Source organism: Equus przewalskii, chromosome 3 (assembly GCF_037783145.1).
Source record: "Equus przewalskii isolate Varuska chromosome 3, EquPr2, whole genome shotgun sequence".
Taxonomy (NCBI): domain Eukaryota; kingdom Metazoa; phylum Chordata; class Mammalia; order Perissodactyla; family Equidae; genus Equus; species Equus przewalskii.
The window spans coordinates 71,346,209-71,418,297 of NC_091833.1; the positions used below are offsets into that span (position 1 = coordinate 71,346,209).

Consider the following 72,089-nt stretch of genomic DNA (forward strand, 5'->3'; position numbering starts at 1 on the left):
TAGAGCCAAGCTAAACATACGTATGACCTAATTTCATCATCAGCTCAAACCCATGAAATTTTTTGTTTTGTTTTTAATTTCCCTCATGTAAGAGATGTAGAAATTAAGTCTAAGGGGCAATAGTAACCAACGTAGTCATGTAAACACTGGCTGGTGAAAACTCAGGTTTGGCTTCATTCTTTGTGACTCCTGCAAAATAACACTGGTCTTTTCACATAACAGTTTTCAGATGCTCATGTCTAAAATGCTTTTCCTATTTATTGCCTATGTATATACATTTTAAAAATATATGTACATTTAAAAACATACATTTTTTAACTCTACAATTTTCGTATATTGAGCATTAATATTATAAAACAAAAACTCTTTTTAGAACATTTTATATCCTATAGCTTGCTCCGAGACTACTGAATTTCCATTTTTTGTCAATTGCTTCATCATTCTGGAACTTGAATCTCCTTAATAACTGTTTTCTTTAATTTTGAAACAATATGTTCGAGGAAGTTTGGAAAGAATATATAAGCATTTTTCAGACAATAAATAAAAACACTGTTACTTCCTCTTTAACGTTACATTGCCTTTCTCTTTAATTGCTTAAAGGACAAAATGTAATCTTATATCTTGTAAGCGTGGGAGTTTAACAGTGATCAAAATTATAAAATAGGGAGAGAAATATAATTCTCTGAAATAAGACAAGCAATTTGTGGTCATCACAAAGGTGACAAATTTGATACTCAATTACTACATCAGCTACATTAGTCTCTGTTGTGTTCATTTATATTAATGAGGAGATTTTAAACGAATAAACAAAAAAACCCTACAAAAAAAATCTACATTTTCCACATCCTTTTAAAGAATTCAAACTCCAACCACTTTAGAAGAATGGCGACTTTGAAGATTCTGAAAGCATATGCATGGCTCTTTCTATTTCTGACCACTGGAGTAGTCAGGGAACCAATCTTTTAAAATGCAGAATTCCTTTTTATTTGTTTCTTTCTAAATCTCAACTTCATATTTTCATCCATGGTGAGCTCTAAGAATTTATAGGTCCCCTTCATGTTGTGTAAACATAACATTTATCGACATTTTGATGACACACAGTCTTGGCTCTTCTGCTTCAACCCTTCTGCATTTCCCACCTCCTATAAGGGAACATCAAAAGGGGAGCTATGAATTGAGCTTCAGTGGGAAGAGTTCAGACCTCCTGAGTTTGGCTATAGAATTTAAGTCCAAGCCATTCAATAACTTTTATTACTCTTCAACAGCTCCGAAGCGTTAAAAATTTTACTTTTGCATAAGTTCAGGTCTCTATGTCTATAAAATATTTAGATTTCCAGTTATAATTTCCTTGAGTTCTACGTGTCATTCTTCCAAATTGTGGCTTACTGATAATAATTCAAATAGCGGTAAGTATATTTAATTGTATTTCCCAAGTAAAGTATTTTTTATAACTAATCTTTTATTCTAATATACTCTTTTTCCCTTTTTTTGATAATTTATTTATGTTTATCACAATGCAGTCTTCTCTTTTGTGAGATAAAAAAAGTAAATAAAAAGAGTCATAGATGTGATATTCTGGGAAAATGCCATGATGTTCCTCCTTTTCTATTTTACTATATTTTAATAATTGGAAAGCAGATCAATGGATACTCGATGTCCTGAAAAAGAGAAGAAAAATACGCAGAAAAATTCTTGCTACACTGTAGCAATACAACACCAAAATAAATATTGACAAACACATTTCTCCACATGAAGTCAAATGATGATGTTGATGGATTTTTTTTCACAAAATTATCTGGTTTCTGGTTCATAGGCACAATAGCTTCTATGTTATAAAGAACTAGTATAAAGTTATTTACCTAACTATTAATAACAATGTCTAAATATAGCTAAAGTTTAGTCTAACAAATTTGATTTTTTAAAGAAAATTTATCAGATATTATTATAAATTCTAAAGATCCATTTAAAATTTTTTAAAATTTCCACAGCTTATATATACATCATAGTCTATTCTATGATCCATTTAAATAAAAGATAATTATTTTCATGTTTGCGTTAGTCTTTTCAATAAATTTTCATATCACATATTATTGCCTTCCTTAATTTTTTCCTCAATTATACACATGAAGAAATTAGCTTGGCATCATGAAAAAATTGATACACCCCAAAACCGCAATATAAGAGAGCAGTAAAAAAAGAGTAATCTGTGTAGCCAATAAATAAGTTAAATTGTCTAATTCTAAATGATCCCGTGGAATAGGGCTAAAAGAGAGCAAATTGAAATTTTGTTGGGGAAGTTCTCTTAACCTCCAGCTGTTTTGCAATATCTCTGATCCCGGTCATTTCTGAAGAGAATCTGTGAATTTGGTTCTGAGAAACTTAAATCAGCATGTTCGGATTCCAACAGGTAGAGGGAGGAACTGAAGAGCAATGACGACTTGACCAGTTCCGCCCACATCTGATCTGCTTCACACTTTATTTCTGGCAATAATATGACTGATAGTAATACAGCATGGTTGTTGAGATAATGAATTTGGGACTTGATCATACTCGGTTTTCAGAGTCATCACAACTTTCAAATTTCATGTCTTTAAGACAAATTACTTATCTTGTGTCATCCACTCAGTCCCCTACACTTGGAACTTTGTACTGATTTTGAATCTTTTCCCAGGATTCCTGACATCAGCTCACTCAGCAAATTCTCTTCCTCTTTCATTAGGATTATCTCTTGAATTCTTTCCTTTCCATAATTACAAATCTCTTCTGTCACTACCCTAGTTAATGCTCTTATCACCATAAGTCTAGACTACTACAGTAGGTCCCAACTAGTCTCCATGTGGTGGCTATGGTCCTTGGTCCCAGTTCTTTACTTCCCTGAATTATACTGCCACACCTTTGCCATGTGACATTGTGGTACTTCTAAGATGGGCAAAGCATATTTTTCCACTTCATTGATGTTGAGCTTGGCCATTGCCTTACTTTGGCCAATGGAATTTGGAAGAAAGTGACAGTAACTAGTTCTGAGCTGAGGCTTTAAGAATCAGCAGGTGTTTCTGCTTGTGCTTGTGTCATTGCCAAGAGAAAAGAAATGTCCTTGGTAGACTCTGATCCCAGGATGAGACACTTGTGGGGCAGACCTGAACCCAACCTACAGTCTATAGCAAGCCTAGACAATTTACAACCTGAAGCCAAAGCGCTTCGACTGCCTGCAAAACAATGAAAGAGAAGCTATAAACGTTTATTGTTGTGAGCCACGGATATTTTGAGGCTCTTTCTTGTATAACAAAAACTAATACTCTGCCTTTAGGCTCTCTTTGTTTGATAGAATGCACCTCTGCCAGTTTTAACTTCCTACAGTACTGCCAGAACTCTCCCTTTTACTGCTCAGATGTTTTATTGTTCCCAATCACCTCATGAAAAACCAAACGTTTTAACCTGATTGTTCACCACCTGGCAACTACTTATCTTTCCTGACTTATCTGCAAATACACCTAAAAATGAACCTATTTATTCCAGCACATTGATGGATTTATTGCTCCTAAAGCATTCTCATCTATTTTCTGGTTGCCCTGTAGCTCATTACTCACCTCCTTTCTTAAAGTACCCTTCTTATCCTCTCTCTTGAGAGATAAATATTTGAAAGTTTTAAAATATTTATAAATAATACTTGATTCTTGTGCAGAATATTCAAGGTATTGTGTAACCTTGTAGAAGGATTAGGCTATTGATGTCCATATGAGGGCCGAGGGAAGATGGCACTGCCTGGCCTTCCGTCCCAAAGTCCTGTAAGCCACAAATGGTGAGTGGACTTTTAATATGGTTTTAATAGCTTCCACAGACATGGCACTTTTATTCTGCTCCCGATGGACACTATTGTGTTAACTGTGTTTCCCATGCTACCTAAATGTTTAAAAAGCAATCACATGTCTATGCATCTCAAGTGAAAACAGAGATAAGACAGAAGATGGAGACTGTTCATTTTTTGATAGTCTTGATAAGTTAGTATGATGTTATTTGCTTCTATTTTGACTTATAATTATAATTCTAAATATTTTCATTGTTTTTTCCTAGTGTTTGAACTCACCCTTGAGACTCTCAGGCCAGCTTAATTCTTACTAATTATCTTAATTATGTTCTGCCAAATCACAAAGATATACCCACTGTACTAGTCATGAATATTGTTTCCTATGAAGTTTTACTCCTTATTGGAATGACCCCTTTCATGTGCTATCTTTTATGCAAATTTACGGTTTAAAGTGATATATCCAAATCCCCTAGCTAGACGTTAAACCTCAAGGGGTCAAACTAGTCTTTTGTAATCCCAAAGCCTAAATGGTATCCTACATATTGTAGGCAGAATATTAGACAGAGCACAGGATTTACACCCATAAAGACCTAAGTGCAAAATGTGACTCTACCAATTGACAGCTTTTGTAGTGCAAATTATTAAACTCTCCAACCCTTAATTAATCATATTTGAAAGAGTACAAAATGGGGAGAGTGGGTGCATAGGTACTAATACTTAATGCATTTGGGACAAGGCATTTGCTTAACAGCTCTTAGTTACCAATCTCACTTTACTTGCCTTGAACTCTAGAATGTGTGATGTTTTTGACATGAGAGGTCTGGTTGATTCTAGGAGCTCCCATATTTACCAAGTTGTTCTAATTTATGATTAAGAATCTAGAACGTTTATCATTTTCCAGGACTGCTTTTTTCACCAGGATTTCAGTAACTCATTGCTATCTCCAGCCAACTCCAATCAGAAATCAAAGAGCTCAGACCTAAATGGACTGTTCTAGAAATGCAGAACAGATAACTTAGGCATCACAGCTCAGAACTATGCTGTGTCTTTTCCAGACTTAGAAAGTAAAGTAGCTGTTAAATTGGGAGAAAAACTGAAGGGGAAATGAGCACACCATTTTTGTTTGATTTTAATATAGATGTTCTTTCCTAGCACAGATTAAAATTGACAAAAGTTATATATTATCTGACTAGGTAACAGCCTGAAAGTCATATTTAAGTAGGGCTGCTCCAAGAATGCTCTGTCAACTTTCAGAGCTCTGAAATTCATAGTGTAACGCCACAGTAGAGGTTTGATAGCTCAGACCGCCTGCTAGGCAATCAATAAATATTTAACAATTGATTAAACCACAAATGCAGTTTAATGATTAAGTACTACACACCTCTTATGCCCTATCAGTAACAAACAGCTATTTATTTACTTTTTCAAAAATCACCAACTTCAGCATCAATATTATGGGTCTAGAATATACGTCATCATCTGAAAACTTCATGTTAGGTTTTCAGTTTAAAAATGGAGTCTGACTCATAGGCTCTGATACAACCTCTTCAGCTTCCCCCTAGGTGCCCATAAATGAAGAGGAGAAAATAGTTTTATAAATTAGTATTAAAACCAAGTCACTAAACATACTGCCAGAAATAAAGAGGAAATTGAAGTAACAAAGCCATGGAGCTACACTGACAAACTCAATTCATTATACCATATTTGCAGCTCCATCCTGTGAAACAAAACAAACTTGCTGTTCTTAGAAGTAGGTAGAAAGTGGCTCCAGGCCACAATCAACTTCTTGATGGAAGCAGCAGACCTGTATTCATCAGTGTGGATGCGTTCTGGTGTTGGCCAGAATACTTCGTCCCCACTTCCTAACTATTAAGAGAATCTTGCTAGAAAGCGTGCTAGAATTTGTATTCAATTTGCCTTCTAGTCATATCAGTGAAATGGCAAATATACCAAGATCAAAGAACACTTATCAAAACTGTAGATCACATACATGCTTCCTGGGTGCAAATGTCAGTTCTAAACAAAGAGTAGTTTGAAAATAGACAAAATTTGGGAACACTGCAGAAAAAGTCTTGAAGCACAGAATAAAAAGAACACCATCCTGAAACTCAAGTGAAAAGTATATCAGGAAAAGATTCCATAGCGTAACGTTAAGAAATGTTAGAAAATCTTCATTGTCCTAATAGGGTCTAAGATCTGACTACTATGAAAGAAGAGCAGGAAGAGTAATACACAAAAAAAGCCAACATGTGAGACTAAAAATCTAAGTGTCTTGAGATAGGATGAAAATTAAATCTTAAAATAACCATTGAGGCACTAAGAAGTTATTCACAGGAAATCATCATCAGAGATCTAGAGTAGATAACGCAGAGGAAATAAACAAGAAGAATTTGTAAAAGAAAGTATAAGAACTATGAAAGACAGAGATTGGAAATCTGATACAGAAAGTATAGGTGCTTCTGAGGAAGGTATCAGAAATTTTGGATAGAAGAATAATTCAAGGCATAATTAGAAAGAGTTCCAATACTTAAGATGTACAAATCTGCAACAGAACATCACTCGAACCCTAACAATGAGAAAAATCTGGATAATCCACAACATCATATTTTTTTAACTCAGGGAGCTGAGATTACCAGGTAATAAGATAAACTAATTCCAAGAGGTGACAAACATTTTCCTGGGCTAGAGTGACTGTGCAGAATGCACGGGAACCTCACATAAAAGATACTTTCTCCCATTCTGCAGCTGTTTTCTATGGGCCTTCACCAGGGGTTCACGAGAAAGATTGGGGGCAGGGCAAGAGAACCGTATGAGTTCCCCTTGTGGCACAGGCTTGGAGGCCCTACCAAGGTTTGAGAGTGGAGTTTTCATACTTAGAAAAGCACATCAACGACTCAGGCTGTGCAGGAATGCAAGATGATAATAAGATGCTGCTGGCAGACAAGGTAGAAACCTGCCAGACCCTTTTCTGAAACAAAGTAAAAGCAAGGTACTTCTGGGGGAGGGGGAAACATCCACTCTTGACTGGGGCCTAACCCTGCTTTGACAGGAAAAGTTGACAGCCACCGGTAGCAGGGAGGAAATCCTCTCTTCACCAGATCCAAGGCAAAGATTGGTGGCTACCGATGTGAGGAGTGGAAGCCAAAGCTATCTGCTGGAGGGAGTGGGACAGAAGATCCTTCGACTCTCTGGTACCAGGGAAAGGTTGGTTGCCTCTGAGAGAAGGTTAGAAACCACTTCCTCCTAATTCTACTCTGAAGTAACAACGAGTGAAAGCCATCTGCCACTGGGGCAAAGGCAGGAAATCTGCTCAGGTCTAGAAGCTGCACTCATACAAAACAAAAAACTTTTGCCACTGGGATAAGAGCAGAAAGTTCACTCACATCCAAGACTCTACCAAACACAAGGAAGAATTTGGATGCCATGGCTGGAGGAGCAGGAAACACACCTGCCCTATAGACTCTGTACCATATCTGAAGGAGTGTTCATCTGCCATGAGTGAAGGACAGGAATTCAGAGAAAGCCTCACTCCTGAGTCTCAGGCACACTGGACATGAGTAAGATGGACAGAGAAGCACATCTGCCCCCCAAAACAAGACTTGCATCAAATAACAAGCAACAGCAAACTACCACAGCTGAAGGGCCAAAAGCATGCAATCCCTTTGTGACATAGGTATGCAGGATCTGGTGAAAGTAAAGGATGGAGCACTGTGTAAAACCATCTAGCACTCTCATATTCACTGTTATAGGTGGAATTGTGTCCCCTCAAAATTCATATGTTGAATAACTAACCCACAGTATCTCAGAATTTGACCTTATTTGAAAATAAGGTCATTACAGATGTATTTTGTTAAGTTAAGATGAGGTTATACTGGAGTAGGACGGGTCCCTAATCCAATGTGCCTAGTGTTTTCACAAAAAGGAAAATTTGGAGACAGACACTTACACAGAGAAAATGCCTTGTGAACACTGAAATTATGTTGCCACAAGCCAAGGAGCTACCAGAAGCTGGGAAAGAGGCCTAGAATAACCCTGTCAATACCACGATCTCAGACTTCCAGCCTCCAGATTGTGAGACAATAAAATTCTGTTTGAGCCTCTCAGTTTGTAGTACTTTGTTAGGGAGGCCCAAGCAAACAAATATACCCACATGATGCACAAGAGAGCCACAGCTCACTGCTGGAGGCATTTGAATCCCATGGGGTATTAAAGGTAGATAAACCAACACCAAAACCCTAACCCAGCTCAACTGCTAACTAAATTAACACAACCGACCATAGTAACTGCCTGACAAGAAGTGTACTCGTTTCTAGGCATAAATAATTTTACCTCAGATTCTACTGTTCTTTTACACATATTATCCAATATTCAATCAAATATTGAGACATGTAGAAAAGCAACAAAATATATCAATTGTCAAGAAATAAAACAGTCTACAGAACCAGATGAGAGATAGTCCAGGTATCAGAACTATCAAACAGAGACTTTAAAATAATTGTGATTAATATTTAAATAATCTACTGGGAAAAGTGGGCAAAATCTATGAACAAGTGTGGAATTTCAGCAGAAAAATAGAAATGATTAGGAAAAGAGTCAAATGGAAATGCTAGGGAAAAAAAACAGAGTTGAGGAAATCTATTAACAGGCTTATTATAAAGCTGAATATAGCAGCTGAAAGAATGACTGAACTTGAGATAGGTCAATAGAAATTACCCAAACTGAAATACCAAAAACCAACAACAACAAAAATGAAAACAAGAAGAGAGCATCCAAGACTTGGGAAAATATCAAAGGGCCTAAAAGATACGCATAATTGAAATCCAGGAAAGAGAAAAGAGAGAAAATGAAGCAAGAGAAATATGTGAAAACATAATGACCAGGAATTTCCTAAATTAAGAAATGAAGATGAACCACAAACTCAAAAAGCTCACAGAATCTCAAGCAGAATAAATAAATGAATATAAAGAAAAACACCTGGGTATATCATAGCCAAATTAATGAAGACTAAAATAAAGAGAAAATCTTAATGATAGGTGGAAAGAAAGGAGGAAAGGAAAGGAAAGGAAACAAAGGGAGAGAGACAGAGGAAAGAAAGACAGAAGGAGGAGAAAAAGAGATGTACACGATAATAGGAATATAGATATTCTTTTCAAGTGTACATGAAACATTCTTCAATATGGACAATTATCTAGACCATAAAACAAATCTCAACAAATGTCAAAGGACTGAAATCATACTATGTTCTGTGAACTAGAACTCAATATCGAACTAGAACTGAAATATTCCTAAATAGTTGGAAATTAATCAACATACTTCCAAAAAATCTATGAGGCAAACAACAAATAAGAGAATTTGGAAAAAAATCTTGAACTGCATTTCACTCAATGAAAACACTACATAGCAAAATGTGTGAGATGCAGCAAAACCACCGTTTTGAGGGAAATTTATCCATTTAATGCCTATGTTAAAAAAATTAGATCTCAAATCAATGATCTAAGCTTCAACTTTACAAAACTAAGGAAAGGCCAGTAAATAAAGCTGGAAATAAGCAGAAGGAAGGATATAAAGATAAGAGAAGAAATAATGAAATAGAAAAAAATACAGTAAGAAAATTAATGAAACAAGAATTGGCTCTTTTATTTTTTTGCTTGAAGAAGGTTAGCTCTGAGCTAACATCTGTGCCAATCTTCCTCTATTTTATATGTGGGTCTCTGCCACAGCATGGCTGAAAAGTGGTGGAGATCCACGCCCAGGATCCAAATCTGTGAGTCCAGGCCACCGAAGCAGAGCACACCACCCTTCACTAGACCACGGGGCCAGCCTTCCAAAGTTAACTCTTTTAATAAATCAGTAAGATTGATAGATCCCCTAGCCAAATTGATCAGAAAAATGACCAATGTTGGAAATAAAAGAGAGGACATTACTTCTGACCCTACAGACATTAAAGGGAAAATAAGGAAATATTGTGAACAACTTTACGTCAATAAATTCAACAGCTTAGATGATATGGTCAAATTCTTTGACTGACACTAAGTGCACTAAACAAGAAATAGAAAATCTGAATATAACTATTAAAAAATTGAATTTGTAGTTTAAAAAAGAAACTTCTCATAGATGTAATTTGAAAAAAATATTCTAAACCTTCCCAAACTTTCTGAATATACAGATTAAAAACATGCTTCATGTTACACTATGTCAGAGACACAGCTACACAAGAGACAAAAATTTTTATGTTGCAAATTAAAAAGAAAAACAGTGAACATAAAAATGGTTATCTAAGAGGAACAAAATCCAGGCCAGCCCTAGGCTTGTCATCTGCAATGCTAAACATTGGGAGTGTACGGAACAACTTATACAGAATTTTAAAAAGAAATGAATATGTGGCTTAAGAATTTCATGTACATCTGTGGCAGAGATTCTTGTTAAACTCCATTCCTTCCTTATACTACAGTGTAGTAGATTGAAAAACTAGCCCCAATTATTCACCCCTCCCTATAGCCTTGACCTTCAGCATGTAACTTTGTAGTGCCCTCCCTTTCTTACTCTGGGGTCAGCCATGTGATTTGGGATTTTAGGGCATTGTCCAAATAACCAAGAACCATCTCTAGACAGGGCTGCATCCAAAAGAATTGTGGCTATGAGTTTTGGCTCATGAGATGAATTCAAGACAAATAAGATGCTACAATATTGTGTAAAGAGTCGTGAAGCCAAAAGCATCCTGTAACCTGGACAGAAAGGGATTGATATATAAAATATGTATAAAATATATACAAAAATATAAAAACACTCTGGGTCTCCCAACTTTCAAAAGCACGAAGTAGGATTAGAAAGCTACCCACATGCCCAAGGGAGTCATTTTTTCAAAAGTAGCCAAGGTGGGTGATGAAGAAAGGGGGGTGTATCAGAGGGTTAACTAAGAGCTGTAGAGCACACTGAACTGGAAACCAATTCCAGGGAGCAGGACCAGAGGCTAATTGATAGTGGTATGGTTGAAACAAAGGGGACAGTCATGCATTCATTACATGGTGTGGTAATGCATTTTGGCAATAAGGAACAAGACCTTTAAAAATCGTTATACAATTTTATCCGAAAATTTTATTTTTTAATATGTATCCAAGGGTAATAATCAAAAAAAGTGTAGTATTTGCAAGATTTTGAAGCAATGTAAGAGTTTGATAATATGAAAGTGTTTATAGATCATCCATATGATGAAATATTATTCATTTTAAAACATTTTAAATGGTAAAATGCTCACAACATAATATTAAATGATAAAAGCAAGAAGAAAGAAAAATAGCATATGTGGTATAAGCCTAATCATTTTTTTAAGAACATCATAGCACACAAGTTTAGAGGACTAGAAAGGAATATTATTCATGTAGTAGCGTTGAGTTGGTTGTCTTTACCACATCTATTTGTGTGTCAGAATGATCACTACTCCTGCGATGTGCTATGTCAGTTTGCTTTATATCCTGTGCTTTAACAGTCTGAGACAATGGATTTTAAAACACAAATCTCTATTGTAACTGCTACACAGTGTTAATATCTAGAAAAAATTATTTTAGTATATCGTAAGTTTGATCTGCCAAGAAATAATTTTAGCACAACTAGACATTAACCTATTATCCTTAATTTCCTGGTTAAAGGTTTATTTTGATTGTTTTCAAGTGTTATCAGTAAAAGGATGGAGGGATCCACTGGAATAAATAGGAGGTGGAGTTTGCTTCAGTGTCAGATAATGGGAAGAAAACCAACAAAGTCTCCTGTATTTGGGAAAGGAGTTCTACATATTAACTTCTTTGTATTCATATTTCTTAAAAATCATTAAAAATTCAAATTTTTACATTGAAAAAATTGAAATGGAGAAGTGGATTTTTAAAAAAGTAATTCAAAGAGGGTCTGATTTTGGTTTAAGATAGGATGAAAGGACAACATTAATTGGTGATATATTGAAAGAAAACAGAATAGAATAAAAATTAAAAGAAAATTAAAATCCAACAAGGGTAAACACAAGATAGGTGAAGTAAAAAAAAATTACAAAAATATAAAGATGAGAAGCACAAGGTAATTTATAAAAGAAAAAGAGTTGAAGGTTTGAGATACATAGATTAAATAAATGAGAATTTATAAATATAAAAGTTCATGCAATCAAGGCATAACAATATGAATTAAAAACTGAAAGATTAAAGATACTTTTTTAAAAAATAAAAAAAGAATTATAGAAATTGTTTTCAAAGGAAAATAAATGTAACATCTTAACTCTGTTGGAGGTTGGGCAAGGGACACACCTCCAAAATAAGAAAATTTCATGACAAGTTGTTCATTAAATCCTGCACTTTCCTTGGTAAAAATTCTCTCCTTCAACCTGGCCAGCACCTTTGTGAACAAGGTCTCCAGGAATATTAAACCATCGTGCCTTTCCTCTTCTCCTCTATCCTGCACTTTCTCATCTGCATTGAAACATGATTTAGTTTCTCCTACCATTTAAAAAAGAGAAAAAAGGAAAACCACATACCAAACTCCAATTAACTTCACATCTTTTTGATCCTCTTCACAGTCACATTTCGTAACAGACTTGCAAACAGTTTTCACTTTCTCAATCCACTAAAATCTGACGACTTGTGCCCCTACTACTCCACAGAAGTTACACTTTTTAAGTTTGCCAAGAAATTCAACATTAATAAATCCAATGGGCATTTTTGGTTTTTCATTCATTAAACTCTTATCTACTTTCACCACAGTTGAAAACTCTCATGTTTGAAATACCCTCTTCTCTTGGTTCCCGTGACTCTTCAGCCTCCAGATTTCTTCCTAACTCTCCTTAAGACAATATTTCGTCACTTTTGTTCTGCCTTCTCTGACTCCATTAAATGTTGGAACTGCTCAACTCTTTTCTTTTCTCAATCTACATTCTTTCCCTGAGCGATATCCTCCACTCCATTGGTTTGAATTATGATGTGTTTGTGTCTATGAATCACAAATATATCATCTCCAGTCTAGTCCTCATATCTGTGCTCTTGAACTGTGAAAACAATTATCTTCAGTTGAATGTATCTATGATACCAAAACAAAGAATTTCTGTAGTTAAATCCAAGATTTCCCCACTCTCTATTTGCCCTGAATCCAGTTTCTCCTCTCTCAGTTAATAGCCTATATGCATTGCTGAGGTTTTATGGAAATCATGATGCCCAAGCTTGCTTGATCACTTGTCATTCCAATCACTCACCAACTCTTCAATTTTTCCTCTGAAAATTTCCTTGAATTTATCTACTTCTTTCCATCTCTATTTCACCACCTTGGTCCCACCAACTCTCCTAGCCTCTGAACTTAGCTCCTACTGATTTACCTCTAGTCAGTTCCTCACATGGAAGTCAAAATTACCTTTATGCTTAAAAAAAAAATGAATTTCTAGGAAGTCTTCTAGGTGTTCTGGGGTAGAATACAATGACTTCACTTTGGGTAAAGTTTGAAACCGTAACATGGTTTAACATACCCTTCATGGTTGCTTATCTTTTAAGACAGCCTCTTACTATTCTCTGCTCATACCCTGCTCTCTAGACATTACTAAAATTTCCATTTCTTAAACTCACTGTGGTAGACAGAACAATCCCCCGACTCCCAAAATGTCCACATCCTAATCCAGGAAACCTGTGAATATGTTAATTTACATGGTAAAGGAGACTTTACAAATGTGACTAAGTTAAGGATCTCGAGATGAGGAAGTAATCCTATATTATCCCAGCGGACATAATGTAATCACAAGGGTCCTGATAAGTAAAAGAGTCGGAGGAGAAAGCAGGAGGGTCGGAGAAGGAGAGGTTGCGGTGATCTGATTGCTGGCTGAAAGAGAGCCATAAGCCAAGAGATGCAAGCAACCTCCAGAAGCTGCAAAAGGCAAAGACACAGATTTTCCTCCAGAGTCTCTAGAAGAATACAGCCCTGTCAAAAGCTTGATTTTAGCCTAGGGAGACTGACTTTGGACTTTTGACCTCCAGAACTGTTACATCATAAATCTGTGTTGCTTTAAGTCACTAAGTGTGTGGAATCTGTATATAGGTAACTAGTACACTCATCAAGCTCTTTCTTTGTGTATACTATATGTCCCTTACCTGGAAATATCTGGTCCTCTTTACATGCCTAATTTTTGCTTTTTCTTTATGCCTCAGATTAAATATCATTTCCTATGGAAAACCTTCTCTGACTCTCACCTACAAACATTAGGTCTTCATATTAGTTTCCTATTTATCATATACTTAGTGGCTTAAAAGAACACACATTTATTATCTCATAGTTCTGGAGGACAGAAGTCCAAAATCATTTTCAATGGGCTAAAATCAAGTTGCCAGCGGGACTAGTTCCTGCTGGAAACTCTGGGGAACGATCTGTTTCCTTGTTTTCCAGCTTCTAGAGGCCCCCTGCATTCCTTGGCTCATGACTTCTTCCTCCCTTCATTTCACCCTCATGCTTCCATTGTCACCTCCTCTGCTAGTAACTCTGATAAGGGCCCTTGTGATTACATCAGATCTAACAGGATAACCTCCCCATCTCAAGATCCTTAACTTAGTCACATTTGCAAAGTCCTCTTTGCTATAAGAGGTAATATTCATAGGCTCTGGTGATTAGGATGTGGACATCTTTGGGGGCCATCATTTAACCTATCATAGCCCCCTATTATAGACTACAATACATATGCTGTAAGGATTATTAAATTGAACTGAAGATAAAGTTTAAATTGATCAGTCAATCTCAGAATGTTCATTTTTAACTTTTATCTAAAATGAAGCAAGTTCTGCTGCTTTTCAAAATTCAGGTTCAATCACTCACCAGTGGCAATTCCAAAATTTATTCCATAAAATTCTGAATAAATTTAAACCATTTTTCTGATTAAAGAAAAGAATTTGAGATTCATAGATTTCCCATATCTGAATCTTACTCTGTTGGAAAAAACAAAATCAAAAGTCTATAAAATTCTGATGTTTTTCAGACAATTTTCACAGATGTGAATCTGTGGATCTGTTGTAAATCAACATCATCTACTCAACTGATAACTATTTTAAAAATAAATGTTAAAAAATTTGTAGAAATGATTCTTCCAGACTTCTACCTTTTGATTTTGCTTTTACTCTCTAATCTTATCTGCCATTGAAAGCCGCGTTGCACTCCTCCTTTGCATGCAAAAATTAAAAATGTTACAAATGCTGAGTATCTACAATATGAAAACCAGTAGTCCAATGTATTGCTTTAAAGAATTGAGACCAAACTGATGTTTATTTTGTAGAAATACCAAATGTTTACTCAATGATTCAGACATTTTGAACAGAATGTTTGATTCTTAGCATGCATTAATAGTTGTTTATGATCAACTTCCATACATGATCACAAAATAATCATCTCCACTTTAATGTTTTAGCCTTTTGTAATTAATAAATGTTATCATATCACTAGGCACATCTTTTTTTCACAGCAAGTCTTTCTCCATGAAGGAAGCAGTGTGTTAATCTACATTCTGGCACAACTCACTCCTTATCTACATAACTACTTCAGAAGGTTTTTCCAATATCATAGCTGTTTCTTCAGAGCATACTCCAACAAAAGCTTCAACTTTAAACCACATTTTAAAGCTATGTAATCTTTCATATTTTTATAAAATACAGAAAGAGTTAGTTTTGTTTCTAGCAATGAAGCTGAAAAGAATTATTCTTTCTTATCACTCCTATGTTCAAATCATATGTAAATTTTAAAAATTGTCATTTTCACCATATCTGGGCATTTGCCAAGTTGCCATGAAAAAGACTTTGATACCTTTGTTCTTTGAAATGGTCCTCCTCATCATTAGCCGGTTCTGGAACACATCTTTATGGTATCAGTGGAAAGGAATATTTTCACTACCGTCTTTACCACAAACTTACCCAATATTTCTAAGCAAACATAATGTCATAGCAATTATATATTTTTAGGCTTGGCTAACTGTTTCTTTATTAGAATCCTGCAAAGCACTAATGTTCATAGGTAAATTATGAAACATCCGTTTCCATCAGCCTTTAATTCAATACTCTTTGCTTCAAATACGTTTTTTTGTTTTGAAATTATTTCTTTATGATTTGTTCACAATTTCTGCTAAGGTTTTGCTGGTTTTGTTGCTTCATTAGCCACATTGTGCCCCCACAAATGAGACGCTAGTTTTAACATTCCTTCATCAAGTATGGCTACAAAACTGAACTTGGTAAACAAGAGATCATGCATCTGAGTAAAATTAGTAATAAGTCTTTGGGACTTCTTCAGAGTTACTTTCATTTCCGTCATTTGGTTTATGACTGACAAAGCTCATGTTTACCTGAGCCTTGTTCTTCCAGAAAAAGTAACGGTTAAGAAATTCCCCCACTCAATCGTGTTCCAAGAAATGGCTTATTGCGAAGAACTGCCTTCCTCATAGAACTTGAATTAGACTCAAGGATGTCCCTTGTTTACCTATGTCAAGGCCAGACACAGATCCTCCAAATTCCCATTCCTTGTCTTCTATTTAGTTAGCTGAGCTGTTTATACCCCACTGACCAATCTGGACAAAATACCTGCAAACTTAACCCGAACAAACTTTAGTTAAACCTTTCTCCTACTTCCAAGACCCTGAACTTTGACCCACCGTTAGACTGAGTCATCATCAGAATGTGGAACAACCCTGCATAGAGACCCCCTCTTGAGAATCAGCTGGCCACAGGAAAGACATTTCCTGATCAAACGTCTGATGATACCACTTGCTCAACCTGATCCCCCATGCCCAATTCTTTGTAGCTTTGTTTACCCCTTCCTAAAAAGAAGAATCCCTTTCTGCCTGACCTTTGCAAGACTTGCAAACCTTATGGTTGTACAGTTGTCCCTAATGCAACAGTCCACTTCTCCCTATGGCAGTAGTCTTTTCAAATAGACTCTCTCCTTACCTAAGTCTCAATTTGTTTTCACTTGAAAGTTTCTTGCTGCTGTGACTCAGATGGAGTGCTGACCACCCTTGGACCCTGCTGTCTTCATCCATATTAATTCCAGCTTTTCTGATCTTCTGTGTCCTTTCCTGGCTGGGGAAATTGGGATCCATGACGGTGAGTCTCAACTCCTCACGCGTTGCCGTGGGCGTTTGCCTGTTGTAACATGGTAAGGAGTTTCTTTGATTCTTTCATGCATAGAGAATGTTTTTGACCCTTCTGTGAGGACTTTTCTGTTTTTTCTTGGTTCCTCATGCTGGAGATTGTGTGAAGGAATTTCGTCAGCTCCTTGACTGGATATTGCATGGAGGAATTTCCCTGGTTCTTCGGGTATTGTGCAAGGAAATCAATGAAGTAGGCCTCTTTCCCAGCTCCTGTAAGGTTTTTAACTCTGATCTAATTATTTAGTCCCACAGGTAATGCTCACTCTATCAGCCACCCTGCCTCCTGTTCTCCCATTGACAACATATTTTTCCATTATGCCACTGTCTTAGTTTGCTTGGGCTGCAATAACAAAAGACTATAGACTTTGGAACTTAAGCAACAGAAATTTATTTTTTTACAGTTCTGGAGGCTGGAAGTCAGGGATCATGGTAGCAGCATAGTCAGCTTGTGGTGAGAACTCTCTTTTTTGCCTGCAGATGGCTGTCTTCTTGCTATGTACTCACATGGCTTTTCTCAGTGCATGTATTGTACATGGAGAGAAAGAGAGAGAGCAAACTCTCTGGTGTCTCTTCTTATAAAGGCACTCATCCCATCATGAGGGCCTTGTCCTGATGACCTCATCTAACCCTAATTCCCTCCTAAGGGCCCCATCTTCAAATGCCATCGCAGGGGGAAAGCAGAAACATTTAGTCCATAACAGGCACTACTTCTGTTCAATATCTTGAGAAATGGCAAGATTTTACTATAGAAATATTTAAAACTTCAATGTTTTGGACTTTTTGGAAAATTTGGGATTGGCCAAAACTGGACCATTTAAAACTTCCCACTCCCAACACCCACCCCTTTTCTTTCTTTCTTTTTAACCACCTTTGATCTTCCCTTCAGCTCCTGTGAATCCTCCGTCTGGTCCCCTTCAGCATCTCCAACTCTTTCAGCCCTCTATCCACCTCTGCCAGACCTCTCCCTTCCTACTCTGGCCCCTCGTCTTCCTCAACTCCCTCAACACTACAGCTTTACGTGGCCCTTTCCTCACTGGGGGCTCTAAAGGAGCTCAGGGACCCCAGGAGCAACCATTTGAGACTGAAGAAGCTAATTGGAAACAGGCTAGATATTTTGTCTATTTATATGAGCTTTGGAAACATCTAGACAGCCATTTTCTCTCTCCTTGGTCCCTTGTCCAAAATTTAATCTACAGACCAAATAAGATTATACACCAGAGCAAAAAAAAATCTTAAAGGTCTCCTCCACAAATGTTAGTGAAGATTCTTCAAATTTTATATTGAGCAGGTAATATCAAATTGTCCCATCTGCCAGAAACACAATCCTGGTAAATAATATAAAGCTGGAGCAAAGATAAGAGCCAGTCCTTTTCCATAAACCAGTGAGCTTTGTATTTCTGTGTTTATGTGTGACTCATAACTGAAATTTTAGATTTGAATCTATAAGCTCTGTATTTGTGTCAGTCTGTACATATGTGCTTGTATATATACACACACACACACATATATATATATGTATGTATGTGCTATGAATTGAATTGTGACCCCCCAAAAACTTATGTATTGAAACTCTAACCCCAATGTGACTGTCTTTGGAGATAGGGCCTTTAAGGAGGTAATTACAGTTAAATGAGGTCAAAAGGGTAAAGCCCTAACTGATAGGGCTGCTGTTCTTACAAGAAGAGAAAGAGACACTAGAGCATGTGCCCACACTCTCTCTCTCTCACTCTCTCTCTCCCCTCATGCACACATGGAAGAAAGGCTGTGTGAGAGGCAGCCGTCTGCAAGCCAGCAAGAGAGCTCTCACCAGAACCTGACCACGTCTGCACCTTGATGTTGGACTCATAGCATCCAGATCTATGAGAAAATAAATTTTTGTTGTTTAAGCCACTTAATCTGTGGTATTCTGTTATGCCAGCCAACAGACTAATATACAGATTTTGATGTTGTGGAGTAGGATGCTGTTATTCTGAATACCTAAAAACATTGAAGTGGTTTCAGAACTGAGTGATGGGTAAAGGCCAGAAGAGTTTTGAGGTGCGTGCTAGAAATAGCATAGATCATGCTGAAGAGACTTGGTAGAAATACGGACGTAAAGGTGATTTTGGTGAGGTCTTAGATGGAAATGAGGAACAGGTTATCGGAAACTGGAAGAAAGTTGATCATTGTAAAGTAGCAAAAAACTTGACTGAGTTGGTTTCTAGTGTTTTATGGAAGGTAGAACTTGCAAGTAATGAATTTGGATGTTTAGCTGAGGAAACTTTTAAGCAAAGTATTGGAGAGGATTGGTTTCTCCTTACCACTTATGGTAAAATGCAAGAGGAGAGATAAATTGAAGGAATTGCTAAGCAAAAAGGAACCAGAACTTGAAGATTTGGAAAATTCTCAGCCCACTCATATTGCAGGAAATGAGGAAGCTTCTGAAGAGAACACTGTGAGTGTGGCTTAGCAATCATTTGATAAAGGGATCATGGGTGCAACTCATGAATTTAATTAGCTGTCTCAGCAGCAGCCAGGAACAGAGATGGGATTATACCAGCAAAACACTTGTTCCGCCAGCTGGAACGATAGGGGACAGAGAAAACAAGGCAGAATGAAGGAAGACTGTCAGACTTCTGGGATTCTACAAGACAGGTCCGTGAAGTTATCCAGTTGTGAACATGTATGAGGTATCCTTTAAATGAGTGAAGAATGACTCTGAAGGGAATTCAGAGATTATTAGGGCTGCCACTGCCATCACAGACCCAGAGGGCAAGGCTGATTCCTCCTCCATTTCAGAGGGTGGAACCACCTCCTTGGTTTCAGCGGGCGGGGCTGCCCCTTGAAAGAGCTCCAGGGACAAGGCCCCTACAGAGAGCGGTGTGGGCAGGGTCACCACAAAGAGTATTTTGTTCTGCCAGCCTGAGCAGACTAACACAGTATGCATGTATGTATGTTATGTATGCGTAATATTTTCCTAACTCTGAATGGTATTACCAAATTAAATTACAACATTTCTTAAAGGAACTCTATTCTGATTGGCTTAGAGATAAATAAATGCTTTAGTAAAGGGCGAAAGATTTATACGGTCTGAAGAGAAACCAGAGTGTAATAAATGCTTATATAAATTGAATATTCCTAAAATTCCCAGAAATTAAGGCTAATACAATCATATATATATTTTTTATTTGGATATGTTCTTCTTAAAATTACACACACTTACATTACATCTACTAGATGTTTAAGATTATGAAAAATGTAAGTTTATGATTAATCAAACTGAACCATTATTTTGACAAACTTTATTTCAACAGTAATTAGGTTTTATGGTATGTCAGTGTGAGGATATAATCTCCAAGATCTTTTGGTAACTTAAAATCTTAGACTAACATTAAATTAGATTAATTAATCACTGTTCTTTAAATACCTAAATCATTTATATGTAAGATAAAACACAAACATAAATTACTAAGCCTAATTTTAAGGCTCTATGTATTTAGGTCTGTTAAGAATGTGTTTGTTTTTGGTCACATAGACAAGTTATATTATGAGGACATATGTGGTTATAAAAATTTAGGAGATGTATATTCCTAAGCTCTATTACAAAATGCCACAGTTCACAGTTAATCCACTTTATGGTTTTCTCTGTGAAATAGAAATTAATATAGTTAAAATTTATAATCAATACATGTTAATCAGACTCTGCTAGAAGAAATAGTGACAGGGAAGAACAACTTTCTATGCAAAGTATGCAGGAAGTGTTTTTGTTAAGGGAAAGGAAGGGGTTTAGTCCTAAAGTAAAATGATTAGTTGTTCCATATGAGAAATAGGGAAGCATAGGACAAAACCTGAATGGGTATAGAAACTTGTAGAAGTCCCACAGAAAGGCAATTTTATTTAGTATGCTCAAAGCTATCAAGGGTTGATGGTTTATTTATAAGAATTTTTTGAAAAGGGCTTTTGTATAAAATAGTATATTAATGCACAACTAGAATATGTTTTTCATTCTACTAAAATGACAAATTTTCTTGAATTATCTGTCAGCTCTTAGTAAGAGGTTATAAAAGGTATATCTTTGCCTTCTGAATAATTTGCATAGAAGGAAAAAATTCTCTGCCATATCAGAATAGTTCCTTGTGTTTATTTTTACTTTATCATGACCTTAATTACTGTAGAAAACAAGGTTTTCTCACTTGTGTGCTAAGGTTATTCGTGATCATGTTTCATCTTATTTATACTTTTAAAATATTTTATTTTCACTTTGATTTTTGATTGGTTTTATTTTGTTTTGCATGCCACAAAACAAGCAAATTTGCTTGTCAGTTGCAATATTTTTATAACGAACTTTCATTAGCTTTCATTTTTGAAAATTATTAATAGTAAGTTAATTATGACTATTTTAAATCTTTTGTCATCTGCACATTTTTTATTTTACTCTCATGCTTCCCTGAAAGTACTTTCAAATCAGCTCAGATCAGAATTCTTTGCCTTCACAAAAAAACTGTCTCAGAGATGCTTCGAACGTGAGTTTACCAGGTACTCTTGGGCATAGGCTTCAGGTGGCATTGCTTGAATAACCTTGAGATCAAACCATTGGCCTGAGTCAAGATTTCCAGGATTCTAGTGTATGAGCAAATGTGTTCTTGAGACTGTTAACCTTGAATCAATCAGAACATGAATTAATTACATAGGAATGAATGAACCGATGAAAGATGATTATGAGTTTTGCTTGGAATGTTGCTTATACTTTAATATCCTCTTTTCTGGATATAAGGGACACCTTTCTCTTTTCTCCTATGATCTCTATAACCCCTAACGATTTAGTAGACTATGCTCTTGTAAACAGAAATGAAACATTTATCCTTCTCTCTTTATTGGATCCCTCAGATTTTGGAAACTCTTAGTGATTAATATTCTTATTTCATGGCAATATAATTTTGCTTAGTTTCAATAAGAATCTGTCTTCTTTGTTAACAAGACATAATTGGAAACATTGGTAATAAACCAAAGTTTTGACTCAAATGTCATATTTGAGATTAATTCTTTCGATCAGATATGACCAGACACTTTTAAGAAGTTAAAGTTGGCTTTATGGAGGCAATGCTCACAAAGCCCTGTTAGGACGACTAGTGAAGTATTTAATTTACAGAGCTCCCAGCCTTACGGGTAAGGGAAATCATTTCCTTATAGGCACAGGAAACAGGATATTTGGGGGACTTCAAGAAGAGAGAAGTTCACCCAAATCTATAGGTAGTGTGGGCGAAATCTGATGGCAAGGTCTTGGCTTGGCTTCCTGGCCTCAAGAGGATCTCAAAACCCCAATCAGAGATTTCTTATGAAAATTTCCAAGAAAGTATATTGAAAAAGCCCTATAAGGGTGAATCACCATTCTCACTACATCTACATAAATAAAAGGCCAAATCTAATGAAAGAAGCCCTAATTTATGATCTAGAATAATCTTTGACATCATCTTTAATCAAAAGCAGAGTGATTACAGACAGAAATTTTGTGTTCAGTGGAAAACTATAGCACAACCATATGAGTTATCATATTCTGGGCCTAATTGTTTTTGAGCTATTTTGCACCACTTTGCAAATTATAAGTAACTGATGGGTATGAAAAACAAGTTTTTCTCCTACATGTAAACTGGACTGTATCCTTTTATCTGCCATGCATTGTCAACCCTAACAATATTTTCAATTCTTCCAATTTCCATGAACATTTGGTTATAACCCCAACTAACACTCCCAATTTTTCCTCCCTCCTTCCTAACTTGATGTCATCAAGAACTAAAACTTAACTAATCAGATCCTTATCTGGACTCTGAGTTACTTTGTAGTGGGCCTTTTCTCCCAACATATAAAAAAAAATACTATGAGCTAAATTCTGAAGACTTGACAACCTTGAAGGACTCGTCACCACAGTTGAACATGCGTGGCCCAGATTTCTCCCTGGACAATATGCTGCGTGGGTCATCAAGGAAGTCTGGTAAAATGCTCAGGTCATGCATGCCCTTATAGGAGAGATAACTGGACAACATCACCAGGTACATCAACATCTTAGCTTCAAGAAACTCAAGGAGCAGTGGTGCATAATTGAAAGATCTTTATCCACCAAACTCTTGGGATTCACCAGATTGGTTATCTTCCAGGGTTCAACTTTCGACTCTTTAATACAACCTTTTACATTAATATTTCTCTTCTTAATTTTATACATCCCCCTCTTTTAAGATGCCTGAACCCAACACAACTTACCTTTGCCACACCTCTCAACAGATGATTTAACTGATTTTACAGGAACAATTCAACGAGAGTCCTCAGAAGCCTATTTCTCAGAACCTGCTTTGCTCCACTCTGGTTTACAATCACCTCTGAGTTGTTCAGCAATGAATGATGTTCATTTGGCTTAGGCAAGTAGGGGAATTGACAGTGTTAAACTTCACCTGAGCCCTGTGCTCCTGGAAAACAGAGATTGTTAAGAAATCCCCTCATCCTTTGCTTCTGTAAGACAACTTACTGCAAAGAACCACTCTTTCTCATATGATTTAGATGAGTCAAGAATGCCCCTGTCTTGTTTATCTGTGACAAGGCTAAACACAGACCTTCTAAATTCCCATTTTTTAATCTCATCCATGATTAGCGGAACTATCTATACTTCTGACCAATCTGGACAAAATACCCACTAACTTTACTTGAGTAAAGTTTAGTTAAGTTTCTCCTCTCTTCAGAGCACACTGAACTGCACTAAATTTTGACCCATGGCCAGCCTGAGCCAGCATCAGAATGTGGACCAACCCTTTCATATCAGCCCCTACGGAGAATCAAGAATCCCTGATCTCAAGGTGGACATTTTCTGATCAACTGTCCGATCATCACAACACCCATTCATTCCCCTCCTCCACACTCAGTTCTTTCTAGCCTTGTTACTCATCCCTATAAAAGGAAAATTCCTTTCTGCCTGATGTTGGAGACTTGCAGATCTTATGGTCAGAAGGTTCTCTGTGTTGTAATAATCTCCCTCTCCCTATTGCGATAGCCCTCTTCCCACTATGGCAATTGTCCTTTTAAATAAAGATTGTCTTTACCGAAGTTCAGGGTTTTTTTTTACACTACCATTCTGCAACATTTAGAAAAGTTTTATCTTTTCTTGAAAAAGTAGTTCAATGAAGAATGTTTCATCACCTGTAAATTACGAGTGACAATAAATAATATAAATATCACTTCCTTATTTGACCTAATACTGTTAAACTACAAATTAAAAGCCAGGCTTAATTAAAACAAAATGATGCAGAAATAACAAAGCATAAAAAATAAACAAATGACATGTTTTCTCTGATATTCACATCCTTTTGAGTTATTCTTTACAAACTAACTTTAAAATACCACGTGTTGCATTGTGATCCTATTGCATGTAAACATCTCACCCCACGTCGACTCACTCCACAAGATGAAGTTCACCCAAACTAGCCTTAAACCTGCTCAGTGAAGTGAGTCCACTGATCACATGCTTGGATGCAATAGGTCGTCAAATTACTGTAAGAGATTCCGAACTCTTCTTCTCAATTTCTGTATTTATCTTCTCATATGCCTGTAACAAATACTTTGCAGGCCAGCCCCACTGGCCCTGAATGGAACAGCACTCACTATGAGTTCATAGGCCTGCCTTGGGGTTTGGTTCTAAGGCAGCTCCTGAAGCTGGAGATGATTTTGTTACCTATCTCAATAATGGCTGGATTTTGGACCAAGAACTCCCTATTGTTCAATTGCTCCTCCTCTCTACTATTCCCCTCTCTGAAGTCCGGAGTCTTCAACAAGACAGGCAGTTAGTGGATAAGATATCAGCATTAATGTTAAACATTAGGAGTACTTTTGGCTTCAATAATGGCTAAATGAAATTAGCTAAGGACTTATAACTACTCAGTTTAAAATTATTTATTTTCTAAATTAATTTTAAAGATGAGAGTAATGGATATGTACCCTGCATCTTTGAAGATCAATGGATGAATTCCTAATCTACTCTAGTTTGATTCAATTCTAGATTTCTTGTCTGTATGTTCTCTTACTGTGTTTTAGTGTGATTTCTTAAGTTCACTTAATATTATCTCATTGATGTATTTCTTCAACAAGTGAAAAATGTTTTCAACCGAAAGGAAATTAATCAAAATATCATATGTGAAGAATTTGCTGCACAATCAACTTAAGAAATTCTGATATCTAATCCTCAACATTAAACATTTTGTTATTTCAGCTTTGAAGGGTGGGCCTAAGTAATTTAACATTCTCAATATATATGGTTGATATGCTACTGAGGAAGTTACTTGAAATATGTGAATGTTACTTAGAGACAATATTTAGGGTCAATATTTAGGTTTGTGTATTAACATCAACAAGAATTTCAAAAAGTCATGTAGGCTTTTACCTTACCCAGCACAGAGGGAGTACATTAATATGAAAAAGAAAATTCTGGAACTCACTACCCACTTTTTCATTAAGCGACAGATTTAGTAGCCATGATGGGACTGAATTCACATTTTTACTGTTTCTTGATACATGAAATTGAAGTTGGGAGGCATATCAATATTCACAAAATATTCACTGTGAATGAAATCATATGTAGATTAGTATTAAAGTCCACTCAAATTGGTTCACAGAATAACTCTTCTCCTTTTTCCCAACTCTCCTTGCAAGGCCACAACCACAAAGGCCAAGGCCACAAAATAAGTGGTAATCAAATAAAAAAATCTCCTATCTTATAGTGCAAGGTCCTCATTGATAAGCAGAATAAAAATCATCAACTGCAATTCTCTCATATCCATACTGTGCATAAGCCAAGAATTTATTCATAGACTGCACAGTTGGTTTCATTCAATTGTTTAGCAAAATATCTGCAGGCACCTACCATGTAGTAATTACTCGTCTTCCTTTAATACATAATTAATATTATGGCTCATTCTAAAATATCATTCAATAAAAGATCTTTAACAATAGCTTCTTCTGCTTTCTCCGTGAGCATAGTTCTCATTAATATTGCAGTTGGCTGTACAGTTTTCTAAGCTGTTTTTGCTATTAAGAATAAAACCTTAAATACTTCCCCTACTTTTGGTCTCTTCTGAACTTTAGCTACAAAATTAATCAGTTTTACTGCACGGAAATTATTTTATGCATGTTATAAAAAGCATCTCCCTTAGTTTACCAGGTCAAGAATAAAAGAATCATGGCTTTAAAATAGGAACCCTATGTTCACAGATGCCCCAGGTCAAATGATAGTTTCCAGCTTATTGTCTCCAGCTCCCCTCACCCCCGACCCTGCAATGAGAGAGTGCCACCACTACCACCACCACCCTACCAGGAAACCTAGTATCTAAACTCCCCTCTCTTGGGGGAGCTTAGAAAGTGCCTCGAACCAAAGGATGGTGGGTCAGACACAGACAATGAGACACAAACTTAGGTATCACCTCTAGCTTACAGGACGGTTTCATTGCAACTAGATGTTCAAATCAAAGGACTGGAGTTTACCTGGAGGCAGATCTCTTCATGGGAAATGAAAACAATAGCTCAGCAGTTAGCCAGGATCCATGCAGGCTTCTGGAGCCTAAAATGAAGGCATTTTCTACCTACTCCTCAGACAAGATCAGGGGCTTTCAAGCCCTGCCTTTCCTGACCTCCTTTTTCTTTTCCCTTCCCAGTCCTCTCCTTCCTTTTTCTTGTCTCCCCTCTCCGTTTCTTCCCTTCTTTCTTCTTTTCTTCTCTTTCTGTATGATCTTAGACTTTTTGTAGATGATTCTAAAGTGAGGGAGTTCCCTTATTCATGTGGTCTAGGAGACAGGATACCTCTCAGAATACAAGCTGGTGACCTCACAAGGAAGCAGAGGGAATGCCTCCATTAATCCTTCAAGAAATACTCCTGCCAGAATGTCACGCCCCTGTTTGACAAGTTTTTATAACAGAAAATGAACTGGGGAATAGCAGTAAATTAATCTCCAGTCAAATATAATTCAATTTTTTAAGATACTCATAAATGTACTTCTTATTTGCACTTTTCTTTTCCCACTGCATATGTGAAATCATGACACTTGCAGATTTATGTGTCCCAGCATATACAGATTTGCATTCCATATTCACCACTGGAGACCAGTTCACTTTTTGCTTATGATGTTATTTTGAGTTGTACTATTTATGTTACTCTTTTCATTACTTTTTATGCTTCAGTGAACCACTTTTTAGTCATGAGTCCATTTTTGAGGATTGGGGATATAATGCAGCACAAGCATAAAAACAAAATTATAAATTTAATAATGTTATGAGTAGCATGAAAATATATTAGGTGAGACAAACTGGATCCTATTAGCTAGATATTTGCAGACAAACAAACCAATGCAGCCCTTCAAAGGACATGCATAACTTTAGAGAACATAATTATCATTAATTGCATGAATAATGGGATTTCTATGCAAATAAGAATTAATCTTACATTTCAGATTTGTTTAAGGCTGTGAACAAAAACAGTTTTATGGATTTTGGATTTTTGCTCTTCAAACTGACAAACTGCCTCTAATATGGCCACAAACAGTACTTTAATAAATACCAGTCTGGCTGTCAAAGAATCTTATCTCCTTTCTCATTTCTTGTCTCTGAATTCATTATATATAGTACTTTTTTTTCTGCCTTTTTCCTCTGAGATGTTCTATGTATACACACATACACACACACACACACACACACACACAGGCAGATACATATAATAATTACGAAATAACTTAGAAGGACCCGTGTGTTTTGACCTCTTATCATAATTTAAAGCAATTAATAAAGAGCACAGGAGCATAAAAACCTATCTTGACCTTAGAGTGCTTATCTCTAAGAAGCCAGATAAAACAGCAGTGGCTCTCATTTGTCCGCAGCTTATATCTTCTTCACAGAATATGCAACGACTGTGTCCTGACTCAAGAGGGATGCTGTGTTATCTCAGCACAAAGAATCTGAAGGAAGGAGATTGATACTACGGAAAAAAAAATTATTGCTGATTTCTACAATAACGATATTACATATCCATTTAGAAAAGAACCTTCTGGAAAGATCCAAAATTCACCTCTCTGATACACGCTCAGTGACATAGTGAATAAGCACATGTGTTTATATATAAAAAATATTTTGGTGAATTTTCTAAATGTAAATACTTGGGAGATTAACTTGCTGCAAAAATAACTATTCACTGCCTTAGCACCAATAAACAGATGGGTTCAAATTACTTCAATCTTCCTCTCCTTACTTGTAAAATAAGAATACTAGTATCTACCTTTCTTTTCTGCAGATATATTAGAAAGATCAAATGGGGAATGTTTGTGAAATTAACTTGAAACTTGAATGCAGCTACATAAATATAAAGTTTTGACATAAATAGACCTCTGTTCAAATAAATAAAAGATCATCGTTGAAAATAAAAGTGATATCCTAACTAATCCATAATGTATTATTTCTTAGAATAAGCTTAAATATCTATTGAAGGGAGTATATTCAAGTACTTTCAGTAGCATTAACATGTAGTCATATATAGATCTTTATATACCCACATATAGATGAATGAAGTGCTATAACCATACACAGACTGATTCAGTCACCATGTATTGAACTTATATCTTGAGCAAGACCCATTCTAAAGAAATAATGCTTAGTACTGATTCCCTGCCCTCACTGTGTGCTGGGGCACTGATAAATGTGCTACTGAAGAATTCATTGCACTAAAATTTATGAGAGACAGAGGAAAGGACAGTATTTACTGAGTCCTCAGCATTTCAGTTTGTATTTTATCATTAATTTTAAAAGTCATATTGAATGAATACCTTACTTTGTCTAGTGGAGTTTATGCGAGAGTCAATTATATATCCTGAAAGTGAATGGGAAAAAGAAGTAAGAATGCTGCAAGGGGTGTCTTTACAGCAGAGATGGTGTGGGGAGTCTTGGGTGGCTACATACAAAAAGTTATCGATGCTGATAGCTTCCAGTCTCAATGACAGCAAACTTGCTTTCTACTCATGGCCACGTATATTCCTGCAAGGTTTTATCTATCATAAAGGAATTACCAAAGATGTCATTGTTTCAAGACATCCTAAGATCAGGTATAATCTTTGAAATGTGTTTGGTTATATCCATTTTGTGCCTACTATAAATAATGAAATTTCTAGTGCCACTTTTATGTTGACAGAACTAAGAATTCTCAATTCTATTATGATGGTAAAATGATGTCATCTATGTCGGCCATTATGATAACAATATTTCACATATCTGAGAAGAGGGCCACATTTAAAACTTGGCTATTATTTTGAAGAACTAGAGTATTCCTAAGGTACTCAGGCCAAAGAGTAGATGATCGGAAAAGGTTGATAGTTTTTGGAAATTCAAAAAACATAACATAGAAGAAAAAAATGGAAGTGTTTTGATGGGGCAACTAAAAAATATAGACTCTCTGGCAAATATAGACTCTCTGATAAAAAGAATGAATTATATATACATATATATTTTTAAATAACCATCATATTTCTTTGTATAATATACTTGAAGTAGTTTTAAGAGGTTCTGTCAAGGCTATTATTAAATATATGCAGCTATGATCACTTTTGTCACAATTCTTGACAGAGTACTTTAAAGTAATTCACTAGCATTCTTCACAATTAAAGGCAATATGAGAAGGAGCTGAAGACACTGAGTTACATGTTACTGGATACTGGAGGTCAACTGAGAGCTAGAACCCAGTGATCTCTTCTTGATATAAAGTGTGATTTAGGACATGTATGCTCAAAAATAATGAGGGATTTTAGAGATAAAGAAAAATGGTTGAAATATGTAAATATGGTTATAAGAAAGCATAAGTCAAATAAAAGTTAAAAAAAAATGAGTGAACACATATGAGACAAAGTTTGAGAAGACAATTTTGGCTTTGCCTTGAATAAGCTGATTTCCTTAGACCAAACTTCATCTAAAAGGAGAAGGTTGACATAAACTATTCCTAAGATCCCTCCAAACACAAAAGGCAGCATCATAAGATAGAAAGAATATAGATGTTAAGGTCACTGTTGCTTGGACTTTAATCTAAAATCCACCACATGTTGGCTAGGTGAGCAATGACAAGTTAACCTCCATGAGCCTAAATTTACTCTTGAAATAAGTATCCACCTTTTAGGGTTGTGGTGGGGCTTACATAAAATCATGGAAATTAAGTGCTTGGCACAAAACCTGGCATGGAGTAGGCACCTAAATGTATTTGTTTCCTCCCACTATTCCCCTTTATTAATCTAAAATTCTAGGAATTGTAGGAGCCATATTACCCAGATTATAATCTAAATCTATAATCTAAGATTGTTGTCTCTAGGCCTTTCTAGCTAAGTGAACTTGGGCTAGTAACTATGGTTCTTCATACATAAAATTAGGGTTCAAATATAATCTCTGTTTTCTCCTTGCTTGCCATTATAATAAAAAATAAACAATCCAAAAACAGTCAGCAAAAGAGCTATACTTATGAACAGGGAAGGAATTAACTCTTCTGGGTGCTTACAGAGTTCCAGCTGATTTGCTTGCAGCATTATTCAGTCTTCATTAGGATACTGCAGGGTATTTATTCCACAAGTGAGAAAATGCAGAAAAGGTAAGTGACTTGGCCAAGGTCACCCAACTGTTAGGTCACAGAGCAGCAAAGTCAGTCCAGGAATGTTCTTCTATCCACTCGACGCACAGCTTCTGAAGAACTAAGGTTGTTAGTGATATTGTGAAGGGAAGGGTGAAGAATAGGGTAATAGATGCTCCGAGCGACTATTTAAGTGTCTGCTCTTTAAGCAGAACAAAATAAAACTCACTAAGCTGGTGAGGAGTGATAGATAATAAGTAAAGAAATCACTGAGAAAAGAGATAATTATTAAATACAAGATGACGGTTTAATGTATATGTCTAATAGTGTATTTTCCCTATTTTTATAAAACCAACAGTGAGAAAAGGAAGAAAAATCCATGGTAATTCATCATATATTCTAATACACTTCAGCAGCAGATTAAAGGAATCATGCCGGTTGCTGCGACACCAGACAGAGAGCAAAGAAATCCTCTCCACTCCCCATGGGTTTATAGAAGTCTATCAATCACTCTGTCAGTCTTCCGGATCATTATTCAAGTTGCTGTCCCCAATTTTGCTGGGTATATCAGATCAGCTCCAGCTCCATAGGTAATTTTTCTCCCTAATGGGTTTAGAATTTATTCTTTTTTATTATCTTTGGGCTAATGTGTTGCTCAAAATCTTTGGAAATGATAGTAAGAATGTCAGTCATTAGCTCTGTGTGTGTGTGTGTGTGTGTGTGTGTGTGTGTGTGTGTGTGTGTGTGGAAGGGGGATTTAATTCACAAACTATTACCTTACTCTTACTACATAAGGAATTTAAAAGTGTGGACAGAACAGTATTTAGTGCTAGTTATATTAACTGTGAATATCATGCTTTCTTATGTTTCTCTTAGTATAACTATTTTACATATTCCTTTTTTTATTTCAAGGGTCTTCAAGGTCAGAGAAAAACATAGCTGCATAGTTTCAAGTTGATGTCAAAATTTAGCAGACATCTAGTCATTTGATCAATAAAGAACAATACACTGGAAAATTTGGCTAAACATTTACCAAAATTCTATCAGCAAATCACATATATATATTTTTTACATATATATATGCAAAATAAGTCAAGGATAGCTTTTGGACATATTTGTAAAGGAAGCTTATTCTTTCATTAAACAAATCTATATGGCATGGGTGTGTAAGACATTGGGTTTGGCATGGGTGATACACATTCAAAGACCAAGACTCTGCCTACAAGTGAAAAAAAAAAACCTGATAACAGTAAAGAAATATGTTAAGCATAATATTAGAGGCACATAAGATAAGGGAATATCAGGGGCCGGCCCGGTGGCGCAGCAGTTAAGTTCACACGTTCCACTTTGGTGGTCCGGGGTTCGCCAGTTCAGATCCCGGGTGTGGACATGGCACCACTTGGCAAGCCATGCTGTGGTAGGCGTCCCACGTATAAAATAGAGGAAGGTGGGCACGGATGTTAGCTCAGGGCCAGTCTTCCTCAGCAAAGAGCGGAGGATTGCAGCAAATGTTAGCTCAGGGCTAATCTTCCTCAAAAAAAAAAAAAAAATAAGATATGGGAATATCATCCAGATTGTAAGATTCAGAAAGGCTTCCTGAAAGATGTGAGAACTCATCAGAATATTACAGTGAAGAGGAAGGGAAGAGCATTGAAGGTAGAGGGTCAGAAGTGAAAAGTAAAGAAGTTTATGAGAGATTTATAAGCATTTTAATATTTCCAACTACAATTTAATCTTCAAGGGAGCAGGACCCTTCATCTTTTTTGTTCACAGATGCAGTCCCAGTATCTAGAACAGTGCCTGATACATAGTAAGTGTTGGTTGGATGAATGATTGAATCAATGATTAATTATAAAATGCAGTTCAAGGAACAGAGAAACATGAGTTTGAAAGAAAATCAGACCACAAAGCATCCTTAAGTGTTCCTTAGTGACCCTTTTGTCTTACTTTTTTTCATTTAGGTCCTTCCCAGCTCTGGGATATCAGGTAATAACATAGTGTTCCTCCCAATAATTGACACTCTTATTCACACTTGCCTTCTAGAACTTTTCTTTGTAATGTGGAATTTTCTTGATGCGACTTCCCATCATAACCTCCTCATGTCCATTTACCCTGGGATATATCTTTGCTGATAAAGCCAATTTAATTTGCTTTGAATTCTTCGTGGGAGAAAACCTTTCCAGATATCATTTTCAGTGAGTCATGGCACTGTGAAAAGACCACTGCTCATGCTCATTGGACTTAAAATCATTGGGTTCATATCTCAGGTGTAACAGGGACCAGGCCTACAACTTTGGAATAATTCTTTAGAATACCTAAATCACAGATTTGAGTAAAGAGTAAAATAAATAAATTTTAAGACATGACACGAACGTAATGGATTATCAATTTGTTAGAGGCTACAAGGTCTTGAAACCCAAAAATTAAATAATATGTGTGAAAGTTTCTCTCGCTATCACTGCTGTTGTGGGTAATATTTTGTAAAGTCTGGGTAAACATTTTTGGCAAATTTCAATTTACATCATGTAGGCAACTTTCTTTTCTGTCTATATTAAAAGCAGCATTACACGAAAGCCACAGCTATATTGGAGATTATGATTTATTCTCAAATAATTTTAATCTCTTTGTTCCTTAAACTCAAATTCAAGAGGAAAATCATCCTCTGATCAGTTTTCCTCTTAATCCTCATTAACAGCTAGTGCTACAAGGCAGCAATCATCATCATCCACACTTTATATATGAAGCAATTATGAAACCTGCATGAGGGCAAATGTACCGTGCCTGGCCCCATAATCTCTGGGCTTTCTAGCATATATTGGTACCTCTCTCACTCCTTGAACTTGGTTAGTCAATGAATATGAGGCAAAGTTATTGGAAGGAGACTTTCTTCATTATAATATAAATAAGCATATAATAACTACTCATTTTTTTTCTTTTTACCTTCACCGAAATAGGAAAATATTTACCCTATGGACAAGGTAGATAATTGTTTATGTGAATTATGCTTAATTCATCGGTCTCATACTATTAATTTGAATGTTAATTATTTTGTGTGCATATATGTATATGTATAGCACAATTTATATATGTATGCACATAAAAACATATATACATGGCTGCACACATATATTCGTACTTATACATGTATGCTTAACATTCATTCCCTTCCTTCAATAGCCCTGTGGAGACTCACATTTTTTTCTCTTTGTGAAATATAGTGCCAAATCAATCTCTTAAATTTACTTGTTCCTGATCTTACGTATGTTATAAAATGAGAAATAGTCTTTCAAATCAGACTCGTAGCAAATTAGATGTAACAAACATGTTAACATTAATTCATGTAATTTTGGGTGGAAGTATCCTTCTGAAAAGAACAACAGCTGTATTGGCCTGGCATTAGTGAGGCAGGACATTATAAAGAGGGAACTTAAGATCTACAGATAACCTGAGGTTGGTGAGATTGTCAGAAAAGATATCCAGTACCTAAGTTACCATGGTTTCTTATTGAAACAGAGTCATAAAATCTCAAAATCATCATGCTGAGTGGTTAATATGTTTGAGATGTCATAAATTTTCCCATGAGATTTCAGACTAATGATATTATACTATAAAATACATCTTTTACTGTTTTGGACATGGTGACATCAGTAAAAATGATTGCATATGTTATTTTAAATTATATTTAATCCTGTCTTTATTGTTTTCTTTTCTGTTCAGATGGACCGTATGTTTTCTTCCTATTTTTAAAGACAGCAAAGTGGAAAACTGGTGAATATTATAAGGACACACTGAAGAGTGCACTGTTACTATGGCAATAAACAAGAGAACAAATATCCAAATTCTTTCTGATATAATTCTATTTCTGTGTGAAATACAGTTCCCTGCATTAAGTGTAAGCAAATGTTTTCACGTAATATTTTCAATTGAATTAAGTATTTCCATTTAATTTACATGAATTGAACACCTACTATGTTTCTGGGAATTCAGTATACACACATGACTAAAATATCTTTTCTGAGCTCTTTGCTGCCTATTTGAGAAAACTGGTAAAGTGATAAGCTCAACACAAAGCAACAAGTTGTGTAATAGAGGTTTGCACAGGTAGCAAAGCATCTGACGCTCCCCTCCCCCTCAATTTAAAATTCTATACTCAATAAATTTTTCTTCAAGAAAATTTGAGAAGTTGATTCTTTAAAACAAAAGCAGACTGCTAGCAGGAAATCATGAAAAAAATCTTCTTAACCAGTAGGGATATATAGAAGGTATTATGAAAAATTGTTGTAGAAAATAATCAGACTATAAGGAAATATCAAATATTTTTAGAAGAGGAATGTGATTATCATAGTGATCCCTTTTAAAGTCTGGATATAATAATGGGACTTCACTACTTAAAACCCACAGGTACCTTTATGAACTAGTAACATGGCTTAAAAAGTCCTTTGAGATCTAGCCCCTGCCTACATCCGAAACCCCATTCCATGCCTTCTTCTTTTTCTTCATACTCAGTCACTCTGATCTATTAGTTCCCTGAAAATTTTTGCTTCCCCACAGCCTCTCTGCATGCCGTTCTCTCTGCTTGGAACATCTCTCAAGCTTCAAGTATCACTTTAACATCCTTGTAACAGTCTAAGCTTCCCCTAACCTCCATGCATCATCACTACCACCACTCCTGCCCCAAACAGACCAGCTCAGTTCCACCCTATTATTTCATATCATCTTATCTCCATTAAATCTACCCCATATTATAATTAAATATTTTAGTGACTTGTAAGTTCTGTTAAGACAAGAAATGTGTCTCTTTTGCTTACTGTATTTTTCCTAGTGCCTATCACAGGACTTGTCACATAATAAGGGCACAATAAATATTTGTTGAATGAATAAGTATTTTCAAGATTGTATGACAATGAGAGAGTAAAGATGACTAAAATGAAGTAATACTGGGGGCCCAGTGGTTAAGTTTGCACGCTCCACTGAGGTGGCCCAGGGTTTCGCTGGTTCAGGTCCTGGGCGCAGACATGGCACTGCTCATCAGGCCACGTTGAGGTGGCATCCCACATGCCACAACTGGAAGGACCCACAACTAAAATATACAGCTATGTACTGGGGGAATTTGGGGTGAAAAAGCAGAAAGAAAAAAAAGTAAATTGGCAACAGTTGTTAGCTCAATTGCCAATCTTTAGAAAAAAAGAGAAGATTGGCAACCATTGTTAGCTCAGGTGCCAATCTTTAAAAAAAAAAAGGAAGTAATACTAAAGACAACAAGAAGAGTTAAGAGACTTTTTAGTGAGTCCAAACAAATATAAATAATATGTCCAGAAAAAAAGTACACATTGTATAAAGGAAGGAGAAAATAAATCCCATTAAATGGTTCAGGGAAATTTCAGCATGGAAGTGATATTTCAGTTGAATTTAAAGGAGTTTGAGAGGTTTAAATAGCAAAACTGGAAACAAGGAAGGTTACTGTGGTAGACAGAATAAGGGCCTTCCAAAGCTGTTTAGGTCCTAATCCCCAGAAGCTGTAAGTATGTAACTTATGAGACAAAACAAATTTTGCAGATGTGATTAAGTTAAGGATCTTGAGATGCAGAGTCTAACCAGGATTATCTGGAGGAAGGTCCAGTGTAATCACAAGGGACCTTATTAAGAGTGTGGTACGAGGGTCAAATTCAGAAAAAGATGTAACAATGGAATGAGAGGCTGGAGGGATACACTTTAAAGATTAAAAAAATGATATTTGTATCCCCAAAATATGCAAGAATTCCTGAAACTCAATAATAAGAAAACAACCGGGGGCTGGCCCTGTGGTGTAGTGGTTAAGTTCATGTGCTCTGCTTCAGTGGCCTGGGGTATGTGGGTTCGGATCCTGGGCATGGACCTACACACCACCCATGAAGCCATGCTGTGGTGGCATCCCATGTAGAAAACGGAAGAAGATTGGCACAGATGTTAGTTCAAGGGCCAATCTTCCTCACCAAAAAGAAAAAAGAAAAAAAACAAAACAAACAACCCAATTAAAAAGTAGAAGATCTGAATCTTCACAGAAGATATACAGTTTGCAAATAAGCATATGAAATTATGCTCAACATCATATGTTATTAGGGAATTGCAAATCAAAGCAATGAGGTGGCACTACGTACCTACTAGAATGGCTAAAATCCAAAACACTTGCAACACCAAATGATGGTGAGGATATGGACCGACAGGAACTCTCATTCATTTCTCGTGGGGATACAAAATGATTCAGTGGGAAGACAGTTTGGCAGGGTTTTGCTCCCACAGAACTAAGCAGAGTCTACCCTACAATCCAGCAATCACACTCATACATATTTACTCAAATAAGTTGAAAACTTACGTCCACACAAAATCCTGCACATAAATATCTCTAGTAGTTTTATTCATAATTGCCAAAAATTGATGCAACAAAGATGTCTTTCAATAGTTGAATGAATAAACAAATGATAGTACATCCATACAATGGAATATTATTCTATGATAAAAGTAAATAACCTATCAAACTGTGAAAGACATGGAGGAAACTTAAATGCATATTGCTCAGTGAAAGAAACCAGTTTGAAAGGGCTACATACTATATGATTCTAGCTATATGACATATTAGAAAAGGCAAAACTATAGACAATAAAAAGATCAGTAGTTGCCAGGAGTTGGGGAGGAAAGAGAGGAAGGGGTACATAGATGGAGCACAGGGAGTTTCAGAACAGTAAAACTAATCTGTATGATGTTGTACTGGTGGATCCATGACATTATGCATTTGTCAAAACCCATTTAAGTGGACAACACAAAGAGTGAACTCTAAACTACTGACTTTTGTGTAATGTATCAAAATTGGTTCAGTAACAAATGTACGACACCAACGCGAGATGTTAATGATAGAATTGTTGAGGGGTGGGCATAGGCAAGTTGGAAGAGGGAATATACGAGAACTCTCTGTACTTTGTGTTCAATTTTTCTGTAAACCCAAAACTGCTCTAATAAATAAACTCTATGAATTAAAAAAAAAAACGGAATTTGGGAGAAGGTTGTTTAAAAGAAACAAACTTGCTCCCAAGTGTTGTATTGCCCCTAGGCAAAATGTAGAAAAATCAAAAATGGCTCTTGTTCTACTTTTTGTTTTGTTTATATTTCTATTCTGGTCTATTTCTCTAATTCAAAAATGTTCTCCAAAAAGATGTATTTGGGAACAGTTGTCAACTTATTAATAGAGGTAGCACTTCTGACGTCAAGTGAGAATCAGTTCTATATTTCAGCAGCAGAACACGAAAAGGCTTGCATTCCTTAAGGATTCCACAAACTGCTTATTAAACTTTCACAGGCTCTTTCAAAAGGCAGAACCAGAAGTCAGGTGAAAAAGCCTTGAGGGAAAAAAACACATAGAAGGCCAATTCCTATCTTATTCTACACACAAACACAGATTCTATTGAAGATAATGTTTGTTTCTTTTACTCAATGACAGACCCCAAGCATTCTATAGAGAAATCTATTCCCAAAGCCTACATAACAAGTATTGCCAAACAGAAGGTTAGATCTGAAGGTGAAATTGACCTCTTTATCATGAGGAGAGCTGCGGAGACCCAGAAAGTTCTTTCATCTGGACACCTACAAAACAACAGTGCAGGACTTGTTGGAGTTATAACTACAGATGACAGTACCCCAAGCCTCAATTTAAGCACAGCATGTTAGAGTATAACATAAACTCTGCCTAAAAAGCAAAGTTTATTATTATTTATTTATTTATTTTTAGATGTTTTAATTTTTTTTTTTTTTCCTTTTTCTCCCCACAGCCCCCCGGTACATAGTTGTATATTCTTCGTTGTGGGTCCTTCTAGTTGTGGCATGTGGGACGCTGCCTCAGCGTGGTTTGATGAGCAGTGCCATGTCTGCGCCCAGGATTCAAACCAACGAAACACTGGGCCACCTGCAGCGGACGGAGCACGCAAACTTAACCACTCAGCCACGGGGCCAGCCCCCTGTTATTTATCTTTTGAAGGGGGTAGTCTATAAAGAGATTGAGAGCAACTGAAAACTTGAGATTTTTCTATGTGGTTATGAGAATATATAATCTTTATTCTCCCCCAGAAGAAGATGTTTTCAGAAATAAAATTTCCCCAGTTTATTCTGCAAAATTTATTCCCTGTAATTATAATATCTAGAGTAAAAAACAAAGTTGTATGAAGATTTACATTACTAAATCAAAAATATAGAAAGGGGCATAATATATAATAGATTTAAATGTCAATGTATACTTTTTCATCTACATGAAATACTGCTGGTAATTTCATACAGGTACCAAAATAGGGGTGATATTTTTCATCATTATGATTTGCTTATAACAGGAGGCTATTTCATAGCTGTAATCTTTTATAAAAAATTATATGCTTCAAATGAGGAGAAGCTCCAAATATAGCCTAGGAGAAAACACTACTGTACTATGATTAAATTTGTCCATGAAAGCTTTGCTCAAAAGGACTGCAGGAAATGATTCCACGGTAATAAATAATAACTTTTGAAAATTAAATTTATCATAAATGTTGAGAAAATGTATATAAGGAAGTTACTTTTAATAGTTCGTGGGATTTTTTTACCCTGCATAGTTGGTGATAACAAGAAAATATCTTCATGTCACTGATTTCCAGTAGTATTTTCTCCTCCTCTTCTGCTAAAAGCAGCTGAAAACTCATCTTTTTCCAAAAGTCTTGCCTAAGTAACCTTCTTAAAATTCACTTTTATCCTACATTTTTGCTCATTGTTTGTAGAATTGTAATAGGAATTAAATTAAATGTATCTTTGCAAATAATATTAAATCTTTATTCCATGTGCAATTTTTTAGAGAATTGAGTTCTTGTCTTTACTTTTATACCCTATAGCAATTTGCAAAGGCAAAATGTGCAATGAACACTTAATTTTGAAGCACTTGGAGGTGTCATTATTTTCTGCATATTCACAACTTAGATTACAAGAAAATGATTAAAATAATTGTTGTGTAAATACATCAGTAAAATTTATTAAAATTTTACTGCTCCTAAAGTTTGATTGAGCATTTATAATTCTTAGAATCTAAACAAACAAAACATAACAGGATAAATTTTGAATGTCCAACCATAAAAGAATGATCGAATAAAATATGCAGCCTAGTATTATAGAAAATTATAGCATGATTAAAAAGAAAACATTTGATCTAGATAGGTTTCCTAATTGCATCACTTCCTAGGTGTAAGTTAATTAACATCCAGTAGTCTTATCTGCAGAATAGAGACATTATTCATCCTAAACAAAGCAAAGTAGGGGGGTCAGCCTGGTGGCACAGTGGTTAAGTGCACATGTTTCACTTTGGCGGCCTGGGGCTTGCTGGTTCAGATCCCGGATGCGGACATGGCACCACTTGGCAAGCCATGCTGTGGTAGGCGTCCCACATATAAAGCCGAGGAAGATGGGTACAGATGTTAGCTCAGGGCCAGTCTCCCTCAGCAAAAAGACGAGGATTGGCAGCAGATGTTAGCTCAGGGCTAATCTTCCTCAAAAAAAAAACGCAAAGTAGGAATAAAACTTGATATACACCTTAAACAAATAATGCATAATTATATAATTTTATGTATTTTATGCAATATATACCGTTTTTAAATTAGTGTGCAGTTGTATATATTTAATGTATCCTTGTTTTTAAATATTTAATACTATCTTTGAAATACCAACTGAAGAGTTCAAAGTGAAAATTCAAAACAGCAGAATCTGTGCTATTATCTTGATCTCCTTTCCTTGACAAAGTGCTTCTGGTGTATCAGCACTGGGTGAACCTACAGGAATAGGTCATCTGTGTCCCACTTTTCCTGGTGCTTAATGGGGATATAGAAGTCTGCTATAGAGGTTACTTCAGCTCTAGCAATTTGGTTACAATACTTCCACTTCTAACTCTTGAGGAACGCTTACGTTTTATTATGATTTTATATATATGTATATAAAAAATAATAATACAATTTTAAATAGCATTTCATATATCTGTAAATTGATAGTAAAATGGTAATTTTTTATTATAAAACTTACTCATAAAAAATGAGCAAATATACATGTGTGTATTTGTGTGTGTTTGTGTATATATACCTACAAACACACATACACATGTGGATTTACATATAGATGCAAATATAAATATAGGTATGTAGATATAGAAAGATAGATGACGAATAGATAGATAAATTAATGTAGATGCAAATGTATGTATGTGTGTGCAGGTGCATACACCAAAATATCAGCAGACAACTTAATAATACATCAAAATTAAGTTTATTTGAATTTATGCAGTATAGGAGAACACTAGCATGACAGATTCTTAGAGGAAGTGGGTTCTTTATAGATTTTGTGATCTGGACTCAAGTGATTTCAAGAATACATTTCAAGGTAGGGATCTGATAGGATTGAGGAAAGTTTAGGATTTTAGTTTAAAATAGTTTAGAATTTAATAGTTTAGCTTAAACAGTTGAGGATTGAGGGAAATAACAAAGCAAGAATCTTAAAGCAAGACTTATTAACTAAACTGTTGATTCATTAGTTAGATCTATGCTCAGGTGTATTCTCAGATACATTTTTAGGAATTTCCAAAAACAAACAGAAATTTCCCAAAACAAAGTTGTTTAATGATTTACAGAAGCATCTCTCCTGGGAAAAGAATTTTCCCGTCATGAGTAAGCCATGTTGATGCAGTAGTCTCAGTTCTCAAGATACATGTATACACACACATATATTCCTTAGTTCCTTAACTCTAACAACTGAGATGGTCAGTGAGCAGTGATACCCCAACAGCAATGAGCAAACCTAGCACCCAGATTTTTATTACTAAGTAGTATGCTCCACTAAAAGAAAGCAGGGATTCCTGGAGGAATGACTGATTCCAGAGTTAGTTAGAGAAAGAACAAGATGAGCCTGGAATATCTTATGCCACAGAGTAAGTGTGTGTGTTTGTCATCCAATAGTATGCATTGAGCACACAGCATCACGTGTGTGATTTTTCATGCCATAGATACACAACTGAACTGAACATAAGGAAACATAAGAGAAACCCAAATTACAGGAAATTTTATAAAATAACTTGGCCTATATACTTCAAAAGTGTCAAGTCTATGAAAGTCAAGAGGAGACTGAGGAATCCTTCAGACTGAAGGAGTATAAAGAGACTTGCTAACTAGAAGTAATGGAAAATTCTGGACTAGATCCTTTCTCTACAAAGAAAACTATTGGGACAGTTGCTGAAACTTGTCAGAGGAACACTTGGGTCTGAAGATTAAATGGTAGTTATGTTCTGATTTTGATAATTGTATTTGGCTACAAATGGGAATGTGCTGGTTTGTAGGAAATACATAATAAAGTATTTAGGAGTAATGTAGTAATGTCAGCAGGTTACACTGAAAGTTTCCTGGAAAGTTATTTGGAGAAAGAATGAGAGAGAGAGAAGGAGAGAGGGAGGAGAGAAGGGAAGAATAATGGAATGAAGGAAGGATGGGTAAAAGGAAATGGAGAGTGAGAAAGAAGGAGGAAGGGAGAGAGGGAGGGAAGAAGAAAGTTATTTGTACCATACTTGACACTTTTCTGTAAGCTTGTAATTGTTTCAAAAAATGTTTTTAAAGTTTTAAAAAAGCAGTAAGGATAGAATGAAACACTTACAGATCTGCAGGAATCACTCTCCCACCCAACCTGTGTTGCAGCAAAATGAGTCACTTTAAAAGAAAGAGAGGACACGCGATCAGAAAACAATGTCTGCTTCTGAGGAGAGAATGTAAAGGAACTCAAGATCCATGCAAGAGCAAACCACCTGAAGTAGAGACAGATGACTCCAAGGATGGGGGCTCTAGGAAGGAGGACTTCAGAAAACAAATAATAAAACTCAACGACTTGACATAATATGTTTAAAACCACCACATACACAAAAGAAAGATTATTGGAAAACAGTATTACAGGAAGAATGACAATTAGAAATCTCAGGATAAAACAAAAACTATATATGGGAGAAATTCTGTCTCCCAATATCCCTTTCCACCTTCATCTGTATTAATGTGGATATAAGGCTATAAGGAAGAAGGAGTCAGGGAAGATAATAATGGTGATTTCCACAGCAGGAAGCAATTAGATAATGTCCAAAATCAACACGTCAAAAAATAGCAACATAGAGATATCACTTCTTTATAGAGCTTTAGGATGGCTATTATCAAGAAATAGAGATATTACCTCTTTATAGAATGTTAGAATGACTGTTATCAAAAAGACAAGAAATAAATGTTGGTGAGAATGTGGAACTCAAGGCACCAGCCTGTGTGCCCTTTAAACCATGTGTCCTTGAGTCTCCTTGTCTGGGCTATGTGCCAGCACTCGTGATGATAATAATCCTAAGCCAGCTGTTTTCTCATGGGATCATTAGCACAAAGACTGTCACAGTGTGAGGGAACATGGAGGCCCTCTGAGGGGAGCTCTGGTCCTTGGAATGCAGGTAATACAGGGACAGTCCCCCTTGGCAAGCATGCAGTCTTTCTTCCTCTACCTAGTTAAGGAAGCTTCTCTCAGAGGGTGGTAGCAGTGTACACTTCCATCCAGCCGGCTGCCACTGGACGCCCCCTGTAAGTATCTCTCCAATAAACCCATATGTTTCATTTGCTGTCCCTGCATCTTTTCTTCAGTCTCTTGGCAACCTGTCCTGCATTGGTCACACAGCTGGGCATGTGGTGAAACAGCAGAGAACAGAGAACACTTCTGCACTATTGGTGAGAATGTAACTTAGTCCAACCACTATGGGAAACAGTATGAAGTTTCCTCAAAAAGTCAAAAATAGAACTATCATATGATCCAGCAAGTCTAGTTCTGGGTATTTATCTGGAGAAAATTAAAAGACTAACTCAAAAAGATATATGCACCCCCGTGTTCACTGTGGCAAAATTTACAATAGCCAAGACATGGGACAACCTAAATGTCCATTAATGGATAAAAGGATAAAGAAAATGTATTATATATACACAATAGAATATTATTCAGTTATAAAAAAGAAGGAAATCTTACCATTTATGAGAACATGGCTGGACCTTGAGGGCATTACGCTAAATGTAATAAGTCAGACAGAGGAAGACAAATACCAGATGATCTCACTTATATATAGAACCTAAAAAAAGAAGAAAACAAGCTCATAGATACAGAGAACAGATTGGTGGTTGCCAGAGGTGGAGGGATGGGGGAGTGGGTACAATGGGCAAAGGGGGTCAAAAGGTACAAATTTCCACTTATAAAATAAATAAATCCTGGGGATTTAATGTACGATGTGGTGACTATAGCTATTAATGCTGTATTGTATATTTGAAAGTTCCTAACAGAGTAAATCTTAAAAGTTCTTGTCACAAGAAGAAAAATTTTGTAACTATGTATGGTGACAGGTGTTGACTAGACTTGTGGTGATCAACTTACAATATATGCAAATATCAAGTCATTAAGTTATACACCTGAAACTAATATAATTTTGTATGTCAGTTATGCTTGAAAAGAACAAAAAAAGAAATAGGAATGTAAACTTAGAGATGTGGACGTAACAACCAAAAGCAAAAATAGTTCAAAGTCATTGCCTTTGTAAAGCAGAGATGAGAATAGGTGGAAGACAGGAGGGACTTTTTCATAATAAAATTTTGTTTTTTTCTTTTTGTATTTCCTTCAGCTGCATGTATAACTTTGATTTTTATTGAACAGCATGATCTGAGTGACTTTCTAATTTTATGTCAGAAGGTTTTATTTAGACGTGATGAGAGAAGATCTGCCAGAGCTCTGGCCTCTGAGTTTCCAGACGCCTATGCCAGTGTTCTCAAATTGTAGTTTATAATTCACTAGAAGATCTTGAAGTCATTTTAGTGAGTCTGGTGTTATGCTCTTTTGCTTGAACTAAAATATAATAAAATGGCATGGGATAGCATAGCATAGTATAACATACAATAGCACAGCAGAGAATAGATCAGGGTGAAATACACACACCCGTTGTGTGTGTGGATGTGTGTAATGAATACTGAATCGTGCTGTGAAAGGTACTTCTTGCTGTGGGGCCAGTGAAAATTTTTGAAAGCTATCTAAACTAGACAATTAATTTTTCCTGTTTTTTTGCAGCTTCTTTTCTTCCTTTATTTCAAATCCAGAATTACATTAAAAAAGAGAGAGACACTAATGTATGCAACAATGCCAATTGATAAAACAGGTAAGTCTCTTTAAATAAGTAATTAATATGTGTAGTATTTTTAAATGTTTAATTGTGCATAAATATAAGTGCTTATACGTATGTATGCTGAACAACAATAAATAATCCATGATTATTTATCAATAATTTATATCAAGGATAACCAACTATGACCCACAGGCCAAATATATCCACAGCTAGTTTTTATTTTGTTTCATGTTTTTTTACTGAGGAAGATTTCATCCTGAGCTATCATCTGTTGCCAATCTGCCTCTTTTTTTGCTTGAGGAAGATTAGCCCTGAGCTAATATCTGTGCCAATCTTCCTCTATTTTATATGTGGGTTGCCACCACAGCATGGCTGACAAGTAGTGTAGGTCTGCACCCAGCATCCAAACCAGTGAACCTGGGCCGCCGAAGTGGAATGTGCCAAACTTAACCACTATGCCATGGGGCCAGCCCCCACATCCTGTTTTTGAAAATAAAGTTTTATTGGAACGCAGTCACACTTTTCGTTATGTACCGTCTGCAGCTACTTTAGTGCTCCAATGGCAGAGCTGAGTAGTTGCAACTGGGCACATGGCCAAGATAGCCTGAAATATTTACTTCTAGATGTCACAGAAAAAGTTTGCTGACCACTAAATTAGACAAATACTATAATTCATTGGCTATTAGATTTGAGCATTTGAGCAGTCTAGGAAAAAAGAGACCATGAATTTTGGAAAATGCAATATATTTTATTTTGTTGTAAGAAAATGAGATGCATAAAAAAGAGAAAAAATGTAGCTTGGCCTTTGACTAAATCAACAGCACTTCCAAACAATTTAAAAAATAATAGTAATGGTGCCATTTTTAAATTCCTACCTTTTGCTTGTATGGTGTCTCCTTTAATAATAACCAAGATATTATTATATTTCTCCTTTTAATGTGAGGAAAGCGTGCTTTATACAGATTAGGAAACTTAGCAAAATTTACCTAGTAATTTACCTAGGAAGTGACGTAACTAATACTCTATTTTCAGTCTGTTGAATTCCCAGCTGTACTCTTAGCAATTATGTTAAATTGTTGCAGAGTCATACGCTGCATAACGACATTTCAATCATTGATGAACCACATATACAACAGAGGTTCCATAACATTAGTACCATATAGCCTAGGTGTGTAGTATGCTATACTATGTAAGTTTGTGTAAGTGCTCTCTGTGATGCTAGCACAATGATGAAATCACCTAATGACACATTTCTCAGATCGTATCCCCATCATTAAACAATGCATGACTTTATTTTGGTTCTGAACAGTGAAGTGTTTCATCAATACACCTTACCAATACTAGGAAATAAAGTTCAAGTTGAATGTCCTGCTGAGAATGAGGTCACGAAAGCTTCCTTATTAAAAAAAAAAAGAAGAAAGAAAAAGTATACACATATTTATTTATTTGCATTGTAAGGATTTTCCTTGATAAGGAGGGAAAATGGCTAGGAACATATTTCATATGAGAAGACTCATAAAATGGTTTTATACAACCAGTTACCCACTGTCACTGAGGATAGAAAAAAGAACATAAAATCATGGTAAGTCATCAGCAGTGTAACTCTGCTTTGCCATCCACTAGCTGTGCATCCTTAGCCAAAACCATTAAACTACCCTAGCTTCAAAGTCTTCATCATTAAAACGAGACTAAGGGGGCCAGCCCCAGTGGCCTAGTGGTTAAGTTCAGTGTACTCCACTCTAGCAGCCTGGGTTTGGTTCCAGGGAGCAGACCTACACCACATGCTGTGCAGTGCTGGCAGCACACATACTAAAAACTAGAGGAAGATTGGCAAGGATGTTAGCTCAGCCTAAATTTTCCCCAGGGAAAACAAAAGAGCCTAAGAAATTTGCTGTAAGGATCTATTGTAATTGTGGTACAAAAATGCATAGAAACATAGTAGATAATAAATGATAAATTATTTGTTATGAAATACATTGGTTATAGTGGAAGACTTTTTCTTGCAACGGTTTATTAAAAAATTAACTCATTGTGTATTGGCATTGCAAAACAACATGTTTTCATTTCTCTAAGGTAGTAATAGGTCTAGTTTTTGTGTCTGAGTAGGTAGATTCTATGAAAGCAGGAATCAACAATCTCTTAAAATTTGTCCACTTCCAATACCTAGAGAGTAGTATTATCAGCTTACTGGATACAAATCAAGGACGAGAGCTGACCTTAGACAGAGAGGATGTCAGCCACGTTTACCCTTGGCTCCCACCATGCCAAGCTTGCCTGATCCAAATATTGTCTGCCTAAGACTCCCAAGGGCCTTTGTCACTAACCTCACCCATTTCCAGAAGCCTAGTTCTGTGGACTCTTTCCAATCTCCTACCACCATTTATCAGAAAATACAATAGCTTGCAGAAAGAAAGGAGTTTCATGGCAAAGATGTTATCTTAGTTAAAACACAATCTTGAAACTACTAAAAACTGAGAATTTTCAACTGCTAATAAATCTATTCTACTATTAAAAGGCAAGAAACTCACTGCTTTATTGTTGGTGGGATTTTTCTTCTTCCCTAGCATTTGCTAAGCATTTACTATGTGCTACATATGCATCTTATCATTTAATATTCATTAACACAGCATGAAGCAGCTACTAAGTATATATGGAAACTAAGGCTTAGAAACTATGGTTATCCAAAGTCTCACCGCTAATAAGAGGCAGAAATGGAATTCAGAGACAGCCCTTCCTAATACTGAATTGTCTGCTATTAGGCATTGCGGAGTTACATTTGCATTTCAAATTGTGGTCATTTGGGATAGTGTGTTCTTCACTTGCAAATAGCTATTATTATAGTCAATACGTGAAGGATTGGAAAATATAAAAAGGCCTATTATGCTGACAGAGGGACAAAAGTGCCAATGTATTTATGACTTACTTTTGCTTTACTACATAATGGAAAACAAAACATGATTTTAAGAGGAGATTCTTATAACAGATTCTTTGGTACATTGACAAATCCCTGGTATCAAAATATCGCAATGTAAAATAAGACTAATTAAAAGCAAGCAAAAAGAAGGAGTTATACCTAATACAGATCTGTCTGCTTTGCTTCTACAAGGCAAAAATACTTTCAAATTTGGCTTTCTATTGACCTGTTGAATTTCTACAAGAACCCAGGTACAATTGAGTGCGAATCCTGTCTTTTATAAGCCCCAAACTCTTTCTTTACACAACTGTCCCTAATTTCATGTCCCTACATTTCCAATGTATGTCTGCACCCCACCCTTTTCTAGCTTGAGCTTCAAAATAAAAACAAATCAAATACCAACCTGTAATTGTGGTATTTTCTCTGATAAAACCATGTTATATAAAAGTGCTGTCTCTCCTGCGTATATTTACGTTTTAAACCTGTTAACTTTCATTTACAGCAAAAGACTTTTAACTTTTCTTCTGGTAAAGAAATTTTTGATATTAAAAGGAAATGGGGGCTGGTCTCATGGCCTAGGGGTTAAGTTTGGAGCACTCTACTTTGGTGGCCCAGGTTTGGTTCCCAGGTGGGCCTACATCACTCGTTGGTGGCCAAGCTGTGGCAGTCAGTGACCCATATAAAAAATAGAGGAAGATTGGCCCAGGTGTCAGCTCAGGGTGAATCGTCTTCAGAAAAGAAAAAAAAAGGAAAGAAAAAGAAAAAGGAAATGGGACATACTTCAGAGAAGAGAATAGGCCATGTAACTGACACAGTCAGTCTTTAGAATAAGAGTAGTGGGTATAACCATACAAAAAGACCAGGTCTGAGGAATGACTCAGATACGTTATATAGAGTCCTAACCTTAGGAGCTATCAAGGGTGGTAGAATCTTTTCACTCTTGCATGCACAAATTTATTGCATAGCCCGGGCACCTGATCTTTCCCTCTAGTCTTCTTCCCGAGCTCCTCCTCTTAATTCAGCCATGCATCTTTATGTATCAAGAATCCTAGCTCTGGGGCTGGCCCCGTGGCCGAGCGGTTAAGTTCGCGTGCTCCGCTGCAGGCGGCCCAGTGTTTCGTTGGTTCGAATCCTGGGTGCAGACATGACACTGCTCATCAAACCATGCCGAGGCAGCGTCCCACATGCCACAACTAGAAGGACCCACAACGAAGAATATACAACTATGTACCGGGGGGCTTTGGGGAGAAAAAGGAAAAAATAAAATCTTTAAAAAAAAAAAAAAAAAAAAAGAATCCTAGCTCTGTAGATAATATTCTTTGGTTCATGTGATGACATTTTTTGAATGTTGTGACAATTGATAATATCCTATGATTGATCTCTGTGCTTTCTATTTACAATTGGTTAGGAGGTTTATAGTGTATAAACATGACAGTAGCATAGAGTCTTTATTAATAGTGCCATTATTGCTGTCTCATCTGCTAAGCTATGCTGTTTCTAAGAATAATCATTTCAAAAGTCAAATTGTAACTTGTTTGCAGGTTGTGTATTTTAATATATAGCAAAAATAAAATTTCAATTTCATGGCGAAGTGTCACTTTGTACTTCATACTTAGAGATGAGTTATTAAAAACAGATCAAATTATTACTCTTCATAAATCATAACAGAAAAGTTATAACCTCAAGGAGATCAGCCTGACAATACATAAAATACAGGACTGCAGGCTAAATGTGACAATCACTTTGTGCTCTCTGAGGTCAAAGTGTAATTCCCCAAAGTAATTATTTTCCAGTCCTATTCTGAGACAGGATAATTGATTTCATATATCCAGTCAATACTTATTTGTTTCTGCTATTTCTGATTGTGGATTTTTTCAGAGACTTCAGATTACTGTTTGAGTCAGCAGTGCAAATCTTTGCATATCAAATGAAAAGCAAAATATACAGATAAATTGAAAGCTACAAAAGTTTACTTTTACCACTTAAAAACTCAAGTAGATTCTCATTACTATCTCTGTCTACTTCCTTTTTAAAAGATGAATCATCTTTTGCTTTTTCACTTGAATCTAATTTCTCCCGTGTCAATCCATTCCTTCTCTTTAAGGCCTTACTCAAACTAGCATCACGTCTCAATGCATTATGTCCCTCTCCACCACCCTGCCACTTCTCAACACTTGACATAGGGAATGCCAGAGTCTCTCCAGACATTAAGAAAATAGACGATCCTAGTGTTGCCCTAGTGCCCTTCTTTCTTTCATTATCAAGTTTAATAAATATCAGCCCCAAGTTTAACTCCTCCACTTGCGTTACATTTTCATCTCAATCCTCAGAAATCTGTATAGATACATTATCCTGGAATTGCCCCCACTAGGGTCATCAATTATTTCCTGTTGACCAAGTTCACTGGCCCTTTCCCTTGGTTAACGTCTCTGACTTCAATATCACGCACAATCTCCTCGATTAATAATACCCTCCCTCTTCTCTTCCATGTAAAAATTTTTCTCACTTCTGCTATCTCTCTACCATTTCCTGCTTCTCTACCAGTTCCTTTTCCCATAATCTTCCCTGGGCTCACATCATCTATATAAATAGGTGGTTCCTTTTCTTTTGAGCCACAGACATATATCCATCCAAATTTATACTTAACTATCCATTTGGATAAAACATAGACCACTCAGTCTCAGCCTGGATAATCTCATCACACATACAAAATCTGTTCCTCCTTTTCAAACATTCTTGTGAAATAAAAGAACTGAGAATTATTCTCCGGTCCTCCTTCTCTCACCCTCACATAATCAAAAAACTCTCTCAAATCTATATTCTCAATCTCTCTCCACATTGCCCTGTTGCTGCACAAATTCAGTCCATCTAAATTTCTACATTTCTACCTTCACCTTCAGCCTACAATATCACTACTCCCTCCTTTCTTTAGTACCTGCAAATCCTTTATTCAGATGTAAACTTGACCCCTATTTTTAACCCACGATTGTCTCCTTTATGATCCTCAAGATAAAATCGAAATTGCTTAACATCCTCCCCCTCTCACTTCCCAGTAGATGGGCTATATTCCAGTCACAAAAGGTCATTTGCCTTTTCCTAAATAAACGTCAATTTCTCAGGGCTGTCTGCTTTTACACATTGCTGGTTGGAACATCTTTCCTTCTCACTCTAGTTACTCTTTGTTATTTGGACTCAGAAAAAAAAAACCCCAAAACATGACCATATATAGGAACCTATTTCTGATCTACGGTGCTAGATTGGTACACCTCCCTGCTCCCAGGGCATAGTGAACACAACCAGCGTTACAGAACGTTTTATGTAATGTTCTAACTTTTGATATTCTTATCAATCTGCTTCATGGAATTATTTTGGGACACAGAATGTATCTCATTCTTTGTATCCACTATGCCAAGTAGCTTTAATTAATCTTAAATGTTTATGGAGAAAAAAATACATCGGTCTATAATAAAAACAGATAGAAATATCAAATTATCACAGATTGATGATCACAATAATAAAACCAGAATCTAATTGAGCACCTAGTCTGATAAAACTGAATTATTATTGACAAATATTCAATCTTTGAGGAGGAATTTTGAGTGCCTAAATATTTATAGGCAGGACCTTGTTCAGCTTCTAAAGAAGGCATATTCTTCAGCAAATTCCTTAGATGAGGCCAAAGGGGATAATAGAAAAGAAAGGAATTTCCAGAGAGAGGAGCCAAGAGCCATGGAATACCATGGATTGGAGAGCTAGAGAAGATGCAGCACTGTGTCCTAAACAAGGAATGTTTCCTATCCTTAGGGCAGAAAGACAACACAATTCGTACCCAGCAGGATTGGGGATTGCTACTGTAGGCCCCTCCTTCTTCCACTTTCTGAATGGTAGTGTCTTTTTCAAGGTCTACTGGAGTCTGTAATACATAGTGACTAAAGATTTTGCAAAAGGCTTTTAAATTTATATTATAAATATAATTATAAATATATATAATATATAAATAAATTTATATATTTAATTAATAAATATGCCAGGAATGGAAAGCCAAAATTCTGATGCTTCTTTTGCATTTTCTGGCAAAAGGAAGCAAAAAACATAAAAATTGCCTCTTCTCACTGCATTTGCACTTCGTGGCCCTCTGCCTAAAACATTCTTCTCATAAATATCCACCTTATTTACTCCCTTATTGCCTTCTAGTTTGTGCTTAAATGCCAAATAATCAGAGAAGACTTCCACACCACTTGTATAAATTAGCAAAAGACACCAAATACCACTTCACTTTCTATCCCATTACCCTGATTTATGCGTGGAATGAAGCATTTGTCACCATTTGATATTGGTGTTTATTTATTTCTGTATGCCTGCCTTCACCTTACTGTAAAAGCCATGACATCCAGGACGTTGTTGTATTCATCGCTATTTCCCCAGTGCCCAGGAAGCGTGCTTGGCTCATGGTAGAAACTCAAAGTTCAACAAATGATTGAATGAATCATAAAACATTAATCTCTTAATAAAAAGATTTCCTCTCTCATTCTTTATGTAGCAGTCAGATTAGTCCTAGAAAAATATAAAACACGTCATCTCGCTTAACACCACTCTTAGAATAACTCTAAATAACATAACATGCACTACATGATCTGATTGGGCACACACCATCTGACCTCTGTCTAGAGCTCCCCAGTGCAGACACCAAGGGGTAGCTTGTGAATGCCAAAGTAGGGGTTTTAAGATCCCTGTAATCTCCATCCCAAATAAATTTGCAGTCAAACCAAAAATAATGTGCTCGTAAGGCTCAAAATAATCTCCCAACCTCTACTTCCAAACAGATTTATTCCTCCAGCTCCTTCCACATAGAAATTTTTAAGCCCCCTATTAATTACCTTTTAAACATATTGGTCTTAATTCTATTTACTCAAACTTTCCAGACTTTTATAGACCTCAAGGCCTAATGTTTTCTGAAACTATGATGCCAGATTTTCTCACACAGTATGCTTGTAGTAATAATTTGAGTCTCAAATATTATCTTTCCTTAAAGGTCTCAGCTTACATGCCACATCCTCTGTGCTCTTGTGGGTCTTTCCTAAAGTATTCAACATACACCTTCACACACACACACACACACATATACACACACCCATCTCAACCTCTAGGCACTTTATGCATCATTGCTCTTACTCAAATCTGAAATCTATTTTCATTTATTTATTTTCTGGCTTGTGAATTGTTTTCTCTTCCAGTAAAGAATAAGATCCATAAGAGCAAGGACCTTATCTATTTTATCCACCACTGGGTTTCCAGGGCCTAAAACAACATCTGATGCATGGAAGGCATTTAATGATTACTGAAAGGAAAAAATTAACCTTACCTTCAGTCTAGATTTTAATGCATTAAGGCATTGATCTCAAACAATCGTCTAGGTGGACATCATTTGTATGTTTAAGACCTGTACTTTAGATCTAGGTCTTCAAAATCGTTGTTCATCTCAATCTCAAGTTTGTACTAATGCACAGTGACCCTTTGGCTTCTGAAGTTCTGTAATTTTGTGGCAAATAAAATATTAAACATCATTCCAATTATATATTTGAAGTCTTAGCTATGCTGTAGTGTTTGTGTAGTTCAATTTTCTACCTACTTATTCTTTAAAGGAGAATACAGTAATATCAATGTATCTTATATGGCTACGGCTGGAAAAATTTGTTGTTGCTGAGCAAAGCATTTAAGCTCTTCTGTTGTCAGCAATATCCCAAGAAAAAGAAAACTGAGTCAACTGAATATTCTTGTAGCAACAGTAGTACAGAACAGATTAAAACAATATTAAGTTATTCCTAGCTAAATGTTCCAAATGCAAGTATCCTAGCTCTAGGCTTAGAAGTCTGTACAAATCTGTTGGCCAACCTCAATAAAAGATATGACTGCATTTATAGAAAAATCAGGAAAGTAGGAGTTGGATGAACCTGTATTCAGTTCATGTTTTGGTCACTTTGGGCAAATTACATAACCTCCTCAACTCTCACTTTTATTATATCAAAAATGAGGATAATGTGTCATCGGCCCGGTGGCATAGCAGTTAAGTGCATGCACTCAGCTTCAGCAGCCCAGTGTTCACCAGTTCAGATCCTGGGAGCGAACCTATGCACGGCTTATCAAGCCATGCTGTGGCACGTGTCCCAGATATAAAATAGAGGAAGATGGACACAAATGTTAGCTCAGGACCAATCTTCCTCAGCCAAAAGAGGAGACTTGCCCATGGATGTTAGTTCACGGCTAATCTTCCTAAAAAAAAATGAGGAAAATGTCATAAGGGCTAGCAAAAATATGTTCATTATGCATAACATAGCATAGCATTTGCAGTGTAGTAGACACTAAATACACTCTATCTGCTGTTATTAAGATAACAATCATGATAATGGGGAATTTTCCTATTTATCTTTCTTCAAGAGTCAGAACTTTTAAAAAATAATGAAGAAGATAGAAATATTTTTCAATGGAAATAAAGTTATGTAGAATTTTCCTGAGTCATACTTGTTGCTATTGATATAAGCTCGTATTTGACCTGCACATGAGAATGAGTCCCAAAGCTCAAGTAATTAGTAATTGCTGGTAAAATATTTTTAGGAAACAAAGTGAGATTTTCAAATAAGAAATGCTGTACATGTGTCTATTAATACAACAACAACAACAAAATAATTGTACCATTTACTGAGTTCTGCCATTTCAGAAGAACTCTACAGGAGAGATCTGTCAGCATGATCTAACAGATGAAGAACCTGAGGGTCTCATTGTGTCATGTAACATGCGCTTTCCAAACGTAGCCATAAAACTATTATAAAAGATCATCAAACCAAAACAGCTTGCATGGATTTTTCCCTGACAAATATAAAAAGTGAAGTGAATAGATGCATATTTATAATTATGTATAGGATTTCACAGCACATTCTAATCTATGCACAGACTGAATATGGCACTTTAAATGGTATTATTTGGTGAATGTTAGGTGATTTGTTTATGATATAATGTTTGTATTGAAAAATAATTGGCAACATTTAATATGTGTATTTTGCTGTTCTCTCTACTGCTTTGGGTTAATTTCAAGAGAGTAATCTTTAGGGTTCATTGGTTTCCTCCTTGATCCTCTCTAAGTGATTCTATTCCAAATCTCTGATTATAGCCCAGAAGTTCTAACTACTCAAGGACAAGAAGAAGATTAGATGCCTGCTTGATTTAGAAACACAAGGGCTCCAAGGAACTAACCTAAACTCTAAGCACCTAGAGTAAGGAAATTTAAAATTTAATCACATCCACAAGAAACGTATAAGGAAAATATATGTGACAGGATTTAGGCAAAGAGAAAAACAGATATTCTCATTCCTGGAGATTACAGGGTCTTCTGGATAGAATATGTTACACTTGTAAGAGATAAACATCACTAAAATAACCAAATTAAATGAAATAAACTTGCAAATGAAATGTAAGTGTGAAAAATGTATACACATACTTAAGGAAACATTTTAGGCCTTAGAATATAAAATCACACACATCTTATTTATAAGCTTATGGAAATCCACTATAACCAAAGTTACTTCAGCAAACAATATTTTCACTAAATATATCTTAATGCTTCTCATATCACAGATTTCTAAAAGTAAAATAATATGAATTATAGAGTAAATCCCTTGTTACTTCTACTTAAAACAAAATATATAGCAAATGGGTTATTTGCCAGGGCATTAATTGATATCATTTTACTTAAATTCCATAAATAATGAATCAGATGCAATATTCCTCAAGGGAGAAACAAGCTTCCGTGGGTTTTATCATTTCTATGACATCATATGCGGTCTGAACCATAAATGGAGGTGAACCAAATGCTTCCCCTTTAAAGCTGGCCACAGCAAAGATTTCAGCTGGTTCCATGTCATATAAACATGGAACGGGCAAGAACTCAACAAAAGCTTATAAAAGAGGCACCTGTGGTTTTTAAATTAAGCCCATTTGCTGTAATTAGCCAGCTTTATTTTTCATAAGTCAACTTTTTTCATTGTTTTTTAAACCATCCCTGTGGTGGTTATAAACACCATGCAGTTTTAATAGGGGAGGATTTTGTTTCTTAAAACCCCAGGCGACTTGAAATCAAATCAGTCAGGCCACTACTAAAGGGAAAAAAAGAAATTGAGGGCTCTGGGTAACTCAGCCACGGTTGTAGGCAATTCAATCCAAATGAAATGGACTGGCATCAGTGCAGGTCTGTCTTGTACGTCTCAGTAGATTTACCTTCCCCTCGGAGGTTCATTCCCAGCATGGTTATTCTTGATTCACAGCGTACTCTGCTGCATGGTTAACCCCTTAAAAACAACTGTGCATCCAAAAGGAAATATATTTTGAAATAAAATCTCAGGGAATTTCACAGAAAATATGTGTTTATAAAAAGATTTTAAAATATGTTTAAGAATAACCAATGCCATTTTAAATCAATAAAAAACAATTGCAGATTTGATATATATTTGAGAATGTTTTTAGAAATATTTGAGCTTTCCCTTTTTTTCCAGGTATATTTCAATATTGGCAGCCCTGAAAGTTCACCTAATATATCATGTTTATTTATACAAACATATTTTACATCTATTGCTTTGCTTAGCTCTAGTCATAAAAACAGAAACAATGGACTCTTCTGTGCATCAGAACAGGATTCTCAGAAGTTTTAACATGATCTTTTTTTCTTGAACAAAAGAGAAAAGAAATCATGGACACTTAAAAAAAGTGTTTTCAGGTTAATATAATTTCAATGTCCTGATAAGAGAATGTGAGTAGAAAAAGTATTTCTACTGTTCTCAGAAACAGGGAAACATTCTTGTTTACAAAAAACAGCTGATATGCAAAAGAAAAAATATGAATAGTACACTTGATTCTCCCAATTCTATTTCTTCTTTGCACAACTGACTTTTAGTAACAGCACTATACTTCACAAGGTGGCTAAGGAATATAGATACATGTAAACTGTCACAGATAATAGTGTATTTAAGCATGGAAATTATGTCAAGAACCACAAAATGACCAAACTCTTGATCAAAATAATTTAAAAACCTAAGAATTGATTATAAGTAAAGAAATAGAAGCTTTGATGCAATGTATAAAGTACACAAAGAAATTCACTGTAGCGTTATATGTAACCATAAAGAAAAGAAAACAACCTAAATTCCCAGCTAAAGAAATAGATACACAAACTACAGAGTATCTATTCAAGCAAAATTTTTCCAAGGACTACTTAGCATGATTTGGTTGGTCTAGTCTATTTGGAAAATAGTTTGGCATTCCTAATAAAGTGGAAAATATGCATACCCTGTAATACGGCAATTTCACCCATATTATATACCCTAGAGAAATTCACACTGTTATGCATGGGATACACATGTACAGGAATGATCAGAGCAGTGTGGTTTGTGAGAGCAAAGTTCTGAAAACAACCCACATATTATCCATAATACAATGAATAAAAATTTGTGATATTGTCATACAACGTTATACTATGTACTTACAAAAATGACTGTAGTTTCATGAAATGCAATGGATTAAATATTTAAAACAATGTTGGGTTAAAAAAGTAGGATACAAAACAATACATGCAGTATAGTGTCATTATATAAAAAACAAAAAAAGCAAAACTGTACCATATTGTTTAGGGAAATATGTATAGATAATAAAGTATACATAACGATAAGAGAATAACTTTTAGAAAGGCAATGTTAGTGAATACTTCTTGGAGCAAGAAGGAATATATAGTAGGCTTCTGAAGTATAAAGATTCCTCAAATGTATGTTTTTTAATTATGTGTGTTATATTTCATGATACAAATATAATGCTTTTAAATGCTAATTTCAACCTTAATTCTTGAAAGGAGAAAATAACCATACTATATTATTAGAACAGCAGAATTTCTTTTGTATGTGTGTGCATGTGTGTCTGTGTGTATATTCACACATATATTTATATAATAATTATATTTCAATAGATATTAAATATTTATGTACATATTTTAAGCTTTCCTGTGTAACAGGCTTAAAATTTACTTATACTAAAATTGGATGGTCCGAATAACATAAATCTTTAAAACTAATGTGGTCTTCCTCCCAAGTCCCTAGCTTTTCGGTAGCAGGGAAAACTATACTTATTTAACTCTGACTTAATCCTTAGTCAAACCATCTAAAAAATGTAATGAATCAGTCTTTTTGGATAATGATTCTGTTTCTCCTATTTCTGTTTCCTCATCAAATTCCTTCTCCGCTTCAAGAGGGTGTTCAGATGAATGTGAGCAAAAACGTTCATGTGACCTTGTTGAATAGAAGGAGCAGAGCATCACATCAGCAAGGTGGTCAGCGGCTACTCTGGGCTCAGCAGCAACGCTGCTTGTCTGCCTGGCTGTCAAGTTAGCCTTTAAGGTTGGTATCAACAGACAAGGGTCAACTCACGACCTTTTTACCCCTACAGTCTGTTCTCAGTAGCCCTTCTGTCGACATGGTCTCCGCATAACTCTCACCAGCTAAAATCATTTTCAAAGCTTTACTATATTTTCCAGCCACCTCCTTACCCATCTGTAGCATCTGCTATGAGTCCAGTCCATTCCTACAGTGGCCCTGTCCTTTTGGCACAGTGGCATTCAATGCAGCACAGCACCATATAGAAAGCAAACGAATCTTACATATCAATGCTCCCTCTCTTTCTCTCTGCCTAAGCGCACAGCTCTGTCTCCTTAAATGACCATCCCATTTTAGCTCAATTGTATTCCATCGTCAGTGCTTTCCTCAACCTTATATTATTTTTAAATCAACACCCTCATCCCCGACTCCCTGCCTCCACCCATTTGAGTTTAGCCCTTGGCTAGGGTTGGAGACAGGGCAATGAGGGGGCATAATTAGCCCTAGATCCTGACCTCGTCAGTCTCTTTTTCCTCTTTTTTTCTTCTCATGTCCTTCTCATGTTTCCACATTTCCTTGGTCACATTCCCAACTTCTTCCCAATTCTATCACCTTAAATCTTAATGAAGTACAGGTATCTTCTTTAAATTATTAAAAACTCTATAATCTGTCCCCTGATAGGTTAAATACGAGCTAAAATAAATTTAGAAAAATCATTTCCTTTCATGAAGACTGAATTTGAAGGCTTTCTGGAAAATCTTATTTTGAATGTTAAAAGTTTATTATCACTCTTTCTTTTTCTATATCTCTTCTGTAACAATCCCTGTACTCCCACGGTAAAAGAATGCCTTGGGCCAACTGAAAGGAAGAATTTGTGATAAGAAAGGCATAAAAAAATCATATTAATTTTGTTTCAAAATGTTATCCCATTACATATGCATAATAGAAAAGTCTTAAAATAAACATCTCCAAAAATATTCACAATATTTTGATGATTTTTATTGCTTTCTTCATAAAATTTTCCCCCAACTTTTTAGAATGATGATGTATTGTAATCAAAACCAGGTAAAAAAAAAAATAAAAATACTTAACAAAATCTGAAAATCTAAATCATAACTACTTCATAAATCTGTGTGGGGCAAAGTATTTGATTTCTATTAGCATGAACCACGGAGTCACGACAAGGAAGTTCTAGCTCCAGTTAACGTGGGAGATTCTAAACAATTTGCCCTGACAACAGAACAATTAAACAAAATAATAAATTATTTATTTAAACCTTTTTTGTCTTTAAACACTGAGATGATCAACGTGTAGGTTCTGAATCAACATGAAATAAAACACACCAGTTAAAACATGAAAGATATTCTCAAAAGAAATTAAACAATATAAATCATTAGAATTCCACTCAATCTAACAATCCTTATAATTCTATTTTTACTTAAGGTTAAGCACATAAGCACTTTAGATTTTACGTCCTGTTAGTGTCAGTAGGTTTGTGAGTTATTTTCCTAAATTTCTGAAGAAAATTTGTCTAGGATAGAATATTCCTTTCAGATATACTTTGCGTCTTTGATATAAAAAAGTAATTATTCAAAAATTACGTGTGGTTATGTTCATAAATACAGAACTAAACAGATTAATGGTAAAAGGAGAAAAGGTGAAGTTATTAACTTCAGTATTATCTTTAAGCAGTTGTTTTTAAACCTCACAAACAGATCCACATGAGGGCAGTAGACAATGGGAAAGTTGGGAATATGAAAAGTAATACGAAGATACACAAAGAAGAAAAACATATTCAATTCTGAAATCCTTTCCCTTGGCAAGAGGCATAAACCTCATATTTTAGAAACCACAGCAAACCTGAGTTACCAGTATCTTTCTCATGCCTAATAAATCTTTTCTTTTTATACTCCAACATACTAGCAGGGGAAACTATTTTCTCTCTTCCCTCCAGATAAAAATCCATAAAGGATCTAATCTCATAGAACGCTCAAAGTAAGCAAAATCTTTGTTCCACTATTTTCCTATAAGTATTGACTAAGATAAAAATATCCCAGTTAAATGAAAACTTCTGCTGTGGAGAGAGGGAAAATTGACAAGAGTATCTATTCATTTTACCATTTTTAAAGCACTTTGAAGATGGTGACTCTTTTAGTTAAAAATCTAGACAGAAAAAAGTAGAAATGTACAATTTATAACACCAGGCTCCTGAGTAATCTGAGAAAAAGATTTTTGGAGTATTTATATATATCCCCATTATTATTAGGATTTGAAGTGGAGAGTAAGGAAATATGATGGAAATTTTACCACTACTTGCCCTTGTCGCCCCCATAGTCCAAATGTTATCTTCTACACTTCATCTGTGTTCATTTTCTATTATTGCTGTAACAGACTACACAAACTTGGTGGCTTACAACTACACAAACTTATTCTGTCACAGTTTCTGTAGGTCAGAAACCTGAGATGGGTCTCCCAGTATGAAAACCAAGGTGTCAACAGGGCTGTGTTCCTTACTTCAGGCTCTGGGGAAGAATTCAGTCTAAGCTTATTCATATTGTTGGCAAATTCAGTTCCATAAATTGTAAGCTTTGTTCCCTTTCTTTGCGTGTTGTCAGCCAGGGACATCTGAACTCCTAGATGCCTCTCTCCAGCCTCCACATGGGACTCCTACATCTCAGAACCAGCAATAGCAATTGAGTCCCTCTCCAGCTTGGGATTCTCTGATTTCTCCTGCTGCCTTCTGCTGCTGCATTGCCCTGCTTCCAGCCAGGGAAAGTTTGCTGCTTCTAAGGGCTCATGTGATAAAATTGGGCCCACCCAGAACATTCCTATTTTGAAATTCAGTCTAAATTACATCTGCAAAGTCCCTTTTGCCAGGTCACATAACCTACTCAAAGTTTCCAGGGATTAGGGCGTGGACAACTTCGGGGAGTCCTTATTAAGTCTGTTACATCATTCAATTGAGAGGAGGCTCTGAAGGAATACAGAAGCATGGAGACCACAAAGAAAAAGAATAGACAGCAAAGAGATACAAAGAAAGCTTTCTTCTGTGTCTATTTTCATCCGTGTCCTTACTGTTCTGCATATATTACAAGCTCACTCCTACACTAGTGTCTACTCATGCTCTTTGCCCTGCCTCCTTTATGCACTGCCTACCCAAAGCATAACCCGTTTTCAGGTTCCTAGGAAGATCCCTCTTCCTACAAGCCACCATCACTGTTTACTCAAAGCATTATTGATTTTTTATTTCTCAGAATCCCTAAACATTTAAGAACTGAAACATTAGCCCTTACTAGTGGTTTACGAACGCAAATCTCACTCCTCCAAGTAATGTATGTGATGGTTAGGAGAGTACAGAATCTATGGCAGAGTACCAAGATCATATCCCAGATCATATCTCAGATCTGCCACTTACTAGCTGTGTACCCTTAAGCAAGTTCATAAGCCTCTCTGTGCTTCAATTTTCTCCTCTGTAAAACAAGAATAAGAACATCATGGGTTTAAGTCAATTAATACACATTTGGTGCTTAGAACAGTGTCAGTAAGTGTTAACTTTCAGTACTATTATTAATAACTGTTTAAGTGATTTGAGAATATATCTTATTTTTAGATTTATTCTATGAAACTCCAAATTCTTTAGCTGTATATGTTTCCCCTATATGATTTTTGTGTTTATGCCAGTAAAATATAGGAGAAAATTAATAAAGGTCACACAAATATATACTAATGGTCTAATAGTTATTATTATATACATTTAATTTTATGTCAATAAATTTCCTATGTGCATTAATTACAGTTTGTATGAGAAGCTACACTTGCCCGACTCTCATAAAGTGAGGCAATTTTATTGGATTATGCCAGACTGTTATTTTCAAACAAAGGAAGTGAGTATATATAAATTTTATTTTGGCCTAAATCGTTAAAGCGAAAGACATGTAACTGGTGCTGCAAAGTACTCATGCAAAGTGGAAAAGCCACAAGAAAACAAACAGAGCATAGATGGCATCGTCCCAAGAGCCACAGGTACATGAACGTTTCAACAACTTTATTTACTTTTCTAACTTGCTTTTAAATGACATTTTCTGAAATGAATTTTGTTCCATTCTTTTTTAGAGAACTAAACTTTAGGCAAAATATATCATTATTAGCACCAATGAGATAAGATGCCACTTGCTCATGCATTCGACTACTATTTATTGAGGTTAGGGATAGTGCCTAAAGAATAAACGACAACATTAAACCCCAGTCTTTGAAGCCATATAGAGGTAGGGATCACACTATCCTCACTTTTCAAAGACTCTGAGAAAGTAGGTGTTGTCCTGAAGGGCATAGAGCTTGCTTGCTGTTGGTAACACCCAGATTAAAACTCTGTTCTGTGGAACTTCCAAGTCCAAGGGGATTTCAGTGAAAGGTGCAGTTGCTCACTAACTGTCCTAATTTGTTTAGTAGCCCCCATTTTGTGCCTAATAAATGTTTCACTTTTAGAGCTTAATAAACACGAATTGAAGAAAAGTATCAATGAAATATATAAATTATTAAAGTTAAGCATTTTAGGCTGTTACTCCTTTCTTTCTTCACTTGTAATCTCTCAAAGAAATAATTTAATAGAATCATGCATTTTAACTATAGCAGCAGCCTTAAAATGGTTTTGGTTTCAGGTAACAGCATACCTACCATCAGTGGCTTTAACATGCGGTTATATTAATAAATCTTTAATGACAAGAAGTTCAGAGGTTAATCAGAAGCTCAACAATGTCAGGCAGCTCTGTCCTTTATGAATCTCCTGACTCCTCCCTCGTGATCGCCTGAGGCTGGGGCACACCTAGCTGCCGCACAGAACTGTGTCTAATGGCAAAGTTGGCAAGGGAGTAAAGGGCCCCCCTACACCTCTCTCTTTAATTAGAGAGGAAACTTTTTCCCCAAAGTCCCTCAGCAGAGTGACTCATGTCTTTTTAGCCAGAACAGCATCACATGCTCAATCCTAGACCAGGTAAAAGGTATAGGATTAATATAACTGACTAGATCAATCACTAGTCATGCCCCGTGCAGAGCACGTTGCTTCCTCCAAATGTGAATAAAATCAGAATTCTGTTTTCAAAAATGAGACGAGGACTGGCTAATCGGTAGGCACCTAGCAGCGGGAGGTGCTTTATCCTAATACTCTCTCTCTGCCACACACCAGACACAGCACTGTACTTCTTCCAACATCTGAGAGACGAACACATTGCCAATAATGTAACTGCTGGTCTAGACACCATGAAACAAATGCATAACAACGATAATACTAATTCACGCAAGCCAATGCAATCGGTATTTTTATTTTTCCCATTAATCTGTAAGGAAAATAAGATTGAGAGAAGATAATTACCTTGCCCAGTATCAACCAATCTCAGCCAAGAAGCTGAGAGTAGCTGGGACTAAAGTTCATGTTTCTCTGACTCCAAAGCTATAGTTCTTGATGACTAAGATACACTACCTGAATGTCACTTGAGGACTGCCATTTAGAAGCATTGAGATGAATGCTTATTCCATGTATTTCCCTTCTTTACTTTGTATTGGTTTTAATATCCACTGCTGCTCCTTTGGAATAGAATTAACATCTATAAGAACATAATGCTGTGCAAAGTATCACATATATTATAGACACCAAAATTTAGTTTCTGCCTTCTAGGAGATAGCAGTCTAACGTGAAAAACTAGTAGGCAAGTCGGGGGTGGAGGCTGTATTTTCAAAGTCAAAATGATTTTAGCAATAAAATTCTCTCTCTCTTTCTCTCTCTCTCTCACACACACACACATACACACATGCACACACTTGACCTTGACCAGCAGACAGCCTTCTCAAAAACTAAATATAACTGAACTATTGTCTGAACTATTGTCTTGGAAATGAATAAACATCTGTCTCTCCAAGCTACAGCTGTGAATATAAACATGTTATTAATGACTGCAAATGCCTAGAGAATGTCTAATAAAACCAAGGTATCTTTCAATCAGTGATAGATTAATTGAATTTAATATGGTGGGTTTGGAAAAGTCATTGTAACTAATTGCCCTTACAGGCTGTGAATGCCTCTAAGTGTGATATATAGTACCACACTTCAGTATTTTAGTTAAGAGTTTTGTTATTAAATTACCTTGAAACATCAGTGTTGGAGGTTAGAGAGCTCATTTACTGTTTCTCTGTGTTCTAAGATGGAAGGTCACCTTTTCTTTTCACATTTAGTTCTTATATTTTGCATGTGCCTGCGGCTAATGATATCAACCTTAAAATAATGCAATGATGTTACCTGGAACAATAGCAATCAATCTTTACAAATATCTGGAGAAATTAAAAATATGCTGCAAAACTGATTGATTGCCTAAACTACATCTTATCATCCAGTAGCTAGTAAGCGTCATTTAACTACATGATAAGTGCTACCTCTCATCTCTTTTCTGATTTCAAATTTAGCAGCTTCAGAAGAAGCATTGTTCATTTGTTTGCAAAATGTCACTGACATATACTTTAGCCCTCATGGGATAAAAAATCCATCTGTCTTTTAAAAGTTGTGACTTTTACAAAGAAATAGTGTTTACCATGTTCCCCTAAAAGCACTTATAATACTGAAGAACCATGAGTGTGTCGCACACATCTGTGCACGTGTGTGATTCTCTAGATGACAATTCATTGTTGGGTCAATATCAAGCATTTACATTGGGGTTCACGAGTATCTTGTTATTTTCAGGGGTGATCACAAGAAAGACAAAACCCAGAGAGGTAGAGAGCTGACCTAATACATACCAAGTACTGGCTTAGATTGTTTGACATAGTCTATCTTACTGGTAAGACCATCTCACAGTAGCAGTAGTTGGAATGGTAGTAATGGCTTCATAGTGTTGGTAAATAAAGAATAAAAATAATTACGGTAAAATACTACTGTAATTATTGAATGACTTCCATGTGCCAGGCACAGGTATCCTTCATCTCAAAGCCTTACAAAAATTATACAAAGTTAGTTAATATCTAAATTTATCTGGGTTGGACTCTCCCAAGTACTGAATGTTACCCAGGTATATTGCAGATGTTTTAAAACCAATTTTGCTTTAGTTTCATGATTTCATTCTCAATTGTCCTATCAATTAGTAGAAAATTAAACTCAAACAAAAAAGCAATGACTTCCTCTTGCATTTCTACTGCATAATTAAAACCAAGTATCCTTCCTTAAACGCTGAAACACTAAAACATCATGACTGAAGTTTTCACCTGATAATATTGATCCAAATAATTTGAATCTTATTTGTTGAATATTAATAATAGACCAAAAAAACTTTTGAAATCAAAGAATAAAATCTGACCAAAAAAAGAGAAAATCCTTTTTAAAAGTGATTTTAAAAGTTTTATAATCTTTTTTTGGACGGATCCTGCCTTAGGTTTACTTGTACAAATAGCACAGGAGGACAGCAGCCCCATCAGATAGCAGCCCAGTGGTCACACCAGTTTTGCATCCTAGCACTGGCAGACAGAGGCCTCTACTCTGGAGCCTTCCTGGGGGCCTGGGTGCCTTTGGGACCCTAAGCCTGAGCCGCAGTCATAGCCACAGGCTGGGTCTTAGTTTGAGCCTTGGTCCTGGCCTTGGCCTTGGCCCTTGGCCTGAAGAGCTGAGGCCCATGGTGACGTGGGCATGAGCACATTTCCCAAGCTTGGAGTGAGCAATGTAGGTAAGTCAACTGAGCTTGCAGCTGCTGCCCATTGGGATCTCGGGTTTGACGAGGACCTTGATAGCCCCAGCACATGCACTCGTGGCCTTTTTTTAAATGCAAATGTCCCTGGTGAAGTAGCTATAAACAAGAACAGTTTCCTCTTTCCAAAAACCTATCTTGAAAATTTTTTTCTAATTCTTCAAAAACTCTAATTCATGGAGGAATACTGACAAGATTAAAGTTAACCTCTTGGGGATGAGTCTTTAATGGTTATCTGGCACAAGGGGTGATTAGAAAAATAACATAGAATTATCCATCCTCCAAAAACCTACATGCTTATTACGGAACCATTGACATTTTATCATTACTGTTTTATCACATACAATGCTTTACGTGTGTGTGTGCGCGTACAGAAATGTATTGGAACATAGTAAATTTGGAAGCCTAGCATTCAAGTCTTGACTTCGTCATAGACTATCTGTCTTATTTGGCAGATATCTTTTTTGCCTCAATTTCATCATATTTAAAATAAAGTTAATATGCCTATCTCTGAGGTTGCTGACAGATTAAATGGTGGATTGTAGGAGTACCTGGAATACAGTGAGTATCCTATAAGGAGTAGGGTTCTTTGCCATCATTTCATCATCTTCATGCTACAACTGCTTAATAAATCAAATTCTCATGTATTCCCTACCTTTTCTCTGATAGAATGAATCCAGTAGGTCTGAAAATGGAAAAATAAAATTAAAAACTCATCAGTTGGACTCAATCTCCTGCCCATCACAAGGAAATTGAAAGGAAATATTGTGAAGATAGGCTCAACCAGCAAATCAAAGGGAGGGGCAGGGGAGGGAACAGTCTTCATCTTCTCTACCCACATTGGCTCCCAATGTCTAAATTGTACTTACGTTATCTTGTAGGGGAGAGCATCTCATAACAGCTGTAATAGTAATAATTATAATCACCGTAATAACAGCTACATCCATTTTGTATTGTCCTTTGGGTGTCAGGCATTCCTCTTCTGCTCCCAAGTAGAAATCTTCAGGTAAAACCCTTTAGTAACAGCCATTTTGGAATTATATTTTGTAGTGTAGTTTAGAATTTTGTTTCTAAGCTCTCTTTCCTTCCTTTTTAGATATTTTCAATGAAGAGATTTTAATATTATGCTACATATATTTTGCATTTTTCAAGAAATATATTAGAACTATGTCTGTATTAACAAAAACATTTAGATAGGGCATGGTCTTGACCTTGAACCCCATTGTTGCTCTGTGCAGCAACGCTGTCTGCACTCAGCACCCAATCAATATTGTCATAGTGCTTGGTACATATTAAATGGCTCTTTTGGTTCCCTACACCTTTAAATCCACAACTTTCATTCAACTAACACTGTGTGGCCATTCCACCATCTTTATGTTTGCTGTTGAAAGTTTTCATTTTGTTTTTTTTTTTTCAGGTATGCTTTTCATTCTCTCTTTTTTTTTTTTTTTGGTGAGGAAGATTGGCCCTGAACTAACATCTGTTGCCAATCTTTCTTTTTTTTCCTCCCCAAAGCCCCAGTACAAAGTTGTATATCTTAGTTGTAAGTCCTTCTAGCTCCTCTATGTGGGATGCCACCACAGCATGGCTCAATGAGCAGTATGTAGGTCTGTGCCCAAGATCCGAACCAGCGAACCATGGGCTGCCAAAGTGGAGTGTGCCAACTCAACTGCTATGCCACTGGGCTGGCCCCTGCTGTTGCAAATTTTTATTTTGCCTTCATGTATAAAGGATATTTTCATTGGATACAAGAGTCTTAGTTAACAAGTTTCTTTCTTTTTTTCTTTTTTTGAGGACAATTAGCCCTGAGCTAACATCTATCATCAATCTTCTCTTTTGCTGAGGAAGACTGGCCCTGAGCTAACATCCGTATCCATCTCCCCCTACTTTATATGCGGGATGCCTGCCACAGTATGGCTTGACAAGCAGCACGTAGGTCTGTACTTGGCATCTGAACTGGCTAATCCTGGGCCACCAAAGTGGAACGTGCAAACTTAACTGCTGAGCCCCCTGATTGGCCCCAAGCTTTTTCTTTTTACAGATGTTATTTCATGCTGCATGCCACTATTGTTTCTGAAGAGAAGCTAGCAGTCCTTTGAAATTTGAATTGCTATTTCTCTGTTTGTCACGTCTTTTTCACTATGGCTTTCAAGATTATCTTTTACCTTTTTTTTTTTTAGCTATTTGACTATGATATGTGTATGCATGACTTTCTTTATATTTATTCTGATTGGGTTTTGCTGGGCTTAAATATGTAATATTATATCTTTCAATAAAGTAGGGAAATGTTCATCCATTTTATCTTCAAATTGCACACTTACACCTTTTGATGTCCCACAGGCTCCATTCATTTTTAAAATCTTTTTCTCTCTTCTTTAGATATTTGGCATTTGACATATATTTAAGGTTACTGTCTCTTCTCTTTGTCATTTCTGTTCTACTTTTATGCCCATCTAGTGAATTTTTAATTCTATATATCGTATTTCCACTTTTAGGGTTTCCTTTTTTTTGGTTCCTACATCTCTACTAAAGATTGTTATATTTTTATTCGTATTCAGCATGCTTTCCTTAAGTTATCCATTAGATTCATAACAGCTTCCTTAAAATCCTGTCTGCTGATTCAAACATCTGACTCATCTCATGGTTGGTTCCCATTAATTGTCTTTTTTCTTTGACTGGGCCATATTTTCCTGATGCTTCATATAATGAATCATTTTGTATTGTAATCTGGGCATTAAAATTTTGCTGTGGAGATGTTGAATTTTGTTATAGTACTAATGCTTTTTGTTTTAGCAGGCAATTGATTAGACTCCAACCATGAACCTCACTGGGAGGCAGCTCAAAATTCAGTTTCTTTCTTTTATCTTCAGCCTGGCTGCTTTGAGTTTGTCCAGCTCATGCAGCAATTCAGATAGAGTCTAAACATAGACTTTGTGCCTCCATTCTAGTTCTTGCTTTTTGAGGGTCCCCCATTTGCTGACTCCAAAGGCTGTGTTTGTCCAAAAATCTTGGTGTTTTCTTTTCGGCTCAGAAAAACTGCAGGTTTTCTATCAGAAATTTAGCTCACCTTAATGATATTGATTGAAGCTTTCCATCAGGATAAAGCCTTAAAATGGGAAATTTACCCTGTGCCTTCTTTTCTTCAAAGCGTTGACCCTTATCCAGAATCTGCCTGCTTTATTCACTCAATAGTGTCTTCAGGTTACTGTTATTTGGCTTTTTTCCCTGTGTTGTTTTGTTCTATATTTTGACTGGAATTTATAATTGTTATCTCCAGGAAGTTCCTGTCCAATAGGAGCACTCTTGGTCATAAAAAAGAGTAAACTTGCCCAATTTATTATTTTAAATGTGGTTGCTGGCTCTACACTTACCTCACGACATTTATTGTTTCGGACCACTGCTGCATCTTCATGGATTATAACTGCCTCTCAGCACGTATCATCATGCCTGGGATTCATCCATAAAATGCCTGGACTTATATTGAATGAATGAGTTAATTTTGAATATTGTTTTTAACAACCATTGTATTATCTCTCCCTTCCAGTTGTATTCTCATAGAAGCAATAGCCTTTAATTCTAGTCATTACTAAAAATTTTATAGAAAATTAACAGTAATTTAGGACTAAGACAAATTATTTTAGAGTCTATTAAATTGTCACTAATTCTTGACACATTATTTAAGCATTGCTGCAAAATAAATAGGTATCCAAATGTCTTTCTCTTTCTAAATAATATATGTATGTATTCTCATTGAATTTATATTTCTTCTTCTTTTTGGTGCACACCTGCACTTTTTTCTATAGCATCATCTTTGGTTGATAGGAATTCCCTTCACCTGGGTCTTTTCTAACCAATGACTCACTAAGATGGGGCTATAGCAGCCCTGCCCCCATGATGGAGTATTGGGATCCCACTGCTGAACTCCCCATGAGGTCAGGCTAAAGCTATACTTCCCTGGTATACATCTCTGCCCACCTTGTTCCTCTGTTCTATCCGGCTTTTGTTACAATCTTACATATTTCTCTTAATAGAACTTCCTGAATTAATCCCTTGGACAATAACCTCCTTTTCATGGTCTGCTTTTGGAGAATTCGGACTAAGTGAACCCTCTTTAACTACCATTTTTAGTTTTTTGCATTTAATTTTCCTTTCTTTCCAATGGAGAAAGTTAAAAAGAATAACTCTGGAAAACACCGCAGATGAACCCAACAAAAACCTACTGTGTCTCTTGCTAGACACAGTAGATTAGAAAGCTAAAAATTAAATTTCCTAATAAGCCAGTCACAAAAAAGACAAATTATTCCATTTATATGAGGTATCGAAAGTAGTTTGTAGAAATAGAAAGCAGAACAGTGGTTTACCAGGGGCTGGGGGGAGGGGGAGAAAGGGAGTTAATTAAAAGGTACAGAGTTTCAGCTCTTCAGGATGATAAAGTTCTGGAGATCTGTTTCATATCAATATGAGTATACTTCGCACAATGGAGCTGTAGACAACAAATGGCTAAGACGGTAAAAAAGAAAAGAATAATAAATATATATATATATATGTATATACAGGGAAAAATATCCACGTAAATAAATACATGAGGGTGGGCTTTTTTTCTATTTTGTTCACTAGTATGGCATTAACACCTAGAAATGTGCCAAGAAATAGTAGGCATTAAATAAACAACTTTTGAATAATAAACATATTTTTTAGCCAAAAAAAAAAAGAACAGGCTACAAAAGAACACATATCAATATATACTTAAGTGAGTGTGTCTGTATGTGTGTATAAATGCAAACACACACACACATATACTTTTCTACTATAGTCAGGATAAAATAGATTATGTTGCTGTAACAGACAACCCTGTAGATAAAACATGCATTATTTCTCAAAAAAAAAATTAAATTTCCTAGAAATTCTGTAGCTCAGAGTTCACAGATGACTAAGATTCTACTAAGCAAATGTGTCTACATGGGAATTAGAAGGCAAAAAGGGTGATGTAAGTCAACTGTGAGTGCCTTTTCTGATGAGCACTGTGGAGGGGCATTTCATTATTTTGCAATGATTATACCAGAGGTTATTTTGTCCCTCCAACGTTGTCATTTTCCCTCTCCTTTACAAACCCCTGAAGGCAGGCAGTAACAATGGAAGGATTTTGTCTGGATAATAATCTGACAGTTGGATGCTTTCTCGTATATACTGCTCCTGCACCATGAAAACTTGGTTTCCTGATCCTCCTAGAAATTTTTCAGGTAACTCATGCTTTCTATTAAATCCCTAACTGCAAAGCTAGCTACAGTGGACACAGTTGTCTGTAAGTGAAAATACTGATCAGGAAGACAATTAGGAATAAAAGTGGTTGCCAATAACAAACCATCAAGCAATGAGGAAACTTGGATTATTTCTCTAATCTAATTGAGTTTGAAGATAGTTAGGATTCAGCTGACATTAGAAGATGGGATTATCAACCAATGGCATGCAAGAGACAGTTGTTTAATTTGATTAACCCTGTGGACACAGAGATAAATGACTTAAAGAGAACCTTCAGGAGACTGAGGGCCTGTCATGGCAGATGACTAAGAGAAACACAAAGAATTCAAAACCTTGGAGAGGGGGGCCGGCTCCGTGGCTGAGTGGTTAAGTTTGCACACTCCGCTACAGCAGCCCAGGGTTCAGATCCTGGCGGACATGGCACCGCTCGTCAGACCACATTGAGGCGGCATCACACATCCCACAACTAGAAGGACGTGCAACTAAGATATACAACTGTGTACAGGGGGGGTTTGGGGAGATAAAGCAGGAAGAAAAAAAATAGACTGGCAACAGTTGTTAGCCCAGGTGCCAATCTTGAAAAAAACAAAACAAAACAAAAAAACCTTTGGAGAAGCAGGCTGCTTTTTACTAAACTAAATTCAATATACAAGCTCAAGAAGTAGGATTATATCTCTTGCTTGGATGGTGGGCTGACACTTTTGAACAGATCTATTGTAAATGAAATTGAGGTACCCAAAATTCTTTGGTCCAAAAGATTTAGTGATACAGAGTTGTTGGAGTAGATGTATCATGAAGAAAACACACAAACAGCTCTTTATCCTGTCTCCAGAGAGGCTGTGTTATGGGCTGAATGTTTGTATCCCCCCAAATTCGTATATTGAAGCTTTAACTTTCAATGTGATATTATTAGGAAGTGGGGCCTTTGGGAAGTAATTAGGTTTAAATGAGGTCATGAGGGTGGGAACCTCAGGATGGGATTAGTGCCCTTATAAGAAGAGACCAGAACTCGCTTGTGTGCTCTCTCTCTCTCTCTGCCATGTGAGGATACAGCAAGA

General features: G+C 36.1%; 1 long non-coding RNA gene across 3 annotated transcripts; it reads right to left on the reverse strand.

Annotated features, from left to right (window-relative positions):
- Positions 1 to 21,326: 21,326 nt before the first annotated feature.
- Positions 21,327 to 30,595, reverse strand: LOC103553708 (uncharacterized). Of its 3 annotated transcripts, XR_011538186.1 has the most exons (4): positions 26,439 to 26,768; positions 25,404 to 25,517; positions 23,178 to 23,380; positions 21,327 to 21,579 (listed from the first exon to the last, which is right to left on the reverse strand). It is a non-coding gene; the product is annotated as an uncharacterized lncRNA (long non-coding RNA). The 3 variants fall into 3 exon arrangements; XR_011538184.1 differs by lacking the exons at positions 25,404 to 25,517; positions 26,439 to 26,768 and adding an exon at positions 30,472 to 30,595; XR_011538185.1 differs by lacking the exon at positions 25,404 to 25,517 and having other exon boundaries at positions 26,439 to 26,712.
- Positions 30,596 to 72,089: the final 41,494 nt, after the last annotated feature.